General features: G+C 52.8%; 3 protein-coding genes and 1 long non-coding RNA gene across 12 annotated transcripts in view; 3 read left to right on the forward strand and 1 right to left on the reverse strand.

Annotated features, from left to right (window-relative positions):
* Nucleotides 1-25,208: 25,208 nt before the first annotated feature.
* LOC137839557 (protein CIP2A homolog L-like) lies at nucleotides 25,209-38,389 on the forward strand (the record flags this gene model as incomplete). The annotated part of the gene is made up of 20 exons (XM_068648748.1): nucleotides 25,209-25,377; nucleotides 25,459-25,571; nucleotides 29,101-29,195; nucleotides 29,620-29,711; nucleotides 29,806-29,933; nucleotides 30,503-30,648; nucleotides 30,715-30,790; nucleotides 30,869-31,105; nucleotides 31,993-32,158; nucleotides 32,327-32,474; nucleotides 32,548-32,647; nucleotides 32,733-32,851; nucleotides 36,401-36,578; nucleotides 36,664-36,738; nucleotides 36,909-37,019; nucleotides 37,110-37,306; nucleotides 37,442-37,555; nucleotides 37,741-37,823; nucleotides 37,901-38,040; nucleotides 38,103-38,389. Coding segments are annotated over 20 exons (2,631 nt in total), but the record flags the coding sequence as incomplete, so codon positions are not given.
* Nucleotides 38,390-38,487: 98 nt separating this feature from the next.
* Nucleotides 38,488-45,782, forward strand: chrnd (cholinergic receptor, nicotinic, delta (muscle)). Of its 2 annotated transcripts, none has more exons than XM_049749109.2 (12): nucleotides 38,488-38,844; nucleotides 39,451-39,596; nucleotides 39,672-39,716; nucleotides 39,802-39,911; nucleotides 40,079-40,234; nucleotides 40,454-40,566; nucleotides 40,660-40,860; nucleotides 40,944-41,055; nucleotides 41,141-41,255; nucleotides 41,833-42,043; nucleotides 42,156-42,274; nucleotides 42,450-45,782. In XM_049749109.2, the coding sequence occupies exons 1-12, from the start codon at nucleotides 38,634-38,636 to the stop codon at nucleotides 42,630-42,632; spliced, it is 1,722 nt and encodes a 573-aa protein (XP_049605066.1). In that variant the 5' UTR covers nucleotides 38,488-38,633; the 3' UTR covers nucleotides 42,633-45,782. The 2 variants fall into 2 exon arrangements, with proteins under 2 accessions (XP_049605066.1, XP_049605067.1); XM_049749110.1 differs by having other exon boundaries at nucleotides 38,532-38,844; nucleotides 39,676-39,716.
* Nucleotides 45,783-51,206: 5,424 nt separating this feature from the next.
* LOC125985880 (uncharacterized) lies at nucleotides 51,207-53,618 on the reverse strand. Its single transcript, XR_007487475.2, has 3 exons — nucleotides 53,199-53,618; nucleotides 51,483-52,509; nucleotides 51,207-51,355 (listed from the first exon to the last, which is right to left on the reverse strand). It is a non-coding gene; the product is annotated as an uncharacterized lncRNA (long non-coding RNA).
* nebl (nebulette) overlaps nucleotides 52,337-68,126 on the forward strand; it is a 17,716-nt gene continuing 1,926 nt past the window's right edge. For 2 of the 8 annotated variants that reach the window (XM_068648746.1, XM_068648747.1), the window contains exons 1-3: nucleotides 52,337-52,477; nucleotides 53,880-53,974; nucleotides 55,025-55,217. In XM_068648746.1, coding sequence (XP_068504847.1) covers nucleotides 52,409-52,477; nucleotides 53,880-53,974; nucleotides 55,025-55,217 — 357 coding nt within the window. In that variant the 5' untranslated portion in view covers nucleotides 52,337-52,408. Of the gene's footprint in view, nucleotides 52,478-53,879; nucleotides 53,975-55,024; nucleotides 55,218-55,316; nucleotides 56,040-56,626; nucleotides 56,917-57,004; nucleotides 57,077-57,967; nucleotides 58,070-58,145; nucleotides 58,257-58,319; nucleotides 58,425-58,484; nucleotides 58,596-58,672; nucleotides 58,784-58,862; nucleotides 58,977-59,045; nucleotides 59,157-59,259; nucleotides 59,362-59,436; nucleotides 59,548-60,107; nucleotides 60,219-60,328; nucleotides 60,440-60,506; nucleotides 60,618-60,676; nucleotides 60,788-60,856; nucleotides 60,968-61,028; nucleotides 61,137-61,201; nucleotides 61,310-61,452; nucleotides 61,564-61,661; nucleotides 61,773-61,837; nucleotides 61,949-62,022; nucleotides 62,134-62,203; nucleotides 62,303-62,366; nucleotides 62,478-62,564; nucleotides 62,673-62,873; nucleotides 62,985-63,094; nucleotides 63,206-63,307; nucleotides 63,419-63,579; nucleotides 63,691-63,767; nucleotides 63,879-63,952; nucleotides 64,078-64,162; nucleotides 64,271-64,378; nucleotides 64,490-64,548; nucleotides 64,660-64,738; nucleotides 64,850-64,919; nucleotides 65,022-65,404; nucleotides 65,510-65,590; nucleotides 65,687-65,985; nucleotides 66,091-66,171; nucleotides 66,277-66,357; nucleotides 66,466-66,554; nucleotides 66,666-66,771; nucleotides 67,000-67,060; nucleotides 67,166-67,244; nucleotides 67,350-67,509; nucleotides 67,615-67,685; nucleotides 67,779-67,841; nucleotides 67,947-68,126 lie in introns of those variants that run through there. The other 6 variants (XM_049749065.2, XM_049749068.2, XM_049749066.2 and 3 more) reach the window with 6 other exon arrangements.

The raw sequence follows: 68,126 nt of genomic DNA on the forward strand, positions 1-68,126 counted from the left end.
ACTTAAACAATAACTTGACTGACTGACCGGGACGTGGAACAAGAAGACAGCAGGACATGACGGCATCAAGACAGGACGACAGCAACCAAAACCAATGACCAAAACCAATGACCAAAACCAATACCAATGATCCGACAGGGAGAGAGGGGCAGACAGGACTTTTATACAAGACAGGTAACGAGAGGCAGGTGGGAACAATCACACTGATCATGGGCACACAGGCGGGGAGGGGCGAGCACACAGACAGAAACCAAGACAACAGACACATAGTGGAGCAGTTGGGGGCGAGACGTGACAGAACCCCCCCCAGAAGGGACGTCTCCCGACGTCCCAAAAAAAAAAAAAAACTAGGGGAACCGAACGGCGCCGCACTCGGGCGGCGACTTGGGGAACCGAACCGCGCCGCACTCGGGCGGCGACTTGGGGAACCGAACCGCGCCGCACTCGGGCGGCGACTTGGGGAACCGAACCGCACTCTGGCGGCGACTTCGGGGGACAGATCCGCACTCTGGCGGCGACTGCGGGGACAGATCCGCACTCTGGCGGCGACCTAGGGGACAGAGCCGCACTCTGGCGTTGACCTAGGGGACAGAGCCGCACTCTGGCGGTGCCTTGGGGAACAGAACCGCACTCGGGCGGCTACTTGGGGAACCGAACCGCGCCGCACTCGGGCGGCGACTTGGGGAACCGAACCGCGCCGCACTCGGGCGGCGACTTGGGGAACCGAACCGCACCGCACTCGGGCGGCGACTTGGGGAACCGAACCGCACCGCACTCGGGCGGCGACTTGGGGAACCGAACCGCACTCGGGCGGCGACTTGGGGAACCGAACCGCACCGCTCTCGGGCGGCGACTTGGGGGAACCGAACCGCACCGCACTCGGGCGGCGACTTGGGGGAACCGAACCGCACTCTGGCGGCGACTTCGGGGAACAGATCCGCACTCTGGCGGCGACTGCGGGGACAGATCCGCACTCTGGCGGCGACTGCGGGGACAGATCCGCACTCTGGCGGCGACTGCGGGGACAGATCCGCACTCTGGCGGCGACTGCGGGGACAGATCCGCACTCTGGCGGCGACTGCGGGGACAGATCCGCACTCTGGCGGTGACTTCGGGGACAGAACCGCACACCGCGGAAACTCGGGGAAACACAACCGCACTGGGGCGGCGACTTGGGAAGTCTGTACCGCGATCGGCGGCCACTCACAAAGTCCGTACAGTGATCGGCGACATTCGGAAGGCGGGGCTCTGCGCGGCGGCAAGAGCCATCACGCGCCGCAGCAGTGGGAGTGGATTCAGGGACGATCGCGGGTCCGACGCAGCTGGCTTGGATGTCTGGCAACGCCCGCAGGTCCTGCAACGCTGGGATGGAGCCCGGTGGTGGCCGCGAGTCCGATGGCGCCGGGGGGGCACTCCGATAGCGGCCGCGGGTCCGGCGTCGCGGCAGCGAAGTCCGACGACGGTCGCAGAGGCGATGGTGCCGGGAGGAACTCCGATGGCGGCCGCGGGTCCGGCGTCGCGGGAGCGAAGTCCGATGACGGTCGCGGAGCTGATGGCGCTGGGGGGGAATTCCGATGGCGGCCGTGAGTCTGGCGTCGCTGGAGCAAGATCCGATGGCGGCTGCAAGCCCATGGCGCTGGAACATGCTCGGATGTGGATCGGGCGTCGCAGCGGGAGCTGGTGGTGGAGGGGGGGTCCAAGCGCTGGTCGTTGTGATGGTCGGATCATTCTGTCACGGTCGGGTGTTGTAGCATGGAGCAGGACGACCAAGTGCAGCTTGGACCAGGGTTTATTGAAGCAACTCAAAATACACACTCGGTAAACTGACATGACTTAAACAATAACTTGACTGACTGACCGGGACGTGGAACAAGAAGACAGCAGGACATGACGGCATCAAGACAGGACGACAGCAACCAAAACCAATGACCAAAACCAATGACCAAAACCAATACCAATGATCCGACAGGGAGAGAGGGGCAGACAGGACTTTTATACAAGACAGGTAACGAGAGGCAGGTGGGAACAATCACACTGATCATGGGCACACAGGCGGGGAGAGGCGAGCACACAGACAGAAACCAAGACAACAGACACATAGTGGAGCAGTTGGGGGCGAGACGTGACACTGCGGTGCTTGTAAAGTGCCGAACCGCTTGACCGGGGCTATTTTCGGACACTTGGCGCATGCGCACGGCCTTTTGGCGGTGCCGGGCGGCGTGCGCGAGTGCACCGGCCGCTGGAAGTCGAATGCGGCCCCGCGATCTCATCCGCGGTGCTTGTAAAGTGCCGAACCGCTGGGCCGGGGCCATTTTCGGCCACTTGGCGAATGCGCACGGCCTTTCGGCGGTGCCGGGCGGCGTGCACGAGTGCACCGGCCGCTGGAAGTCGAATGAGCCTCCGCGATCTCATCCGCGGTGCTTGTAAAGTGCCGAACCGCTGGGCCGGGGCTATTTTCGGCCACTTGGCGCATGCGCACGGCCTTTCGGCGGTGCCGGGCGGCGCGCGCGAGTGCACCGGCCGCTGGAAGTCGAATGAGCCTCCGCGATCTCATCCGCGGTGCTTACAAACAGCCGATCCGCTCCTCTTGGAGCTATTTCCGGCTTCCCGGCGCGCGCTCACGGCCTCCCGGTGGTCCCGGTCGCCTCCGCGAACCGTTAAAAAAATGTCAAGTGAGCCTACCTTAAGAGAGTTAAAGTTACTCCCGCCGTTCGGCCGCTTAAAGTGCCACGGGAGGCGTAGCAACGCGAGAGTGTGCGCTAAGTGCGAGAGGTGGTGTTTTTACTCGCCGCGTCCGCCAGAGCGAGGCAATTCCCCGCCACTGCGGCACCGGCAGCTTCCGAGCGTCTCCCCGAGCGCTCGGAAGTCCGTGCGGGGGAAGATGAGAGCCGTGCGAGGTACCAGGTGGAGCCGGACGGTCACCGGCGCCGCTCGCCGTGCGCGCCGGCCGCCGGAAGCGGCCCCACGATCTCATCCGCGGTGCTTGTAAAGTGCCGAACCGCTGGGCCGGGGCTATTTTCGGCCACTTGGCGCATTCGCACGGCCTTTCGGCGGTGCCGAGCGGCGTGCGCGAGTGCACCGGCCGCTGGAAGTCGAATGCGGCCCCGCGATCTCATCCGCGGTGCTTGTAAAGTGCCGAACCGCTGGGCCGGGGCCATTTTCGGCCACTTGGCGAATGCGTACGGCCTTTCGCCGGTGCCGGGCGGCGTGCACGAGTGCACCGGCCGCTGGAAGTCCAATGAGCATCCGCGATCTCATCCGCGGTGCTTACAAACAGCCGATCCGCTCATCTTGGAGCTATTTCCGGCTACCCGGCGCGCGCTCACGGCCTCCCGGTGGTCCCGGTCGCCTCCGCGAACCGTTAAAAAAATGTCAAGTGAGCCTACCTTAAGAGAGTTAGAGTTACTCCCGCCGTTCGGCCGCTTAAAGTGCCAATGGAGGCGTAGCAACACGAGAGTGTGCGCTAAGTGCGAGAGGTGGTGTTTTTACTCGCCGCGTCCGCCAGAGCGAGGCAATTCCCCGCCACGGCGGCACCGGCAGATTCCGAGCGTCTCCCCGAGCGCTCGGAAGTCCGTGCGGGGGGAAGATGAGAGCCGTGCGAGGTACCAGGTGGAGCCGGACGGTCACCGGCGCCGCTCGCCGTGCGCACGGCCGCCGGAAGTCGAATGCGGCCCCGCGATCTCATCCGCGGTGCTTGTAAAGTGCCGAACCGCTGGGCCGGGGCTATTTTCGGCCACTTGGCGAATGCGCACGGCCTTTCGGCGGTGCCGGGCGGCGCGCGCGAGTGCACCGGCCGCTGGAAGTCGAATGCGGCCCCGCGATCTCATCTGCGGTGCTTGTAAAGTGCCGAACCGCTGGGCCGGGGCTATTTTCGGCCACTTGGCGCATGCGCACGGCCTTTCGGCGGTGCCGGGCGGCGTGCGCGAGTGCACAGGCCGCTGGAAGTCGAATGCGGCCCCGCGATCTCATCCGCGGTGCTTGTAAAGTGCCGAACCGCTGGGCCGGGGCTATTTTCGGCCACTTGGCGCATGCGCACGGCTTTTTGGCGGTGCCGGGCGGCGAGCGCGAGTGCACCGGCCGCTGGAAGTCGAATGCGGCCCCGCGATCTCATCTGCGGTGCTTGTAAAGTGCCGAACCACTTGACCGAGGCTATTTTCGGACACTTGGCGCATGCGCACGGCCTTTCGGCGGTGCCGGGCGGCGTGCGCGAGTGCACCGGCCGCTGGAAGTCGAATGCGGCCCCGCGATCTCATCCGCGGTGCTTGTAAAGTGCCGAACCGCTGGGCCGGGGCTATTTTCGGCCACTTGGCGCATGCGCACGGCTTTTTGGCGGTGCCGAGCGGCGTGCGCGAGTGCACCGGCCGCTGGAAGTCGAATGCGGCCCCGCAATCTCATCTGCGGTGCTTGTAAAGTGCCGAACCGCTGGGCCGGGGCCATTTTCGGCCACTTGGCGAATGCGCACGGCCTTTTGGCGGTGCCGGGCGGCGTGCACGAGTGCACTGGCCGCTGGAAGTCCAATGAGCCTACGCGATCTCATCCGCGGTTCTTACAAACAGCCGATCCGCTCGTCTTGGAGCTATTTCCGGCTACCCGGCGCGCGCTCACGGCCTCCCGGTGGTCCCGGTCGCCTCCGCGAAACGTTAAAAAAATGTCAAGTGAGCCTACCTTAAGAGAGTTAGAGTTACTCCCGCCGTTCGGCCGCTTAAAGTTCCACGGGAGGCGTAGCAACGCGAGAGTGTGCGCTAAGTGCAAGAGGTGGTGTTTTTACTCGCCGCGTCCGCCAGAGCGAGGCAATTCTCCGCCATGGCGGCACCGGCAGCTTCCGAGCGTCTCCCCGAGCGCTCGGAAGTCCGTGCGGGGGAAGATGAGAGCCGTGCGAGGTACCAGGTGGAGCCGGACGGTCACCGGCGCCGCTCGCCGTGCGCGCCGGCCGCCGGAAGCGGCCCCGCGATCTCATCCGCGGTGCTTGTAAAGTGCCGAACCGCTGGGCCGGGGCTATTTTCGGCCACTTGGCGCATTCGCACGGCCTTTCGGCGATGCCGGGCGGCGTGCGCGAGTGCACCGGCCGCTGGAAGTCGAATGCGGCCCCGCGATCTCATCTGCGGTGCTTGTAAAGTGCCGAACCGCTGGGCCGGGGCCATTTTCGGCCACTTGGCGAATGCGCACGGCCTTTCGCCGGTGCCGGGCGGCGTGCGCGAGTGCACCGGCCGCTGGAAGTCCAATGAGCCTCCGCGATCTCATCCGCGGTGCTTACAAACAGCCGATCCGCTCGTCTTGGAGCTATTTCCGGCTACCCGGCACGCGCTCACGGCCTCCCGGTGGTCCCGGTCGCCTCCGCGAACCGTTAAAAAAATGTCAAGTGTGTTAGGGTTTTCCAGGTTATCTTTATGGTAGGATTATGTTGGAATGTAACCTGTAATAATTAAACTCGCCTGTCCTGTCTTAACAAAAGTAGTAGAACAAAGTGCTAAGATCTTTTGAACTGATTGACCAGCTGCAGAGGAAGCAATCAAAGTTGTTCTGTTTCCCACAACATCGTAAAACACCCCCTGCTCTGATTTTACCAGAGGCCGGGGGTTCACCAAACCTGTCCACTCTCACCCCCACTCTGTTCCTCCTAATAAATATGCCCTTGCAGGGAGGAGACTTTTCAGACTTCATTCGATAATCGCTGTTCAGACAGCGACGAATGGACTCTCCACCTGCAGGTGTCTAAAAGAACTTGCTTGTCTTCTGTTTGGTTCTTGCAAAATAAGTTGGAGTGAGCAAATCTCTAACAAAGTGAGCCTACCTTAAGAGAGTTAGAGTTACTCCCGCCGTTCGGCCGCTTAAAGTGCCAATGGAGGCGTAGCAACGCGAGAGTGTGCGCTAAGTGCGAGAGGTGGTGTTTTTACTCGCCGCGTCCGCCAGAGCGAGGCAATTCCCCGCCACGGCGGCACCGGCAGATTCCGAGCGTCTCCCCGAGCGCTCGGAAGTCCATGCGGGGGGAAGATGAGAGCCGTGCGAGGTACCAGGTGGAGCCGGACGGTCACCGGCGCCGCTCGCAGTACGCACGGCCGCCGGAAGTCGAATGCAGCCCCGCGATCTCATCCGCGGTGCTTGTAAAGTGCCGAACCGCTGGGCCGGGGCTATTTTCGGCCACTTGGCGCATTCGCACGGCCTTTCGGCGGTGCCGAGCGGCGTGCGCGAGTGCACCGGCCGCTGGAAGTCGAATGCGGCCCCGCGATCTCATCCGCGGTGCTTGTAAAGTGCCGAACCGCTGGGCCGGGGCCATTTTCGGCCACTTTGCGAATGCGCACGGCCTTTCGCCGGTGCCGGGCGGCGTGCACGAGTGCACCGGCCGCTGGAAGTCCAATGAGCATCCGCGATCTCATCCGCGGTGCTTACAAACAGCCGATCCGCTCGTCTTGGAGCTATTTCCGGCTACCCGGCGCGCGCTCACGGCCTCCCGGTGGTCCCGGTCGCCTCCGCGAACCGTTAAAAAAATGTCAAGTGAGCCTACCTTAAGAGAGTTAGAGTTACTCCCGCCGTTCGGCCGCTTAAAGTGCCACGGGAGGCGTAGCAACGCGAGAGTGTGCGCTTAGTGCGAGAGGTGGTGTTTTTACTCGCCGCGTCAGCCAGAGCGAGGCAATTCCCCGCCACGGCGGCACCGGCAGCTTCCGAGCGTCTCCCCGAGCGCTCGGAAGTCCGTGCGGGGGAAGATGAGAGCCGTGCGAGGTACCAGGTGGAGCCGGACGGTCACCGGCGCCGCTCGCCGTGCGCGCCGGCCGCCGGAAGCGACCCGCGATCTCATCCGCGGTGCTTGTAAAGTGCCGAACCGCTGGGCCGGGGCTATTTTCGGCCACTTGGCGCATTCGCACGGCCTTTCGGCGGTGCCGAGCGGCGTGCGCGAGTGCACCGGCCGCTGGAAGTCGAATGCGGCCCCGCGATCTCATCCGCGGTGCTTGTAAAGTGCCGAACCGCTGGGCCGGGGCCATTTTCGGCCACTTGGCGAATGCGCACGGCCTTTCGCCGGTGCCGGGCGGCGTGCACGAGTGCACCGGCCGCTGGAAGTCCAATGAGCATCCGCGATCTCATCCGCGGTGCTTACAAACAGCCGATCCGCTCGTCTTGGAGCTATTTCCGGCTACCCGGCGCGCGCTCACGGCCTCCCGGTGGTCCCGGTCGCCTCCGCGAACGGTTAAAAAAATGTCAAGTGAGCCTACCTTAAGAGAGTTAGAGTTACTCCCGCCGTTCGGCCGCTTAAAGTGCCAATGGAGGCGTAGCAACACGAGAGTGTGCGCTAAGTGCGAGAGGTGGTGTTTTTACTCGCCGCGTCCGCCAGAGCGAGGCAATTCCCCGCCACGGCGGCACCGGCAGATTCCGACCGTCTCCCCGAGCGCTCGGAAGTCCATGCGGGGGGAAGATGAGAGCCGTGCGAGGTACCAGGTGGAGCCGGACGGTCACCGGCGCCGCTCGCAGTACGCACGGCCGCCGGAAGTCGAATGCAGCCCCGCGATCTCATCCGCGGTGCTTGTAAAGTGCCGAACCGCTGGGCCGGGGCTATTTTCGGCCACTTGGCGCATGCGCACGGCCTTTCGGCGGTGCCGGGCGGCGTGCGCGAGTGCACAGGCCGCTGGAAGTCGAATGCGGCCCCGCGATCTCATCCGCGGTGCTTGTAAAGTGCCGAACCGCTGGGCCGGGGCTATTTTCGGCCACTTGGCGCATGCGCACGGGTTTTTGGCGGTGCCGGGCGGCGTGCGCGAGTGCACCGGCCGCTGGAAGTCGAATGCGGCCCCGCGATCTCATCTGCGGTGCTTGTAAAGTGCCGAACCGCTTGACCGGGGCTATTTTCGGACACTTGGCGCATGCGCACGGCCTTTTGGCGGTGCCGGGCGGCGTGCGCGAGTGCACCGGCCGCTGGAAGTCGAATGCGGCCCCGCGATCTCATCCGCGGTGCTTGTAAAGTGCCGAACCGCTGGGCCGGGGCCATTTTCGGCCACTTGGCGAATGCGCACGGCCTTTCGGCGGTGCCGGGCGGCGAGCACGAGTGCACCGGCCGCTGGAAGTCGAATGAGCCTCCGCGATCTCATCCGCGGTGCTTGTAAAGTGCCGAACCGCTGGGCCGGGGCCATTTTCGGCCACTTGGCGAATGCGCACGGCCTTTTGGCGGTGCCGGGCGGCGTGCACGAGTGCACTGGCCGCTGGAAGTCGAATGAGCCTACGCGATCTCATCCGCGGTTCTTACAAACAGCCGATCCGCTCGTCTTGGAGCTATTTCCGGCTACCCGGCGCGCGCTCACGGCCTCCCGGTGGTCCCGGTCGCCTCCGCGAACCGTTAAAAAAATGTCAAGTGAGCCTACCTTAAGAGAGTTAGAGTTACTCCCGCCGTTCGGCCGCTTAAAGTGCCACGGGAGGCGTAGCAACGCGAGAGTGTGCGCTAAGTGCGAGAGGTGGTGTTTTTACTCGCCGCGTCCGCCAGAGCGAGGCAATTCCCCGCCATGGCGGCACCGGCAGCTTCCGAGCGTCTCCCCGAGCGCTCGGAAGTCCGTGCGGGGGAAGATGAGAGCCGTGCGAGGTACCAGGTGGAGCCGGACGGTCACCGGCGCCGCTCGCCGTGCGCGCCGGCCGCCGGAAGCGGCCCCGCGATCTCATCCGCGGTGCTTGTAAAGTGCCGAACCGCTGGGCCGGGGCTATTTTCGGCCACTTGGCGCATTCGCACGGCCTTTCGGCGATGCCGGGCGGCGTGCGCGAGTGCACCGGCCGCTGGAAGTCGAATGCGGCCCCGCGATCTCATCTGCGGTGCTTGTAAAGTGCCGAACCGCTGGGCCGGGGCCATTTTCGGCCACTTGGCGAATGCGCACGGCCTTTTGCCGGTGCCGGGTGGCGTGCACGAGTGCACCGGCCGCTGGAAGTCCAATGAGCCTCCGCGATCTCATCCGCGGTGCTTACAAACAGCCGATCCGCTCGTCTTGGAGCTATTTCCGGCTACCCGGCACGCGCTCACGGCCTCCCGGTGGTCCCGGTCGCCTCCGCGAACCGTTAAAAAAATGTCAAGTGTGTTAGGGTTTTCCAGGTTATCTTTATCGTAGGATTATGTTGGAATGTAACCTGTAATAATTAAACTCGCCTGTCCTGTCTTAACAAAAGTAGTAGAACAAAGTGCTAAGATCTTTTGAACTGATTGACCAGCTGCAGAGGAAGCAATCAAAGTTGTTCTGTTTCCCACAACATCGTAAAACACCCCCTGCTCTGATCTTACCAGAGGCCGGGGGTTCACCAAACCTGTCCACTCTCACCCCTACTCTGTTCCTCCTAATAAATATGCCCTTGCAGGGAGGAGACTTTTCAGACTTCATTCGATAATCGCTGTTCAGACAGCGACGAATGGACTCTCCACCTGCAGGTGTCTAACAGAACTTGCTTGTCTTCTGTTTGGTTCTTGCAAAATAAGTTGGAGTGAGCAAATCTCTAACAAAGTGAGCCTACCTTAAGAGAGTTAGAGTTACTCCCGCCGTTCGGCCGCTTAAAGTGCCAATGGAGGCGTAGCAACGCGAGAGTGTGCGCTAAGTGCGAGAGGTGGTGTTTTTACTTGCCGCGTCCGCCAGAGCGAGGCAATTCCCCGCCACGGCGGCACCGGCAGCTTCCGAGCGTCTCCCCGAGCGCTCGGAAGTCCGTGCGGGGGGAAGATGAGAGCCGTGCGAGGTACCAGGTGGAGCCGGACGGTCACCGGCGCCGCTCGCCGTGCGCGCGGCCGCCGGAAGCGGCCCCGCGATCTCATCCGCGGTGCTTGTAAAGTGCCGAACCGCTGGGCCGGGGCTATTTTCGGCCACTTGGCGCATTCGCACGGCCTTTCGGCGGTGCCGAGCGGCGTGCGCGAGTGCACCGGCCGCTGGAAGTCGAATGCGGCCCCGCGATCTCATCCGCGGTGCTTGTAAAGTGCCGAACCGCTGGGCCGGGGCCATTTTCGGCCACTTTGCGAATGCGCACGGCCTTTCGCCGGTGCCGGGCGGCGTGCACGAGTGCACCGGCCGCTGGAAGTCCAATGAGCATCCGCGATCTCATCCGCGGTGCTTACAAACAGCCGATCCGCTCGTCTTGGAGCTATTTCCGGCTACCCGGCGCGCGCTCACGGCCTCCCGGTGGTCCCGGTCGCCTCCGCGAACCGTTAAAAAAATGTCAAGTGAGCCTACCTTAAGAGAGTTAGAGTTACTCCCGCCGTTCGGCCGCTTAAAGTGCCACGGGAGGCGTAGCAACGCGAGAGTGTGCGCTTAGTGCGAGAGGTGGTGTTTTTACTCGCTGCGTCAGCCAGAGCGAGGCAATTCCCCGCCACGGCGGCACCGGCAGCTTCCGAGCGTCTCCCCGAGCGCTCGGAAGTCCGTGCGGGGGAAGATGAGAGCCGTGCGAGGTACCAGGTGGAGCCGGACGGTCACCGGCGCCGCTCGCCGTGCGCGCCGGCCGCCGGAAGCGACCCGCGATCTCATCCGCGGTGCTTGTAAAGTGCCGAACCGCTGGGCCGGGGCTATTTTCGGCCACTTGGCGCATTCGCACGGCCTTTCGGCGGTGCCGAGCGGCGTGCGCGAGTGCACCGGCCGCTGGAAGTCGAATGCGGCCCCGCGATCTCATCCGCGGTGCTTGTAAAGTGCCGAACCGCTGGGCCGGGGCCATTTTCGGCCACTTGGCGAATGCGCACGGCCTTTCGCCGGTGCCGGGCGGCGTGCACGAGTGCACCGGCCGCTGGAAGTCCAATGAGCATCCGCGATCTCATCCGCGGTGCTTACAAACAGCCGATCCGCTCGTCTTGGAGCTATTTCCGGCTACCCGGCGCGCGCTCACGGCCTCCCGGTGGTCCCGGTCGCCTCCGCGAACCGTTAAAAAAATGTCAAGTGAGCCTACCTTAAGAGAGTTAGAGTTACTCCCGCCGTTCGGCCGCTTAAAGTGCCAATGGAGGCGTAGCAACACGAGAGTGTGCGCTAAGTGCGAGAGGTGGTGTTTTTACTCGCCGCGTCCGCCAGAGCGAGGCAATTCCCCGCCACGGCGGCACCGGCAGATTCCGAGCGTCTCCCCGAGCGCTCGGAAGTCCATGCGGGGGGAAGATGAGAGCCGTGCGAGGTACCAGGTGGAGCCGGACGGTCACCGGCGCCGCTCGCAGTACGCACGGCCGCCGGAAGTCGAATGCGGCCCCGCGATCTCATCCGCGGTGCTTGTAAAGTGCCGAACCGCTGGGCCGGGGCTATTTTCGGCCACTTGGCGCATGCGCACGGCCTTTCGGCGGTGCCGGGCGGCGTGCGCGAGTGCACAGGCCGCTGGAAGTCGAATGCGGCCCCGCGATCTCATCCGCAGTGCTTGTAAAGTGCCGAACCGCTGGGCCGGGGCTATTTTCGGCCACTTGGCGCATGCGCACGGCTTTTTGGCGGTGCCGGGCGGCGTGCGCGAGTGCACCGGCCGCTGGAAGTCGAATGCGGCCCCGCGATCTCATCTGCGGTGCTTGTAAAGTGCCGAACCGCTTGACCGGGGCTATTTTCGGACACTTGGCGCATGCGCACGGCCTTTTGGCGGTGCCGGGCGGCGTGCGCGAGTGCACCGGCCGCTGGAAGTCGAATGCGGCCCCGCGATCTCATCCGCGGTGCTTGTAAAGTGCCGAACCGCTGGGCCGGGGCCATTTTCGGCCACTTGGCGAATGCGCACGGCCTTTCGGCGGTGCCGGGCGGCGAGCACGAGTGCACCGGCCGCTGGAAGTCGAATGAGCCTCCGCGATCTCATCCGCGGTGCTTGTAAAGTGCCGAACCGCTGGGCCGGGGCCATTTTCGGCCACTTGGCGAATGCGCACGGCCTTTTGGCGGTGCCGGGCGGCGTGCACGAGTGCACTGGCCGCTGGAAGTCGAATGAGCCTACGCGATCTCATCCGCGGTTCTTACAAACAGCCGATCCGCTCGTCTTGGAGCTATTTCCGGCTACCCGGCGCGCGCTCACGGCCTCCCGGTGGTCCTGGTCGCCTCCGCGAACCGTTAAAAAAATGTCAAGTGAGCCTACCTTAAGAGAGTTAGAGTTACTCCCGCCGTTCGGCCGCTTAAAGTGCCACGGGAGGCGTAGCAACGCGAGAGTGTGCGCTAAGTGCGAGAGGTGGTGTTTTTACTCGCCGCGTCCGCCAGAGCGAGGCAATTCCCCGCCATGGCGGCACCGGCAGCTTCCGAGCGTCTCCCCGAGCGCTCGGAAGTCCGTGCGGGGGAAGATGAGAGCCGTGCGAGGTACCAGGTGGAGCCGGACGGTCACCGGCGCCGCTCGCCGTGCGCGCCGGCCGCCGGAAGCGGCCCCGCGATCTCATCCGCGGTGCTTGTAAAGTGCCGAACCGCTGGGCCGGGGCTATTTTCGGCCACTTGGCGCATTCGCACGGCCTTTCGGCGATGCCGGGCGGCGTGCGCGAGTGCACCGGCCGCTGGAAGTCGAATGCGGCCCCGCGATCTCATCTGCGGTGCTTGTAAAGTGCCGAACCGCTGGGCCGGGGCCATTTTCGGCCACTTGGCGAATGCGCACGGCCTTTTGCCGGTGCCGGGTGGCGTGCACGAGTGCACCGGCCGCTGGAAGTCCAATGAGCCTCCGCGATCTCATCCGCGGTGCTTACAAACAGCCGATCCGCTCGTCTTGGAGCTATTTCCGGCTACCCGGCACGCGCTCACGGCCTCCCGGTGGTCCCGGTCGCCTCCGCGAACCGTTAAAAAAATGTCAAGTGAGCCTCCATTAAGAGAGTTAGAGTTACTCCCGCCGTTCGGCCGCTTAAAGTGCCACGGGAGGCGTAGCAACGCGAGAGTGTGCGCTTAGTGCGAGAGGTGGTGTTTTTACTCGCCGCGTCCGCCAGAGCGAGGCAATTCCCCGCCACGGCGGCACCGGCAGATTCCGAGCGTCTCCCCGAGCGCTCGGAAGTCCGTGCGTGGGGAAGATGAGAGCCGTGCGAGGTACCAGGTGGAGCCGGACGGTCACCGGCGCCGCTCGCCGTGCGCGACCGCCGCCGGAAGTCGAATGCAGCCCCGCGATCTCATCCGCGGTGCTTGTAAAGTGCCGAACCGCTGGGCCGGGGCTATTTTCGGCCACTTGGCGCATGCGCACGGCCTTTCGGCGGTGCCGGGCGGCGTGTGCGAGTGCACCGGCCACTGGAAGTCGAATGCGCCCCGCGATCTCATCCGCGGTGCTTGTAAAGTGCCGAACCGCTGGGCCGGGGCAATTTTCGGCCACTTGGGGCATGCGCACGGCGTTTCGGCGGTGCCGGGCGGCGTGCCCGAGTGCACCGGCCGCTGGAAGTCGAATGCGGCCCCGCGATCTCATCCGCGGTGATTGTAAAGTGCCGAACCGCAGGGCCGGGGCCATTTTCGGCCACTTGGCGCATGCGCACGGCCTTTCGGCGGTGCCGGGCGGCGTGCGCGAGTGCACCGGCCGCTGGATTCGAATGAGGCTCCGCGATCTCATCCGCGGTGCTTACAAACAGCCGATCCGCTCGTCTTGGAGCTATTTCCGGCTACCCGGCGCGCGCTCACGGCCTCCCGGTGGTCCCGGTCACCTCTGCGAACCGTTAAAAAAATGTCAAGTGAGCCTACCTCAAGAGAGTTAGAGTTACTCCCGCCGTTCGGCCGCTTAAAGTGCCACGGGAGGCGTAGCAACGCGAGAGTGTGCGCTAAGTGCGAGAGGTGGTGTTTTTACTCGCCGCGTCCGCCAGAGCGAGGCAATTCCCCGCCACGGCGGCACCGGCAGCTTCCGAGCGTCTCCCCGAGCGCTCAGAAGTCCGTGTGGGGGGAAGATGAGAGCCGTGCGAGGTACCAGGTGGAGCCGGACGGTCACCGGCGCCGCTCGCCGTGCGCGCCGGCCGCCGGAAGTCGAATGCAGCCCCGCGATCTCATCCGCGGTGCTTGTAAAGTGCCGAACCGCTGGGCCGGGGCTATTTTCGGCCACTTGGCGCATGCGCACGGCCTTTCGGCGGTGCCGGGCGGCGTGCGCGAGTGCACCGGCCGCTGGAAGTCGAATGCGGCCCCGCGATCTCATCTGCGTGTCACGGTCGGTTGTAGAGCATGGAGCAGGACGACCAAGTGCAGCTTGGACCAGGGTTTATTGAAGCAACTCAAAATACACACTCGGTAAACTGACATGACTTAAACAATAACTTGACTGACTGACCGGGACGTGGAACAAGAAGACAGCAGGACATGACGGCATCAAGACAGGACGACAGCAACCAAAACCAATGACCAAAACCAATGACCAAAACCAATACCAATGATCCGACAGGGAGAGAGGGGCAGACAGGACTTTTATACAAGACAGGTAACGAGAGGCAGGTGGGAACAATCACACTGATCATGGGCACACAGGCGGGGAGGGGCGAGCACACAGACAGAAACCAAGACAACAGACACATAGTGGAGCAGTTGGGGGCGAGACGTGACAGAACCCCCCCCAGAAGGGACGTCTCCCGACGTCCCAAAAAAAAAAAAAAACTAGGGGAACCGAACGGCGCCGCACTCGGGCGGCGACTTGGGGAACCGAACCGCGCCGCACTCGGGCGGCGACTTGGGGAACCGAACCGCGCCGCACTCGGGCGGCGACTTGGGGAACCGAACCGCACTCTGGCGGCGACTTCGGGGGACAGATCCGCACTCTGGCGGCGACTGCGGGGACAGATCCGCACTCTGGCGGCGACCTAGGGGACAGAGCCGCACTCTGGCGTTGACCTAGGGGACAGAGCCGCACTCTGGCGGTGCCTTGGGGAACAGAACCGCACTCGGGCGGCTACTTGGGGAACCGAACCGCGCCGCACTCGGGCGGCGACTTGGGGAACCGAACCGCGCCGCACTCGGGCGGCGACTTGGGGAACCGAACCGCACCGCACTCGGGCGGCGACTTGGGGAACCGAACCGCACCGCACTCGGGCGGCGACTTGGGGAACCGAACCGCACTCGGGCGGCGACTTGGGGAACCGAACCGCACCGCACTCGGGCGGCGACTTGGGGGAACCGAACCGCACCGCACTCGGGCGGCGACTTGGGGGAACCGAACCGCACTCTGGCGGCGACTTCGGGGAACAGATCCGCACTCTGGCGGCGACTGCGGGGACAGATCCGCACTCTGGCGGCGACTGCGGGGACAGATCCGCACTCTGGCGGCGACTGCGGGGACAGATCCGCACTCTGGCGGCGACTGCAGGGACAGATCCGCACTCTGGCGGCGACTGCGGGGACAGATCCGCACTCTGGCGGTGACTTCGGGGACAGAACCGCACACCGCGGAAACTCGGGGAAACACAACCGCACTGGGGCGGCGACTTGGGAAGTCTGTACCGCGATCGGCGGCCACTCACAAAGTCCGTACAGTGATCGGCGACATTCGGAAGGCGGGGCTCTGCGCGGCGGCAAGAGCCATCACGCGCCGCAGCAGTGGGAGTGGAAAAGTATGGCAGCGGACCAAGAGGTATGTACGGCTTCGTGCACCAACTGCACCCTTCTCTTAGAGAGGTTGTCTCTGCTAGAGGGACGTGTCCGCCAGTTAGAGCAGAATAGTGCGATAACAGTAGTTGCGGCGGACACAGACGCGGGCTGTAGTCAGCCCGCTAGCCCGGTTAGCATTAGCCCCAAGCGGCTTGCTAATCGCGATGAGCCAGGTAAGACGCATAGCCGTCCAAAGACATCTCGGTCTGCTGGCCCTCGCACTTTGGTCATAGGCGACTCCATTACCCGCAACATTACGCTTAAAAATCCAGCCACGGTAATGTGTATTCCTGGGGGCAGAGCACCCGACATAGAAGCTAATCTTAGGGAGCTGACTCGCAATAGGCCTAGTCAACAGCGTAGTTCCAACAACACTAGCTACTCGGACATAGTGATACACGTCGGCTCCAATGATGTTAGGATGAGACAGTCAGAGATCACAAAGAAAAACATAGCGAGGACTTGTGATCTTGCCAGAAAGATGAGTCGGCATCGAGTATTTGTCTCTGGCCCCCTGCCTGGGAGAGGCACTGATGAGAGGTTTAGTAGATTAGTCTCCCTTAATCGATGGATGGCTGGGTTCTGTAAAAAGCAGGGACTGTATTTTATAGATAACTGGTCCTCCTTCTGGGGCCGCCCCGACCTGCTGAGGAAGGACGGCCTTCACCCTAACCGTGAAGGCGCCTTCACTCTTTCTAGGAATATAGATTACTGTTTGAGCCACTCATGACAGGTCACTTTAGAGCAGGCCAGGGCACAGGTGATTAGACCACCTGTGAGGATGGGTTTGGAGTCTGTTAAGTTAAAGTTAACTAGCGCTAGGCTAGACTTTCAGCATACACATAGCTCCTCGTGTAGACTAGAGCGCGACAGTTTAAATAGTGCTGCAGTACACATAAACACACTTTCTACTGGGGTAGTAGACAAATCCAATCACTCCGTCCCGACCGGTCTTGCTGTTGAAACGGTGCCTGTTTTAGATAACTTCACATGTGTAACAAATACTCATCATCAAATTCCCACGGTCGTTTCATCCCACCGCCCTAATAAACTTTTGAGAGGTGATATTAGGCCTAGAGAACACAATTTTACTCGCATCCCGTTTAAAAATCCTTCGATAGATACGCACCCTGATCAACCAATTACACTTAAATTCGGTTTTATGAATATTAGATCACTTCATACGAAAGCAGTTCTCGTTAATGACCTTATCACGGAACATAATCTAAATGTTTTTGGTCTTTCCGAGACCTGGTTAAAACCTAATGAACTGCTGCCACTTAACGAGGCCTCGCCTCCAAATTTTGTGAGCTCGCATGTGGCTCGTCCTCGAAAAAAGGGTGGGGGTGTCGCCCTCATCTCAAATTCTGAGCTTAGATTTAGGCCTCGCTCAATTCACGTATTTAAAACATTTGAAGCTCTCATTGTGCGATCCACTGCGTTACCGTCATTCTATCTTGTTGTTATTTACCGCCCACCCGGGGCTTACTCTGGCTTCCTGGATGAATTTTCAGAAGTTGTGGCTGATCTAGTGACAAATGCAGATAATATAGTTATCATGGGTGATTTCAACATCCACATGAATTCACCGTCGGAGCCACTGACTTCGGCATTTCAAACTTTAATCGATACGTTTGGTTTTACGCAAGCTGTACAGGCAGCAACGCATAAGAATGGAAATACCTTAGATCTGGTATTATCCCGAGGACTAGCAACCTCAAATATAACAGTACTGCCATACACTACTGTTCTGTCTGATCATTTTTTAATAAAATTTGAAATTTTAGTTCCTTGTCAAAGACAAGAGAGCAATCAGAATTATAGCAGCCGTAATTTTAACTCCATGACTGCAACTGCGCTATCTGAGTTACTGTCGCCGGCAACCGCCATGTTTCCCGCGTACAGTGGCTCTATCGATAATCTTACAAATGAATTCAATGCGACATTATTAAAAGCCATCGACTCTGTGGCACCGCTACGTCTGAAAACTCGCCGTAGATGGCCAACTCCGTGGTTCACAGATGAAACACGTACGTTTAAACAATTATGTAGAAAGCATGAGCGCAGATGGCGTTTAACCAAACTTGAGGTTTTCCATCAGGCATGGAAGGACAGCCTCCTGAAATATAAAGATGCGCTTATTTTAGCAAAAACTCGTTATTTTTCGCAAGTCATTAATCTTAATAAAAATAATCCTAAATACTTATTTGATACAGTGGCAAAGCTAACTCTGCGCCAGCCGACCCCCGATAGCTCCTTCCACTCAGCTGACGAGTTTATGAAATTTTTTGCTCAAAAGATTGAGTCCATTAGGGACGAGATCAAGAATACCATGCCAATCGCTCCGCCTGTTACTAGCGCTGGGGATCATGCAATAACCCTCTCAAATTTTAAAAGCGTGTCCCTTGAAATGCTTACAAAATTGGTTAGTACGGCTAAACAAACAACATGTTTACTCGACCCGCTTCCAGCCAAACTACTTAAAGAATTATTTCCAATTTTAGGACCGTCCATCTTAAATATAATCAATCTGTCTGTTTCCTCTGGGATAGTGCCAATGGCCTTTAAAACCGCTATTATTAAACCACTACTTAAGCGAGCAAATCTTGACCCGGACTGTCTCAGTAATTATAGGCCAGTTTCAAACCTCCCATTCATAGCAAAACTTCTCGAAAATGTAGTAGCACAGCAGCTTATTGATTACATGGTCGATAATAATCGATATGACTCTTTTCAGTCTGGTTTTAGAGCCAATCATTCTACAGAGACAGCACTTGCTAAAGTGACTAATGATCTCCTCATAGCTATGGATTCAAATACGTCGTCTGTATTGTTACTACTTGATCTTAGTGCTGCCTTTGACACTGTAGACTTCGATATTTTATTAGGGCGTCTTAAAAGTTGTGTTGGTATCTCAGGGTCAGCACTAAGCTGGTTCAATTCCTATCTATCAGGCAGGACGCACCGAGTGGTCCATGGTAATACGTCCTCCGAGCTTTATAATGTTACTTGTGGTGTCCCACAGGGATCGGTACTCGGACCGATTTTATTTAATATTTATATGATTCCGCTTGGGGGCATAATACATAAATATAATATTAGTTTTCAATGCTACGCGGATGACACCCAATTATATATGCCGTTATCGATGACAGATCCACAGGACTGCTGTAATCTCGAGGCGTGCCTTGCGGAGATTAAACAATGGATGTCTCTCAACTTCCTTCGTCTTAACCCGGATAAAACTGAGATGTTGATAATTGGTCCTACTCGTTATCAACATTTATTTAAGGAAACCACTATAACTATAGATAACCGTACTATCACTCAGAGTGATACGGTAACTAATCTCGGGGTAATATTTGACCAAACGCTCTCCTTTCAAAAACACATTAAGAATATAACCAGGATTGCGTTTTTTCACCTTCGTAATATTGCTAAGATTCGTCCTATCCTCTCGACCGGGGATGCGGAAACTATTATACATGCGTTCGTCACGTCGCGCCTGGACTACTGTAATGTATTATTCTCTGGTCTTCCTAAATCCAGTATTAAAAGTCTACAGTTAGTGCAAAATGCCGCTGCGAGGCTGCTCTCACGGTCAAGAAAATTTGATCACATTACCCCAATATTAGCCGAATTACATTGGCTCCCGGTCCATTTAAGATGTGACTTCAAGGTTCTTCTACTAACCTATAAAGCACTGCATGGCTTAGCGCCTTCATATCTCGTCGACCTAGTCGTTCCTTATGTTCCGTCTCGTAACCTTCGTTCGCAAAACGCTAGTCTTTTAGTTATACCGAGGGCCAAGAAAATGTCTGCAGGGTCTAGAGCATTCTCTATTCGGGCTCCAGAGCTTTGGAATGCCCTACCAATGGATATTAGAACTACTACCTCAGTAGAAACATTTAAGACACGTTTAAAGACACATTTCTATGAGATGGCCTTTAACTAACTTGTGATGGCCGATTTGGCCGGAGTTTGTTCTGTTCTCTCTGCCCACCTCCTCCCCGGCTGGGGAGGGGGTTAGGTGGCTCAAAAGCGGATAGCGGCTGGCTGGATTCTCGGGGACCAGTTCGGGATGGGGGAGCTGCGGCTCGGCCCCCTTGAGGACACTGCCAGGACAATCGAGGACACCTCCGACATCCATTTTTTTTCATTGATTTTCATATTATGTATTACTTGTGTACTCTCTGCATCCATTATAACCTGGTGATCCTGAAAGGGGGATCCTTCCATCTGTGGTCCCTTCTCAAGGTTTCTCATTTTCCCCTGGTAGGGGTTTTTTGAGTTTTTCCTTGCCCTTTTGGGAGCTTATGATCAGGGGATGCTTTGAGAATAATTGTCAATTTTGGCTATGTGAAGCCCTTTGAGACTGTGATTTAGGGCTATACAAATAAACTTGACTTGACTTGACTTGACTTGATTCAGGGACGATCGCGGGTCCGACGCAGCTGGCTTGGATGTCTGGCAACGCCCGCAGGTCCTGCAACGCTGGGATGGAGCCCGGTGGTGGCCGCGAGTCCGATGGCGCCGGGGGGGCACTCCGATAGCGGCCGCGGGTCCGGCGTCGCGGCAGCGAAGTCCGACGACGGTCGCAGAGGCGATGGTGCCGGGAGGAACTCCGATGGCGGCCGCGGGTCCGGCGTCGCGGGAGCGAAGTCCGATGACGGTCGCGGAGCTGATGGCGCTGGGGGGGAATTCCGATGGCGGCCGTGAGTCTGGCGTCGCTGGAGCAAGATCCGATGGCGGCTGCAAGCCCATGGCGCTGGAACATGCTCGGATGTGGATCGGGCGTCGCAGCGGGAGCTGGTGGTGGAGGGGGGGTCCAAGCGCTGGTCGTTGTGATGGTCGGATCATTCTGTCACGGTCGGGTGTTGTAGCATGGAGCAGGACGACCAAGTGCAGCTTGGACCAGGGTTTATTGAAGCAACTCAAAATACACACTCGGTAAACTGACATGACTTAAACAATAACTTGACTGACTGACCGGGACGTGGAACAAGAAGACAGCAGGACATGACGGCATCAAGACAGGACGACAGCAACCAAAACCAATGACCAAAACCAATGACCAAAACCAATACCAATGATCCGACAGGGAGAGAGGGGCAGACAGGACTTTTATACAAGACAGGTAACGAGAGGCAGGTGGGAACAATCACACTGATCATGGGCACACAGGCGGGGAGAGGCGAGCACACAGACAGAAACCAAGACAACAGACACATAGTGGAGCAGTTGGGGGCGAGACGTGACACTGCGGTGCTTGTAAAGTGCCGAACCGCTTGACCGGGGCTATTTTCGGACACTTGGCGCATGCGCACGGCCTTTTGGCGGTGCCGGGCGGCGTGCGCGAGTGCACCGGCCGCTGGAAGTCGAATGCGGCCCCGCGATCTCATCCGCGGTGCTTGTAAAGTGCCGAACCGCTGGGCCGGGGCCATTTTCGGCCACTTGGCGAATGCGCACGGCCTTTCGGCGGTGCCGGGCGGCGTGCACGAGTGCACCGGCCGCTGGAAGTCGAATGAGCCTCCGCGATCTCATCCGCGGTGCTTGTAAAGTGCCGAACCGCTGGGCCGGGGCTATTTTCGGCCACTTGGCGCATGCGCACGGCCTTTCGGCGGTGCCGGGCGGCGCGCGCGAGTGCACCGGCCGCTGGAAGTCGAATGAGCCTCCGCGATCTCATCCGCGGTGCTTACAAACAGCCGATCCGCTCCTCTTGGAGCTATTTCCGGCTTCCCGGCGCGCGCTCACGGCCTCCCGGTGGTCCCGGTCGCCTCCGCGAACCGTTAAAAAAATGTCAAGTGAGCCTACCTTAAGAGAGTTAAAGTTACTCCCGCCGTTCGGCCGCTTAAAGTGCCACGGGAGGCGTAGCAACGCGAGAGTGTGCGCTAAGTGCGAGAGGTGGTGTTTTTACTCGCCGCGTCCGCCAGAGCGAGGCAATTCCCCGCCACTGCGGCACCGGCAGCTTCCGAGCGTCTCCCCGAGCGCTCGGAAGTCCGTGCGGGTGAAGATGAGAGCCGTGCGAGGTACCAGGTGGAGCCGGACGGTCACCGGCGCCGCTCGCCGTGCGCGCCGGCCGCCGGAAGCGGCCCCACGATCTCATCCGCGGTGCTTGTAAAGTGCCGAACCGCTGGGCCGGGGCTATTTTCGGCCACTTGGCGCATTCGCACGGCCTTTCGGCGGTGCCGAGCGGCGTGCGCGAGTGCACCGGCCGCTGGAAGTCGAATGCGGCCCCGCGATCTCATCCGCGGTGCTTGTAAAGTGCCGAACCGCTGGGCCGGGGCCATTTTCGGCCACTTGGCGAATGCGTACGGCCTTTCGCCGGTGCCGGGCGGCGTGCACGAGTGCACCGGCCGCTGGAAGTCCAATGAGCATCCGCGATCTCATCCGCGGTGCTTACAAACAGCCGATCCGCTCATCTTGGAGCTATTTCCGGCTACCCGGCGCGCGCTCACGGCCTCCCGGTGGTCCCGGTCGCCTCCGCGAACCGTTAAAAAAATGTCAAGTGAGCCTACCTTAAGAGAGTTATAGTTACTCCCGCCGTTCGGCCGCTTAAAGTGCCAATGGAGGCGTAGCAACACGAGAGTGTGCGCTAAGTGCGAGAGGTGGTGTTTTTACTCGCCGCGTCCGCCAGAGCGAGGCAATTCCCCGCCACGGCGGCACCGGCAGCTTCCGAGCGTCTCCCCAAGCGCTCGGAAGTCCGTGCGTGGGGAAGATGAGAGCCGTGCGAGGTACCAGGTGGAGCCGGACGGTCACCGGCGCCGCTCGCCGTGCGCGACCGCCGCCGGAAGTCGAATGCAGCCCCGCGATCTCATCCGCGGTGCTTGTAAAGTGCCGAACCGCTGGGCCGGGGCTATTTTCGGCCACTTGGCGCATGCGCACGGCCTTTCGGCGGTGCCGGGCGGCGCGCGCGAGTGCACCGGCCGCTGGAAGTCGAATGCGGCCCCGCGATCTCATCTGTGGTGCTTGTAAAGTGCCGAACCGCTGGGCCGGGGCTATTTTCGGCCACTTGGCGCATGCGCACGGGCTTTTGGCGGTGCCAGGCGGCGTGCGCGAGTGCACCGGCCGCTGGAAGTCGAATGCGGCCCCGCGATCTCATCCGCGGTGCTTATAAAGTGCCGAACCGCTGGGCCGGGGCCATTTTCGGCCACTTGGCGAATGCGCACGGCCTTTCGGCGGTGCCGGGCGGCGTGCACGAGTGCACCGGCCGCTGGAAGTCGAATGAGCCTCCGCGATCTCATCTGCGGTGCTTGTAAAGTGCCGAACCGCTGGGCCGGGGCCATTTTCGGCCACTTGGCGAATGCGCACGGCCTTTCGGCGGTGCCGGGCGGCGTGCACGAGTGCACTGGCCGCTGGAAGTCGAATGAGCCTACGCGATCTCATCCGCGGTTCTTACAAACAGCCGATCCGCTCGTCTTGGACCTATTTCCGGCTACCCGGCGCGCGCTCACGGCCTACCGGTGGTCCCGGTCGCCTCCGCGAACCGTTAAAAAAATGTCAAGTTAGCCTACCTTAAGAGAGTTAGAGTTACTCCCGCCGTTCGGCCGCTTAAAGTGCCACGGGAGGCGTAGCAACGCGAGAGTGTGCGCTAAGTGCGAGAGGTGGTGTTTTTACTCGCCGCATCCGCCAGAGCGAGGCAATTCCCCGCCACTGCGGCACCGGCAGCATCGGAGCGTCTCCCCGAGCGCTCGGAAGTCCGTGCGGGGGGAAGATGAGAGCCGTGCGAGGTACCAGGTGGAGCCGGACGGTCACCGGCGCCACTCGCCGTGCGCGCCCGCCGTCGGAAGTCGAATGCAGCCCCGCGATCTCATCTGCGGTGCTTGTAAAGTGCCGAACCGCTGGGCCGGGGCTATTTTCGGCCACTTGGCGCATGCGCACGGCCTTTCGGCGGTGCCGGGCGGCGCGCGCGAGTGCACCGGCCGCTGGAAGTCGAATGGGCCCCGCGATCTCATCTGCGGTGCTTGTAAAGTGCCGAACCGCTGGGCCGGGGCTATTTTCGGCCACTTGGCGCATGCACACGGCCTTTCGGCGGTGCCGGGCGGCGTGCGCGAGTGCACCGGCCGCTGGAAGTCGAATGCGGCCCCGCGATCTCATCCGCTGTGCTTGTAAAGTACCGAACCGCTGGGCCGGGGCCATTTTCGGCCACTTGGCGCATGCGAACGGCCTTTCGGCGGTTCCGGGCGGCGTGCGCGAGTGCACCGGCCGCTGGAAGTCGAATGCGGCCCCGCGATCTCATCCGCGGTGCTTGTAATAGTGCCGAACCGCTGGGCCGGGGCTATTTTCGGCCACTTGGCGCATGCGCACGGCCTTTCGGCGGTGCCGGGCGGCGTGCACGAGTGCACCGGCCGCTGGAAGTCGAATGAGCCTCCGCGATCTCATCCGCGGTGCTTACAAACAGCCGATCCGCTCGTCTTGGAGCTATTTCCGGCTACCCGGCGCGCGCTCACGGCCTCCCGGTGGTCCCAGTCGCCTCCGCGAACCGTTAAAAAATGTCAAGTGAGCCTACCTTAAGAGAGTTAGAGTTACTCCCGCCGTTCGGCCGCTTAAAGTGCCACGGGAGGTGTAGCAACGCGAGAGTGTGCGCTAAGTGCGAGAGGTGGTGTTTTTACTCGCCGCATCCGCCAGAGCGAGGCAATTCCCCGCCACGGCGGCACCGGCAGCTTCCGAGAGTCTCCCCGAGCGCTCGGAAGTCCGTGCGGGGGGAAGATGAGAGCCGTGCGAGGTACCAGGTGGAGCCGGACGGTCACCGGCGCCGCTCGCCGTGCGCGCCGGCCGTCGGAAGTCGAATGCAGCCCCGCGATCTCATCATCCTCCCGTGAGGATATGTTCCCCCCCTTATTTTGAGAACGGTGAGTCCTAGACTCCAACTGTTGTTTTTTTTCTGTCTTCTTGGGGGTCTGCTCAGGTAGTGTGGCAAATTTGAACAGGTTCCCTCATTCCTAGCCCAAGTTAGAGGGGGGGGAACATATCCTCACGGGAGGATATGTTCCCCCCCTCTAACTTGGGCTAGGAATGAGGCCCCGTGAGGATACGTTCCCCCCCTGTAACTTGGGCTAGGAATGAGGGAACCTGTTCAAATTTGCCACACTACCTGAGCAGACCCCCAGGAAGACAGAAAAAAACCCAGTCGATGTCCAGGACTCACCGTTCTCAAAATGGGAGGGGGGCACAAATATTCACGGCTTGACATTTTTTATAGCGTTCCTGTTACAATTTTTATCCTACCACCTTTCACTTTGCTTGGGACAAAAGGAGCCTTCAGAACTGAAATTTCTTCAATTATTCATTCAAATCAATTCACTCAAATCTTTCTCGTTATGAAAGATTTGATCACAAAACGTGAGTGGCTTTTTCTTAAATGAACACGTTTGACATTGCTAGAGTGTCAGCTTTTAATTATATTGCGCTGTCATTTTAAAGCAAATTAATAAATGCAACAATATTAATTTGCTTTGAAAATACCTGAGTAATAAAATGGATGGATGAATGATGATCACAATTAAGAATAAAGTCTCATTTGTAATATATACTCCTTGTAGCATGTAACGGTACCCAAAAGGAGGAGTTTCTTTGCATCGAGGTTTATGCAAAGAGCTCATCGTTACTTTTTGGTAAGTGAGTGAGTGTTCCGTCTGTACGACTGGTCTTTGAATGCACCCCGCTTCAATGGCAGAACGCGGATGAATTTAAAGACATCAAATGAGAATAATCCTTTATTAAAATTAAAATTAACTGACGCAAACGTGAATTCTTCATGTTTTTATTGAAAACAACATAGTGCTGACGCCGTACGACGCCGTACGGCATCGGTTTTTCGCTTTCCAAAGAAGGCGTGCGCGCTCCCGCGGCAGGGGGAACAAAATCTCACGGGGGAACCAAATCGAGCACAACACCTGTGCCAACTTGTCCCTGCTGACGCAGCTTGGTACGGTCCACTTTTTCTTTAATCTAGTTTAGATAAAATTCTGGTGGAATAAATCCATTCCAATACGCCAACTCATTGCAGCTTGTGACGATGGCAGCAGGAAGATCTTACACTGTAACTTCAACCTCACCAGCATCCTGGCTCTGCTTGTTCATCGCCACAGCGCCACCCCCGGAGACCCTCTGGTACTGCAGGTTGGTCATTTCAGTCGATTATATTCCGATTTTACCACGGGGTATACGTACGTTGCAGACCCACCCACAATGGGTAAAAATCTGTGATACAGTCGGCCTTGTCATATCGTGGTTCATGTTTCTTGGGTTCACTGTATATTTTTAATGATTAATTTATTTTTCATCAGTTATCAGAATTGTTTTTCAGGCCAAATACTAGAATATGTCCTAAAAAAGTTATTGTCATTTGGGCTCTGCTTTGTAGTTCCATTTACTAACTTTCATGTCACTCATTGGGCCAGTATCCACCTTTTAAAGCCGCACAAATTTAAAGTCACAGGTACTAACTAACTAATTGGATGATGGAAACACACAAATTTAAAGCCACAGATACTAATTGGACGATGGAGACATGCACCAGCGTATTTTGACTTGGTCCTATACATGATCTAAATCAGGGGTGTCAAACTCTTTTTTTTCACTTCACAGCTGCTTCCGGGGGGCCATTATGACTGTCAACCCAAATAAATGTATGAGCACTTCATATCATATATAGTCAAAGCTGTCACGGTCGGGTGGAACATGGAGCAGGACGACCAAGTGCAGCTTGGACCAGGGTTTATTGAAGCAACTCAAAAGGCAAACTGACATGACTTAACAAACAATAACTTGACTGACCGGGACGTGAAACAAGAAGACAGCAGGACATGACGGCATCAAGACAGTACGACAACACCGAACGACAGCAACCAATGATCCGACAGGGAGTGAGGGGCAGACAGGACTTATATACATGACAGGTAACGAGAGGCAGGTGGGAACAATCACACTGATCATGGGCACACAGGAGGGGAGGGGCGAGCACACAGACAGAGACCAAGACAACAGACACAAAGTGGAGCAGTTGGGGACGAGACGTGACAGAACCCCCCCACAAGGGACGGCTCCCGACGTCCCAAAAAAAAACTAGGGGAACCGAACCGCACTCGGGCGGCGACTTGGGAGACAGAACCGCACTCGGGCGGCGACTTGGGGAACCGAACCGCACCGCACTTGGGCGGCGACTTGGGGAACCGAACCGCACTCGGGCGGCGACTTGGGGAACCGAACCGCACTCGGGCGGCGACTTGGGGAACAGAACCGCACTCGGGCGGCGACTTGGGGGACAGAACCGCACTCGGGCGGCGACTTGGGGGACAGAACCGCACTCGGGCGGCGACTTGGGGAACCGAACCGCACTCGGGCGGCGACTTGGGGAACAGGACTGCACTCGGGCGGCGACTTGGGGAACAGGACTGCACTCTGGCGGCGACTTGGGGGACAGAACCGCACGCGGGCGGCGACTTCGGGGACAGAACCGCACTCGGGCGGCGACTTCGGGGACCAGAACCGCGCTCGGGCGCCGACTTGGGGAACAGAACCGCGCCCGGGCGGCGACTTGGGGACAGAACCGCAATCGGCGGAAACTCGGGGAAACACAACCGCGCTCGGGCGGCGACTTGGGGACAGAACCGCAATCGGCGGAAACTCGGGGAAACACAACCGCACCCTGCGGCGACTTGGGGAACAGAACCGCACTCCACTCGGGCGGCGACTCGGGCGGCGACTTGGGGAACCGAACCGCACTCGGGCGGCGACTTGGGGAACAGAACCGCACTCTGACGGCGACTTGGGGAACAGAACCGCACCCGGGCGGCGACTTCGGGGACAGAACCGCGCTCGGGCGGCGACTTGGGGGAACCGAACCGCACACGGGCGGCGACTTGGGAGACCAAACCGCACTCGGGCGGCGACTTCGGGGACAGAACCGCACTCGGGCGGCGACTTCGGGCACAGAACCGCACTCGGGCGGTGACTTCGGGGAACAGAACCGCGCTCGGGCGGCGACTTGGGGAACAGAACCGCGCTCGGGCGGCGACTTGGGGAACCGAACCGCACCGCACTCGGGCGGCGACTTGGGGAACCGCACCGCACTCGGGCGGCGACTTGGGGAACCGAACCGCACTCGGGCGGCGACTTGGGGAACCGAACCGCACTCGGGCGGCGACTTGGGGAACCGAACCGCACTCGGGCGGCGACTTGGGGAACAGAACCGCACTCGGGCGGCGACTTCGGGAACAGAACCGCACTCGGGCGGCGACTAGGGGAACCGAACCGCACCGCACTCGGGCGGCGACTTGGGGAACCGAACCGCACTCTGGCGGCGACTTGGGGAACCGAACCGCACTCGCGCGGCGACCCGGGGAACAGAACCGCACTCTGGCGGCGACCTGGGGGACAGAACCGCACTCGGGCGGCGACTCTGGAAGTCCGTACAGCAATTGGCGGCGATTCTGGAAGTCTGTACCTCGATCGGCGGCAACTCTGACAGTCCGTACCGCGAACGGTGGCATTCGGAAGGCGGGGCTGTGCGCGGTGGCAAGAGCCATCACGCGCCGCAGCAGTGGGAGTGGAGCCAGGGACGATCGCGGGTCCGACGCAGCTGGCTTGGATGTCTGCTGACGTTCGCGGGTCCTGCGACGCTGGGGTGGAGCCCGATGGCGGCCGTGAGTCTGATGACGCCGGGAGGCACTCCAACGGCGGCCGTGGGTCCGGCGTCGCGGCACCAGAGTCCGATCGCGGCCGCAAAGCCGCTGGCGCCAGAAGCACTCCGATGACGGCCGCGGGTCCAGCGTCACCGGAACAAAGTCTGATGACGGTCGCGGAGCCGATGGCGCCGTGGGGGAATTCCGATGGCGGCCGTGAGTCCGCCGTCGCTGGAGCAAGATCCGATGGCGGCTGCAAGCCCATGGCGCTGGAACATGCTCGGATGTGGATCGGGCGTCGCAGCGGGAGCTGGTGGTGAAGGGGGGTCCAAGCGCTGGTCGTTGTAGTGGTCGGATCATTCTGTCACGGTCGGGTGGAGCATGGAGCAGGACGACCAAGTGCAGCTTGGACCAGGGTTTATTGAAGCAACTCAAAAGGCAAACTGACATGACTTAACAAACAATAACTTGACTGACCGGGACGTGAAACAAGAAGACAGCAGGACATGACGGCATCAAGACAGTACGACAACACCGAACGACAGCAACCAATGATCCGACAGGGAGTGAGGGGCAGACAGGACTTATATACATGACTGGTAACGAGAGGCAGGTGGGAACAATCACACTGATCATGGGCACACAGGAGGAGAGGGGCGAGCACACAGACAGAGACCAAGACAACAGACACATAGTGGAGCAGTTGGGGACGAGACGTGACAAAAGCTACAAAACAAACTGACAAATAACTCATTTTCAAATCAGATGAGTAAAAAGTGGTCAAATCTTTAAAAAAAAGATATTATTAAAAGTGAAGACAATTTGCAATTCTAGTGATGACACACGAATTTGATGCACAATTTGTCTTCGCGGGCCACATAAAATGATGTGGCGGGCCGTATCTGGGCCCCCCGGGCCTTGAGTTTGACGCCTGTGATCTAAATAATCAAATAAATAAATGGCTGCCGTGTCGCAGATTTCCAACTGTTGCTGGCATACTGCAATACTGCTATGTCTGTGCAAAGAGTTTACAGTTGCTCCAGAAGATAACCTACAGCACTCGCATCTTCCCGTCCTCGAACCACGTCAACGAGCTCATCGTCTTCCTCGTGTCCAACATGTAAGACGGACATACAAGTGTACAGATGCAGCTCACAAAATGTAAATACACTATGAAAGCTAATTTCATTTCAGTTGTTCAATTCAAAAGGTTTTTAAAAAACATAAAACAAAGTGTAATACTTTTCCGAAGACTAATTTCTGTATTGAAATTCAGTAGTAAAAGTAATACAGAGGCTCCTCGGTTTATGACGTTGATCTGTTCCTACGCGGCGACGTAAACCGAATTTCGGTGTAAGTCGGAGCAGCAATAAAATGGCTTTAAACTACAAGTAAAAAAAAAAAAAAAAAAAAACTTTTTTCGTCTCTGGTCTATCTGTATATTAAGTTTAAATTTTTCTTATTGAGGTGTACCATACTCCGTGTGTGCGTAGCGCATGTTTCACTGCCAAGCCCTCACACACAATTGAATTCTTTTCTGGCAGCCAGTCCCCGAGCGATGACATCATCATGCCCTGCCTCGGCCTGTTGGCCAACCTTTGTCGAGATAACCCCGCCGTGCAGACTCACATCAAGTCTCTGGTCGGTAGTGATGGTGCTTTGCCTTTTCTAGCTGTAGCGACCTCATCATGGAAAAAAGTGAAATGGAACGGAACTTTTCTTCATCCAAACACTGGACAACGTGAAGCCGTTTTATCGGACGCTGATCACCTTTCTGGCCCACAACAGTCTGACCGTGGTGGTTTTCACGTTGTCCATCCTGGCCAGCCTGACTCTTAACGAAAAAGTCGGAGAGAAGGTGGGTGGGTGCGGGAACGGTTGCCATGGTGGTAGACTTTTCAGGTCGTAGACCTTTGGTAATTCTTGGTGTGTTTGTGCCTCTCATTTTCTGTGCACGTTGTTTGTGTCCAAACTTTCTATATGTGTTTGTGTTTTCATCAATGTGTTTTGTTTGTGGGCGGCTCGGTGGCGCACTGGGTAGCACGTCCGCCTCACAGCTAGGAGGGTGCGGGTTCGATTCCACCTCCGGCCCTCCCTGTGTGGAGTTTGCATGTTCTCCCCGGGCCCGCGTGGGTTTTCTCCGGGCACTCCGGTTTCCTCCCACATTCCAAAAACATGCTTGGTAGGCCGATTGAAGACTCCAAATTGTCCCTACGTGTGAGTGCGATTGGTTGTCTGTCTCTGTGTGCCCTGCGATTGGCTGGCAACCAGTTCAGGGTGTCCCCCGCCTACTGCCCGATGACAGCTGGGATAGGCTCCAGCACGCCCGCGACCCCCGTGGGGACTAAGCGGTTCAGAAAATGGATGGATGGATGGATGGATGTTTTGTTTGTGTGTTTGCGGCACGTGTGTGTGTTTCCACCACAGCTCTTCGATGCCAAAAACATCCACCAGACCTTCCAGCTGGTCTTTAACATCATTGTCAACGGTGACGGCACACTGACCCGAAAATACTCTGTTGATCTTCTGGTTGATCTGCTGCAGAACCCCAAAATTGCAGATTATCTCACTCGGTACAAGACACACACATACACACAAAAGCACAAACCCCACTAAAGCGGTTTTGTCGTGGTCCGCAGGTACCAGCACTTGCCAGCGTGTGTGTCTCAAGTTTTAGGACTGTTGCATTTAAAAGATGCCGACTCAGCAGCCAAAGTGAGCTATGTGTATGCGCCTTCATGCGTGACAGTTCCTCGACAGTTCCTCTGGAGCTTGACTGTTGTGCGTCCGCAGGTCCTGGAGCTACTCCTCGCCATGTGCAGCGTGTCGGGTCTGCGCCCACTGCTATACCAGGTGCTGTTCAAAGCGGTGGGACCCAAACTCAGGGCAACAAGTCGCAGGCAGGCGGCGGTGACTGCGGAACACAAGGCTGAACCTGGGCTGGCGCTAGTGCAGTGGATCAGCTCGCCCGTGGGTGGCGCCGAGACCTGCTCACTGAAGGCGCTGCAGCTGCTCACGGAGCTGATGGAGGTTTGAATTCCCATATTGGCCCTAATATAAGACGATGTTTTTTGCATTGAAATAAGACTGAAAAAGTGGAAGTTGTCTTACATTCGGGGTCTAGACATTATATCAATTCACAACGCTGGATGGCGCCAGATATCTTTAAAGCGAATGCTGAACTTAACTCCCCAGGCCAAAGCGAACCCCTGTCATGAAGAAGAAAAATAAAAATAGCGGTAGCACAAAGAAGAAAAATAAAAAATAGCGGTAAGAAAGAAAAGAGAAGAAAATAAGAGCAGAGATAACAGAAAATGTGAGGACAATGACGCTGAGCACAGCGAGGCAGAGGATGTTTGTGAGGAGTAATGTTCTGACATGACAGATCTCAGCTCCTCTCAAGTTTAAACCCGTTTGCATTATTTTATTGCCATGTTTTTCCTTATTCAGATTTGTTTCAAGACTACAGTTAGTTAGACTTCACTTTGATGGTTAATGCAGTTATTGCAATTTAGTTGTTTTATCACAGTAGACTGGTTTATTTACGTTTCAAAAACCAGAAGCCATTAATTTACTAATGTGATTGCGCTTTAGTTTACATACTTACATGGTCAGATATTAAGGTGTGATAGACAGTTTTTGCATGATTTGAATGAGGGAAAATAACATGCTTTTCTCTCGAATATATTGTTATAATCATTTGTTTCAGATGTACTGTAATTATTTTCTGTATAAAAATTAAATTTGGTGTTCAAAAAGTCTTTTTTCAAACTTTAGTCCTAAAAAGGGGGCGTCGTCTTATAATCAGGGTCGTCTTATATTCGGGCCGATATGGTATGCCATCAAGTGTCATTTTACATATGTTTGAGAAAATAAAATTGTGAGATTTCATTATGCATGTAACTGTCTTTGCCCAGGAGGCATTGGGCGCTGCCAGCATGCCAGACGGCACTGAGAGTTTTGTGGGGATGCTACTTCCTGTCCTGCTGGACTTTGTCAAGGCCCTGGACCCGCCCACCAAAAGAGATGCCCACCTGAGACAACACTGCAAACGTGTCACTCATGTCAACAGCCTGCTGCTCGATATCCACGCCATTCACTCATATTGTCTGGTAGTGTTAAACCCAGCAGGGATGTCCAAAGGCACAGCATTGTTGAGTTTAGTTTCGGTTAGGCCCTAACACTGACCCTTGGGGAAGTCATCTTTGTCCATGTATTATTTGCTTTGTCCAAAAGCCTTAACCGGTCCACTCATGTGCGGTAAGGACACCACACGGGCACTGGTGTCAAACCAGGTGAGCGCACACCAGTGCCTCTTGCAGGTAGAGACGCTGCTCGCCTGTTGTCATGGCAACAGCCCCATGGCATGCCTGCCCCTGGGCGCTGACAACAATCTCAGGTCAGCCAACCATGTCCAGGTGTCTTCACTGTAAGATATACTATGATGATGATGAGTGTCTGTGTGTGTCTAGTCAGGTGTGTGCTGAGGCTCTGCTCAGCACCTTGGTGCTGATGAGCAAATTGCGGCAGCAGGTCAAGGACATGGAGACCGGCTTCTACCGTACGCTGCAGGTGACTTCCTTTCTTTTTCTCTCTCTCTCTCTCTCTCTCTCTGCTTCTGCAACATCATCACCTTCAACCCCCATCCCATGTTCAGGACCAGAGGATAGCTACGCCCCTTGCTTTGGCCCTGACCTCGCATCACAGAGCGCACGTACATACCGGCCTCGCTCTGCTCTTGGAGGCCACGCCGCTCCCGGACTTCCCGTTGCTGGTGTGAGTCTCCAGCTGTTCAAGAGGACTTCAGTTATCTAGTGATGAAAACCTGCATTGACCAGCAAGCATCCATCCATCCATCCATCCATCCATCCATCCATCCATCCATCCATCCATCCATCCATCCATCCATCCATCCATCCATCCATCCATCCATCCATCCATCCATCCATCCATCCATCTTCTTCCGCTTATCCGGGGTCGGGTCGCGGGGGCAGCAGCTTCAGGAGGGACTCCCAGACTTCCCTCTTCCCAGCCACTTCATCCAGCCCCAAGGCGTTCCCAGGCCAGCTGAGCGACATAGTCTCTCCAGCGCGTCCTGGGTCGTCCCCGGGGTCTCCTACTGGTGGGACATGCCTGGAACACCTCCCCAGGGGGCATCCGGATGAGATGCCCGAGCCACCTCATCTGGCCCCTCTCAACGTGGAGGAGTAGCGACTCTACTCCGAGTCTCTCCCGGATGACCGAGCTTCTCACCCTATCTCCAAGGGAGAGCCCGGACATCCTGCGGAGAAAACTCATTTCGCCCGCTTGTATCCGGGATCTCGTTCTTTCGGTCACGACCCATAGCTCGTGACAATAGGTGAGGGTAGGAGCGTAAATCGACCGGTAAATTGAGAGCTTTGCCTTTTGGCTCAGCTCTCTCTTTACCACAACGGACCGGTACAGAGTCCGCATTACTGCCGACGCTGCACCGATCCGCCTGTCGATCTCACACTCCATCCTCCCCTCACTCGTGAACAAGACTCCAAGATACTTAAACTCCTCCACTTGGGGCAGGATCTCATCCCCGATCCGGAGAGGGCATTCCACCCTTTTCCGATCGAGGACCATGGACTCGGATTTGGAGATGCTGACCCTCATCCCGACCGCTTGACACTCAGCTGCGAACCGCTCCAGTGAGAGCTGGAGATCACAGCCTGAAGAAGCCAACAGCACCGCGTCGTCTGCAAAAAGCAGAGACGCGATGCTGAGGTCCCCAAACCGGACCCCCTCAACGCCTCGGCTGCGCCTAGAAATTCTGTCCATAAAAGTTATGAACAGAATCGGTGACAAAGGGCAGCCTTGGCGGAGTCCAACCCTCACTGGGAACGAATCCGACTGACTGCCGGAAATGCGGACCAAACTCTGGCATCGGTGATACAGGGACCGAACCGCCCTTATCAGTCGGCTCGGCACCCCGTACTCCCGACGCACCCTCCACAGAACCTCCCGAGGGACACGATCGAACGCCTTCTCCAAGTCCGCGAAACACATGTGGACTGGTTGGGCGAACTCCCATGCACCTTCGAGGATCCTGCTGAGGGTGTAGAGCTGGTCCACTGTTCCACGGCCAGGACGAAAGCCACACTGCTCCTCCTGAATCCGAGGTTCGACCTCCCGACAGACCCTCCTCTCCAGCACCCCTGAATAGAGCTTACCAGGGAGGCTGAGGAGTGTGATTCCCCTGTAATTGGAACACACCCTTCGGTCCCCCTTCTTAAAGGGGGAAACACCACCCCAGTCTGCCAATCCAGAGGTACTGTCCCCGATGTCCACGCAATGTTGTAGAGGCGTGTAAGCCATGACAGCCCCACAACATCCAGAGCCCTTAAGAACTCCAAGCGGATCTCATCCACCCCCAGGGCCTTGCCACCGAGGAGTTTTTTAACTACCTCAGTGACTTCAACCCCAGAGATTGGAGAGCCCGCCTCAGAGTCCCCAGGCCCTGCTTCCACAATGGAAGGCGTGTAGGTGGAATTCAGGAGGCCTTCGAAGTATTCTCCCCACCGACTCACGACGTCCTGGGACGAGGTCAGCAGCACGCCATCCCCACTGTAAACAGTGTTGATGTTGCACTGCTTCCCCCTCCTGAGACGCCGGATGGTGGACCAGAATTTCCTTGAAGCTGTCCGGAAGTCATTCTCCATGGCCTCGCCAAACTCTTCCCACGCCCGGGTTTTTGCCTCAGCCACCGCCGAAGCCGCGTTCCGCTTAGCCATCCGGTACCTGTCAGCTGCCTCCAGGGTCCCGCAGGCCAGAACGGCCCGATAGGACTCCTTCTTCAACTTGACGGCATCCCTTACCGCCGGTGTCCACCAGCGGGTTCGGGGATTGCCGCCACGACAGGCACCAACGACCTTACGGCCACAGCTCCGGTCGGCCGCCTCAACAATGGAGGCGCGCGCGGAACATGGTCCACTCGGACTCAATTTCCCCCACGTGGGAAAAGCTCTGCCGGAGGTGGGAGTTGAAGCTCTTCCTGACAGGGGATTCCGCCAGACGTTCCCAGTAGACCCTCACAGAGCGTTTGGGTCTGCTAGGTCGGACCGGCATCTTCCCCCACCATCGGAGCCAACCCACCACCAGGTGGTGATCAGTTGACAGCTCCGCCCCTCTCTTCACCCGAGTGTCCAAAACATGCGGCCGCAAATCTGATGACACGACTACAAAGTCGATCATCGAACTGCGGCCTAGGGTGTCCCGGTGCCAAGTGCACGCATGGACACCCTTATGTTTGAACATGGTGTTCATCATTGAAAATCCGTGTCGAGCACAGAAGTCCAATAATAGAACACCGCTCGGGTTCAGATCGGGGTGGGCCGTTCCTCCCAATCACGCCCTTCCAGGTCTCACTGTCATTGCCCACGTGAGCATTGAAGTCACCCAGCATTTCCTCCAGGGACTCCAAGAAGGGTGGGTACTCTGAGCTGCCGTTTGGTGCATAGACACAAACAACCGTCAGGACCCGTCCCCCCACCCGAAGGCGGAGGGAGGCTACCCTCTCGTTCACCGGGGTGAACCCCAATGTGCAGGCGCCCAGCCGGGGGGCAATAAGTATACCCACACCTGCTCAACGCCTCTCACTGTGGGCAACTCCAGAGTGGAAGAGAGTCCAGCCCCTCTCGAGAGAGCTTGTACCGGAACCTAAACTGAGGCTAGTCTGACTATATCTAGTCGGAACTTTTCTGCCTCGCACACCAGCTCGGGCTCCTTTCCAGCCAGAGAGGTGACATTCCATGTCCCATGAGCCAGCTTCTGCAGCCGGAGATCAGACCGCCAAGGTCCCTGCCTTTGGCCGCCGCCCAGCTCACACTGCACCTGACCCCTTTTGCCCCTCCCACAGGTGGTGAGCCCATGGGAAGGGGGACCCACGTTTCCTTTTCGGGCTGTGCCCGGCTGGGCCCCATGGGCGAAGGCCCGGCCACCAGACGCTCGCCTTCGAGCCCCGCCTCCAGGCCTGGCTCCAGAGGGGGGCCCCGGTGACCCGCGTCCGGGCGAGGGAAAACGAAGTCCATTTATTTTAGTCATCATAAGGGGCTTCTGAGAGCCGTGCTTTGTCTGGCCCCTCACCTAGGACCCGTTTGCCATGGGTGACCCTACCAGGGGCATGAAGCCCCCGACAACATGGCTCCTAGGATCATAGGGCCATGCAAACCCCTCCACCACGATAAGGTGACGACTCACAGAGGGGCAGCAAAGCTTAATCCAACAATTTTACTTTGACCACAAGTTTCCTTAGAACTTTTTACGATAGTGGAAAAAATTCGACATGACTTTTGTCTTCAGCCTCGGGGACAGCATGGCCGCCAATAATGCTTACCGGCAAAGGGAGGCCGAACTGACCGTCAAGCGTATTCCTGTTCAGGACGTCCCGCCTCCTCGGACAAACAGCAGCAGTCTGGACATGTCCGGGGCATCCAACAACATCCACAGCTTGGTGGAGAAGCTCCGTGGCGGTTTGGAGGTCTTTAATGCATTTCCTGTAGGCTTCCTGTTGGTTTTTGATAGCATTGCGGTGAAGCTGAATAGTGCCCCCTTCTGGTTTGTAGCTGCAGGAGCCGACGAAAGACGCCCATGTGTCTGACATCATCGACATCTATGAGCGGAAGCTCGCCGCCCTCGCTGTAAGTAATGAAAGACTCCCGACGTTGGTGTGAATTTTGTTACCATGACAACTAGGATGGGACTGTGTGTTTAGTCTCGAGTCCAAAAGAAGCACATGCAGGATTGCAATGATTGACTTGGATGCTTGATTTGGCATTTGATGTTCATTAAGTCCTAATCTGGCCTTCAGTCTGAGGAGAGTCGCCTTAAGGACCTGCTGGAAGCAAAAGCCGTGGCGCTGTCTCAGTCCGACCGCCTCATTAATCAGTACCACTTCCAGCTGGCTCAGGCCGAGGCCGAGGTGAGCACTTTTGTCTTGTGGCGCCTCCACCTGGAGAAAGAAGCCATTGTAAATGGCGATGAAGTCTAATTTAGCATCTGTGATGTAAAGGCTCGGAAGTTGGCCAGCCTGCTGAAGGAAGCGGAGCGGCGGCGTGAGGCCCTTCAGAGCGAACTGGCCGTGCAGCTGGAGGAGGCACGACGCTCCAAGGCCGACACGGAGGAGCTGCTGCAGCACAACGTCAGACTGCAGCTGGACTCGGAGGAGCACCAGGCCCTCAAAGCCGCCTACAACTCCTTGCTCCAAAGGTCATTCCCATATAATGGACTATATAAAAGTTCTTCGAATGTCGGACTGAATACGTAATTCACTTATTTTGAATAACCTTTACCTTCGTCACTGCCTTGGTAGAGGTAACGACTGAATGATGCGCTTGTTGTCAGGTTCAATGAGAGTGGGTATCAGTTGAAGGAGCTTCAGGCGGCTCACGCCAACCTCAACAAACGCAACGACACGCTCCAGAAGAGCCACCAAGCTCTGCAGCTGCAGCATGACAAGTAGGAGACCTGTCCAAATTTTCGCATGGCAATATGACACATTTTCAACAGTCTCTTGTGTTAGCATTTTGGTTCATACTGTTTGCTAGCAATTCAGTTGACTTTATAGAAGGGATTCCGATGCTGGCATTTGTGTCTGAGTGGTAGCCTGCCTAATACTCTCTGGGCTCGCACATTCTCGTCAGGGTTGTGTTGCTGTTGAAGGAGAAGGAGGAGGAGATCAAGTCGCTGCATTCAGACATGCAGTTGAAGGACAAAGATATAGCAGGTCAGAGATGCGGTTACGCTAGCACATTTGCCGTAGCATCAGAATTCCGCCTCCTTGAAGTCGTGTTTTGGCGGCAGAGTTGCAAGAAGAGTTGCGGACGGCGGCAGACAAAGAACGAGGGAAAGAGCAAGAGAGGCTGGAGCTGGAAGACACACTCGACACTTTGAAGAAAGAGCTGACCAAGACGGAGCAGGCCAGGAGGGACGCGTGCATCAAGGTAAGTGTGACGTCTGCCTTCCCGCCAAGCTTCCCGGTCCCATGCTGGTGCCCCGTGCGCAGGCGTCGTCTCTGGAGCTACAGAAGAGTCAGCTGGAGGTCAAGCTCAAACAGTGCGAAGACGAGCTCAACAAGCATTCGGCCATGATTGCCATGATCCACAGCCTGAGCAGCGGCAAGAAGAACGACGTCAACCTCTCACTGTGACACTCGCCAACAACCGTGAACAAAAACCTAAATTCAGCAATGATAACCACAACCAAAAGTGCAACAAAAGCTGAATAAAATATGTTTCTGGTTTTTAAATAACTTTGTTTTAATTATATAGCAAATAAATATGTCCATCATGACTGCTGTATTTGTTGTGGGAAATCATTCCAGGTATGTATGAGTTTATCAATACTTGCTTATTGAGTTGCCAAAAGGAATGCATCATTCTTATCATGAGTATTTGAGTTAAGCTTAGCTCAGAATTTTACCGGTCAGCTTTTGAGTTGGCATTTTGGGCATAACTGCAAAACCTTTTGACCACGCTTACTCGTCCTTCAAATAAGTTTTCAAATGAGTTCGAAGTGTGACTTTTAGTGAGTATTGATGCAACTGTTGTGTTTTCCGGGACAGAGTGACCAAGTGCTGGCTGCTGCTTTCTATTTTCTGCCGCGTCTGTTTCTGCAGCTGCTGATTGTCAATCAAAGGCACTTTGGCAGAAGGTCAGAAAGAAGAGAGACGGACAAGGTCTTTCCGACAAAACTCCAACTCAACATGAAGCTCGTTGCTGTGTTCCTGCTTTCGTTGCTCTGGCCTGGTTAGTTTTCTTTTGTCTTCTTTTAGAATGCTCTATCATCGTCAAACTCAGTAGGGACTTCCTGGTTACGCTGTAGCAGCTAGTATGTGTGTTAAGTTTTTTGGTTTTGTTTTTTAGTCCTCTGTAAGTATCGCATTGATGCAAATAATGGTCAAATTATGTCTCATTGAGTGAAGTCTGCATTTTGAATCCTGGGCTATCAAACTGATGAATCCAGATTTTATTCAAATTAAGTCACAGTGTAAAGACGAGTTCAATGTTCAGATGTGGCACTTTAAGACAGTTCAACAAATTTATGTTGAGGTGTTTGTTGTTTATTTGGCAAATATCTGCAGCTTGGTGGAGGTTTGTGTGTCGGGCATTTGAGGTTAGCGAGTAGGAAGCAGCTGTCGCGTGGAATTGGATCGCTTGAATGTGCTGGAGGCTCTTTGTGTACACCAGTGCTTCTCAAACTGGGAGTCCACAAAAAAAAAAAATTGAAATGCATGCTCCGTACTTAGGGATTTGGGTGCCATTGAGATGTCTAAGTTGTGTTACTCAAATTTGTGATTTTTCTACGCGTCACTATATATTGACGCTAACCTTAACGTGCGTGTGCGTGCCTAGCGTGCTGGTGCCGGAATGAGGAAGAGCGCCTGATCAACTACCTGTTAAAGGAGCGCAACTACAACAAGGAACTGCGTCCTGTGGAGAGACAACATGACGTGGTTGATGTCTACCTCGCACTCACGCTCTCAAACCTCATCTCTTTGGTAGGAAAAAGCAATTTGATGTCAAGTTGGAATTTTTTTTTTTTTTTTTTTACTGTGTGTCGGCTCTCCTGCTAGAAAGAAGTGGACGAGACCCTGCTCACCAACGTCTGGATCGGCCACGTGAGTTCTTCTAGTAGAAGCACAGTTGCGCTGCTGCCCCGCGCACTCGCAAAACTTGCCGTCTTTTTGTGCGCGTTCACACCAGTCGTGGAAGGACTACCGGCTGTCGTGGAACACCAGCGAGTTTGACGGCATCAGTATGCTGCGCCTGCCGACCAACTTGGTGTGGCTGCCTGAGATCGTGCTGGAAAACAAGTGAGCATAAGCACTCATTTGATTGATCGTTCCAGCCTCCGCTACCCACAAAGTAGGAGATGAGTTTGGAATCATTCACACACTCCCGACATTTAGATGCACTATAGGAAAAAATACCTCTCTACAGTAGTTCTTAAGGAGTCTGTCCCCTTTTCCTCCTCACCTAGTAACGACGCCCAGTTTCAGGTGGCCTACTATTGCAACGTGCTGGTTACCAACGAAGGGGAGTGCAGCTGGTTACCACCCGCCATCTTCCGCTCATCCTGCTCTATCAACGTCAACTATTTCCCCTTCGACTGGCAGAATTGCACCCTCAAGTTCACGTGAGATTCCTCATTGATTTTTTTTGTTAACAGTAAACCCAGGTTCATCCCTTGTGTGCAAACTGACCACCCCTACAATAAGTGAAAATATGTAGATATTTAAAAATATTGCACCATCTAGTGGCTGACAGTGGAATTACACTCACAATACTGCAAGAACAACTAAGTTGATGGACGGTCTTTGTTGAGCTGCTGTGTGCATCTCCCACATCTTTGCAGCTCTCTGACGTACAATGCCAAAGAGATCAGAATGCTCCTGAGCACCGACGGCGACGATCAAAACAACACGTGGACGGTCGAGTGGATCATCATTGACCCGGCCAGCTGGACGGGTGAGCGCCTCGCACTCTGCGCGTGGTGGATCTGATTTTCTGTCGACGTGACGGATGGGCGCCTCGGGTCTCTCTCTTCTGATTGGCCGTCAGAGAACGGCGAGTGGGAGGTGATCCATCGCCCGGCCAAGAGGAACACATACAAACACATTCCCATGGAGAGCAACAAGCACCAAGACATCACCTTCTACCTCATCATCAAACGCAAGCCGCTCTTCTACATCGTCAACATCATCATCCCCTGCGTGCTCATCTCCTTTCTGGCCTCGCTCGTCTATTACCTGCCCGCAGACAGTCAGTCTGCAATTCCGCGCTCTTCACTGACATGTTTTTGGCCCCTTAAAATGTTGAATTGTTTGCATGTGCATGCACGCTAGGTGGCGAGAAGATGACTTTGTCCATCTCCGTGCTACTTGCTCAGTCTGTCTTCCTGCTGCTGATCTCTCAAAGGCTTCCGGAGACTTCCATCTCTGTTCCGCTTATTGTCAAGTGAGACACACAATCATTGCATATGTGGGGGTTTTTTTTGTTCAGTTTTTTTTTTTTTAATGTATTTAATTGTTGATGTCTCAAGGTACCTGATGTTCATCATGGTACTGGTGACAGTGGTGGTCTTGAACTGCGTGGTGGTCCTCAACCTGCACTTCAGGAGCCCAAGCACGCACATCATGTCCGAGTGGACTAAGAGGGTGACGCACACACGCACATACACGCGCACACACACTTGTGTTTGCATGACAGTCTAATGCACAGGTGTCAAGGCCCGGGGGCCAGATACGGCCCGCCACATCATTTTAGGTGGCCCGCCAAGACAAATTGTGCATCAAATTTGCGTGTCATTACTAGAATTGCAAATTGTCTTCACTTTTAATATCTTTTTTTTAAAATATTTGACCACTTTTTACTCGTTTGATTTGAAAGAGTTGTTTGTTTTGTAGCTTTTATTGTATATAATATGAGATGCTCATACATTTATTTGCGTTGACAGTCATATTGGCCCTCCGAAAGAAGCTATGACTACAATGCGGCCTGCGAAAACAATGAGTTTAACACCCCTGGTCTAATACAGTAGTGTCCCCCTAGAGGCCAAGGCTGGAATCCCACTCAGCGCAGTACAGTGAAATCATTTGTGCTTTGTATTCTGTTTAATTAGGTTATCCCTTTTTTTCTCTTTAAATCACAAAATGAAGTGCCACTTTCCCTTCCTAAAAATACAAACCCACAGCTGCAACGTCTATTGTAGTCCAATCAACGCATTTGTCACAGTTGTTCCTGGAACGTCTTCCCCGTCTCCTGCTCATGTCCCGGCCAGCCGAGTCGGAGCCGAACTGGGACGGCGGCATGCAGCGGCGCTCCAGCTCAGCGGGCTACATCGCGTCGGCAGAGGAGTACTACAGCGTAAAATCCCGCAGTGACTTAATGTTTGAGAAGCAGTCGGTGAGACACGGACTCATGACTCGGCCCACCCATGCCACAGGTATGCTAACGTATATGTTGGCCAATCACAAAAACAAGCCAGCAAATGCCAACTTAGTTGACTTTTTTTTTTAACCTAGTCCTAATTTCTATAATTCATTTTTATCCCTCAGTGAAAAAGGTACAGGAGGATGGTGGAGCCACCGAGCAGCTGTATGGGGAAATCAAGCCGGCGGTGGACGGCGCAAATTACATCATCAAACACATGCGCAATAAGAATGACTACAATGAGGTGAGTGTGTCATCGTCATGTGTGGAAACACCATTTATCAAACTTTGCCTTCTCAGGCTGACACAGGTTCCCATTTAAATGAATGCCAAACAAAAACCACTCCGCGTCCAGAACAAAATTTCTATTTTGTGGTTGTAGATGAACAAAGGCATTTGATGTGTTGTCGTTATTTCAGGAGAAGGACAACTGGAGCGGCATCGCTCGCACTGTGGACCGGCTCTGTCTGTTCCTCATTACCCCGGTCATGACCTTGGGCACCATCATCATCTTCCTTATGGGCCTCTACAACCACCCACCACCGCTGCCCTTCGATGGGGACACTCACAACTACAGGGAGGACAACGTGCGGCTGCTGTGAAGTGTGCGTGCACACACACGTACACACACACACACACATACACACACACATATCCATCCATCCATCCATTTTCTGAACCGCTTAGTCCCCACGGGGGTCGCGGGCGTGCTGGAGCCTATCCCAGCCGTCATCGGGCAGTAGGCGGGGGACACCCTGAACTGGTTGCCAGCCAATCGCAGGGCACACAGAGACAGACACCCAATCTCACTCACACCACACCTAGGGACAATTTAGAGTCTTCAATCGGCCTACCAAGCATGTTTTTTGGAATGTGGGAGGAAACCGGAGTGCCCGGAGAAAACCCACGCGGGCCCGGGGAGAACATGCAAACTCCACACAGGGAGGGCCGGAGGTGGAATCGAACCCGCACCCTCCTAACTGTGAGGCGGACGTGCTACCCAGTGCGCCACCGAGCCGCCCCCACACACACATATTCAACAAATATTCAGCTTTCTTTGACTTGTGTGGGGTTTTCCCCTTTTGTTTGAGGTGAAAAAAATAAATAAAAGATATTTAAAAGAAATAATTTAAAAAATATTTTTTCTCACTGATCTAAAATGCTAAAGCTGGTCAATATTTCCAAGGACATGACTTTAGTCTCGCTGCCTCTCACAAATCAGTCTTGGTAGTATGGCAGCACTTTGTTATCCATGAATGTAAACATAAGAACTTAGACAATAGCAAAGTGAACATACAAAGGAGATTAAGGACAAATGGCACTTTGAACGCATTTAGAAATGATCTGATCGCTCAAGACTAGAGGAATGTTTATGAAAAAGAGGATGTTGATGCAGCCTATAATTTATTTCTAAATATTTTTTTTTACTCTATATCATAAAAACTGTCCAATTCAGCGACCAAAGAAAACTTCAAAACAACCAGATAAACCGTGGTTCACTAGGGGTCTGTTGAATGCCTGCAAAAAAAAAGAATGAATTATATAAAGACTTTATTAAACATAGAACTGAGGAGAAAGAAACTAAATATAAAAGATATAAAAATAAACTAACTAACTATTCTTAGAAAATGTAAGAAAGATTATTATAGTAAACTGTTGGAAATAATATTAAACTCAATTATATTAAGAAAAAAAACCTGCCAGATTCGCAAATGAATTCTTTGAAAATGGTAAGATAATTAATAATAGTGATGAAGTGGTGGCAGGATTCAACAAATTCTTTGTGAATGTAGGGCCTAAACTGGCAGATGAGATAATCCCTCCACAAAGGGGAGGTGTATCAAATTTTTTGGGGTAACGAAACCCGGCTACCATCTTTCTGAGAAATACAGATAAAACTGAAATAATTGATATAGTTAAACAATTTAAGAACAAAACATCAAGGGACTGTGAAGATATGGATCTATACCTAATTAAATATGTAATAGTAGCTATAGCAGATCCCATAACACATATCTGCAACCTCTCGCTGAAACTGGGCTCCTTTCCCACAAAAATGGAAATAGCCAAAGTCGTTCCCATCTATAAGGCCGGTGAGAAGAATCTTTATACCAACTACAGGCCAGTCTCATTGCTTCCCCAATTTTCCAAAATCTTGGAGAAGGTATTTGCTGTTAGATTGGACAGTTTTATTGATAAGTGTGAGATATTAACTGATAGTCAATATGGTTTTAGGCCAAAGCGATCTGCATCTTTAGCTTTAATTGACCTTGTGGAAGAACTGTCAACAAGCATTGACGACAAGAAGTTTGCCGTAGGAGTTTTTATTGACCTTAAAAAGGCCTTTGATACAATTAATCATGATATTCTGCTTCAAAAATTGGAAAGGTATGGGATTAGGGGAATAGGGTTCAGTTGGATAAAAAGCTACTTAGAACATAGGCAACAGTTTGTGCAGATGGGAGAGAAAAAGTCAATGCTTTTAAATATAACCTGCGGTGTTCCACAAGGATCAATATTGGGACCAAAACTATTCATATTATATATTAACGATATAATTAACACCTCTAAGATTTTAAAATTTATCATATTTGCTGATGACACAAATATTTTTTGTGAAGGAGAGAACCTACAACAATTGATGAAGACTGTTTCTGATGAACTTGCCAAGCTAAAACTGTGGTTTGACTCAAATAAATTATCTCTTAACATAAAGAAAACCAATTTTATGATCTTTGGGAAACGAAAAATCCCAGAAGACATAACTATTGAAGTATTGTGTGATAACACCAGATTAGATAGAGTTTATGAAAACTCCTTTCTGGGAGTAATAATTGACCACAGTCTCAGCTGGAAACCGCAAGTCAAACACATCTGTTCAAAATTGGCAAAGACCGTGGGTATACTTTGTAAAGTCAGACGCTTACTGAACCAGAAAACAATGTACACTTTATACTGCTCGCAGCTTCTTCCTTACATGTCCTATGGTGTTGAGGTATAGGGCAATACCTACAAAACCATCCTAAAGACGGTATGCACAATGCAGAAAAAGGCAATTAGAATTATCAACAATGCTGGCGATTGTGAACATACAAATAATTTATTTATTAAATTACGAACATTAAAATTTATGGATTTGGTAGATTTCAAGACCGCACAAATTATGTATAAAGCTAAAAAAAATTACTCCCTGACAATATACAAAAATGGTTTATAGAAAGAGAAAGTGTTTACAGTCTAAGAAGGGGAGGGAATCTTTTACAACCTAAGGTGCGCACCACCCTCAAAAGCATGTGCATATCTGCCAATGGGGTAAAGCTATGGAATAAGTTACCTGTAACGATCAAAGAAAGTAAACACATTGCCCAATTCAAAGAACACTTTAAAAATTTTACACTACAATATTATAGTAATTGAAATCTTCTGCCTGTCTGTTTTCAGCTATATAGTCCATATCTTATTTAATTTTCTTTCCAGAATATTCTTGTATAAACTGCGTTTCATTTCTAAAATTATCTTCCTCCGATAAATCAGATTTCTGTACTTCGAAAAAAACTAATTAGCAACCATGTTGAGAATTATGCTGTATAAAACGGGTAGGAAAAAACAAGCAATACCTTCTTCCTTCTCCTTTTTTGAACATGTTGATTTATGTGCCTTATTGGCATAGCATGATATTGTGTGAAAATGTGAGGAAATGATTTTGTGTTTGGTCAATCTTGTGTTCAAAAATAAATTTCACTTCACTTTGATTTTCGGGGCGTGTGGCCAACTTGCGATTGGCATTTAAGATAAAAAAACAAAAAGTCAATTTTTATCTTATTTTTTACTGTGTATTAGTGTCTTTTATAGGAAGTCATATTTTTATGTAGCCTAATCTCCATTTTTTTACATGAATGCTAAAATAGGATGTTCTTCCCTCATCATATTGTTTAAATATTATCTCCCATTTGCAAAATTAGCAACTTTTTAATTCATGTAGCGTTGTTGTTGGATATGGAACGTAGTCCTTGGAAAATTGTAGCCCTTCCGCTCATAAACTTAGCATACCTCTGTCTTAGGACACTAGAAGTCAAGGTTTAGCCTTTCAATGACTCTTTTGTCCGTGTTATTCTCTTTCTTGGCTTGGCTCTTGGAGTCGTCGTCTTCTGGTGTCTTCTGCGATTTGCGCAACATCCTCACTAAACAAAAGACCACAGCACAGTCAGGATCCAATTAGCTGTCCCTCCCACATCATCGTGAGCTTAGCTTGGCTCACTCACTTTTCCGGATCAAGAATCCAATTGAGACAAACACGATCAGTAAGACACCGATCAAGATTATACCAATCAGCGCTGGAAGGTTTGAGTCCAGCTCTAGGGGGTAGAACCGTGTTGGTATTGTTATTTGAACTGTCACTAATATTCCATATGACAGAAACCCTGCAATGGGTCATAGGCGATGTAATCACCTGGTATGACAATGACATCCGTCTGCGTGACGTAGGTGACTTGGGACGTCCGAACCTCACAGATGTAAGTGCCCTGGTGGTCAGGAACTACATTGGGTAGCTTGAGGTGCCGCCAAGCAGAGCGTCCATCCATCACGTGGATCTTCCAGTCCTCCGAGAGCGTCAGGTGGCGCTGCGTGCCACTCACCTTCATCGATAGGATGTGCTCCGAATGACGAAACCTCCAGATCAGGTCGAAGGTTTGGACCTGTGTGGGAAAACTACACGGAATCTTCACCTCATAGCCAGACCGTGTTTGGATCGCATCTGCAAAGGACATTTGAATGAGATTCTCCAAAAACTTCAAATGAGTTGGTCTGGATAAGGTCGTCTGTACCCTCTGTCCTGAACCGAGCTTTTTTGCTGTTCCTCTCGCCGGTGACCTCACATGTGAACTCCACGTGGAGGCTTTCGGCCACCTTCAGTTGCATGCAGCTCTCCACGTTATAGAGACTCGACTGCGTCTGCCCACCTTTGTTTTCTTCTCAAAAGGCCAGTCGTCCATGGGGGGGTCTGTGGACCAGTCCAGCGTGGGGGGCGGGTAGACGCCGTCAACTCGGCAGAACACAGCCTTGTCTCTCAACTCCATGCGGACATCCTGGATTGGAGCTGACACCCAGACGACAAATATGTCAACGCAACAGGTGCTTGAAGAGATGGACGGGATCAGTCAGGAACTTATCAGGACAAATTTGAATGAGGACATTTGGACAAGGTTTAGAGAAGGATTGAAGAAGAGGATTTGAGGAGTGGTTTCGGATGGTAGGTCTCATCTTGAGTAGGTTAAATTCAATCATTGGGAACTTTGAATGAGAGGGGTTTGAGAGTTTGGAAGATTCTTATGTAAGAACCTTTGCATTAAGAGGACCCAAGTCAAAGAGAATGGATTTATAAGGGCCACTGGACTTTCATGCATTCATTGTTTTCATGTCTTAACAAAGAAAAGTCATCGTAGTAGGCATCAAGTGGAACGTAATTCCGTCAGCTGTAAACAGAGCAATGGAAGAAAATGTTAGTCTCTTCCAAGGTTGAAAGCAGGGGCAGCAAGTACAAAGAGAAAAAGCAGTAGCCCCAAAATTGAACCCTGCAGCACCCCATAATACAACAAAATCTATCAGGACTCAGAACTAGCAAGACTTGAATGCAGTTTTTGTTCGCTAACATCTGCAATGTAAACACGAGTATTTGTAGGCTCACCTTCCACATGGAGGTTGATGTAGAACTCTTGACTGTCTTGAAGGGTTCCCACATAGCACTTGTAAATCCCTTCATCTTCGACCAACACGTCCTTGAGCAGCAGCGATGCATTCCCCACTGATATGTTTTCCTTAAACAACGACGTTCTTTCCCTGAAATGCATTCCTTGGTTTGCCATCTGATCAGTGTCATAGTAGAAAGAATGAACCTGAACCGCAATGCCCCCGGGGGGGTTGTGGCTCCAGTGGATGACCACGTCATCTCCAACATTGAAGCTAACCCCTAAAATGCAGCTCGCATTCCAACGACACGAAACATCACTGACGTCTGCAAAACATCGCCGCAGAGAAGTTTGATTGAAGCCATTTGAATTCAATTGACAGTAAATACGTTTTTGGAGACAACAGTTATGAAGGTCCTGCTTACCTGCCCAGATCAGCTGCCATAAGAGGTGCTGGATCACCAAACCCACCACAAACCTCGTCTTCATCGTGACTGTGACTTGCTCATTGGCAAAGCTGACTTGCAATGAATGCATGTCGACTGACAGCATTCCTATTTGTTTTTGGTTTTGCTTTTGACATGTACACACACACACCCACACAATTATTTTCTTTTACTTATTTCCTTCTTGTCAACTTTAATCTGATCATATACATTTAAATCTACAAATTCCAATGGAAGTATTTATGTATGGGTTATGTAGTCCTTTTCCAAAGCTAAATTATTTTTTTTTAAAATACCAGCAACAAATTGAATGAGATAGTCATTATGAAAACATTATTTTTTTATTTTCAACCAAATATGTTCAAATGTGCTAACAAAGCGTAGCTTTAGCAGCTTTGGCAGCTTTAGCAGTGAAGGAATGGGGTCGAAATACAAAAAGTCCTGCCTGGCTACAAAAACAGATATGCTCAAACCTCATTGAATAAAATACATAAGCAGACAAGTATATTCACATATTAAATCAATAAAAGAAAAATTTTAAGCATATAATTATACCTGCACATCAAATCAATAAAGAAGACATAACTAGACATTTTTTGATAGGGGGTAATGACAAAGGTTTTTATAACTTTATGATCTGATATGTATTTCTGAGGACTTTGGAATAACAAATGTTTTTTGATATATTGCCTGAATAGCTTAATGACCCTTAAGGAACTGTTTAATGCATGCCTGATGATTTTCTAAATCACAGACACTGCCAAAGCTATCTAAAAATGTTCAGTACTTGATTATATCTTATGTTTTGACTAATGCTAGACGCCAGTTTTCGATTACTGCTGAATGTTCTGGACAGAGGGAAATATTTTGCCGAACAAAGAAAAGATATGGTTGGAAGCATGATTAAACTAAGAATATGATGAAGTAAGCAAGTACATGGAGTATCAAAAGAACAAACAAACAAAAACATGGTAAGTGGTGAGTACAAACTTTGCATAGTCAGGGAACATTAATAAATTGATGTCACAGCCAAAAGCTCACATAATTCCGTACAAAATAACAAAATTGAAAGAATGATGAATGGGCGGTGTGCGACAGTGGGTGAAATGGATGCATGTGCAAGAATGGTTTACAGGAAGGACACTTGGAGCTAAAACCGGTAGAGGTGCCAGAGGGAGACAGCCAAGAACCCGGCCAAAGATGATCGTCAAGGCTGAAAAACGGAAAGGAAAACAACAGCCCCCACACACATTGAATCGCCCATAATCAGCACCCAACCCCACGGAACCAGCTCTCACCGAACCAGCACCCACTCCCATGGAATCAAACTCTCCTGCGAACGTGCCCCACCCCAAAGACTGTCATGTTCCTGCGTCACCTGACTTACAGCCAAGCCCCAATCAAGAAATTGCCAGCACCTGCTACAGCTCATTAGGTCCCCTACTTAACCTCCGTGTATTCTGCCAGTGGTTGTCAGTTCGTCTACTTACCCTTCCCGTGACACCGCTGCCTTTTTGTCCCCTGAACGATCGCTGTTGCCAACTGCTTGTGTAAACTGACCGACCACGCCGTGATCGCCGCCTGCCCCGACTACTTGCTCGTCTTTTGACCATGCTCCTGATCGCCGTCTGTCTCGACAACCTGCCTGACTACGACTACGCACTGTACTCTGCTGCTCAGCCACGCCAGACCACAAGTCCAGCATTCCACTTCCCCTTTCCCCCTATTTCAATAAAGGATCGTGTTGCGCTTGGTCGCCCTGTCTCTGTTCCGTGACTAAGACTCATAACCCATCAAACTCAGCCCTCACCGGCATGTGCAACTGAATATAAGCTGAGCAAAGAACCTTGAACAGTTGCCTTTTCTGAATGGAGACTTTCTGCTCTTAAGCATGGTCGCACGAAAGGCCCAGCGCTGTATTGTACTTTCCTGAAAACAGAGCTTTCTTAACAAGAATTGTGAAATAACTCAACCAACCTGTGCAAGTCTAAATTTTGTTTCGGTGTCTTAGCCTTTTCCTAAAACCGAAGAAATAAAACGAGCACGCGGTGAGTAAATTGGATAACAGGTGATTGGCTATGGCTTTTGCCGTGAGGCGTGGATAGCGCTCTTCCCAAATTGTGGACCAAAAATCCAACAGTAGCTTTAGCAGCTTTAGCAGCTGTACCAGCGGAATCGAGTTATTGAGTCATCACCTACCCCCCTGAAAAAATATATTTTAAAATGTGCACATGTTCAAAAATCAGATCCGGATACATTTGTTCTTGCTGAGTTGCTTTCATCTTCCTCCATTGGTTACACCTTTTGATAGAGTTTGCCAACTGGAGAAGAGACAACAACTCCGTCATAATCTGCTTTGGCTCATTTCGTCTTATTTTACCTTTAAAGCCGAGAAATCCAAGGATGCCGAAGGACACCAACACCAGAAATCCCAATAGTCCGAGGGTGACGTAAACCGCCAGCAGAGGATTTGAATCTGATGAAGGGATTTGCGGATGTTGATCACTCACAATTCTCAAACCTTTTACAGGGTGGTGCAATTACCTGGTATGACGATGACATCCGTCTGCGTGATGTAAGTGACTTGAGATGTTCGCACCTCGCAGGTGTAGGTGCCCTGATGGTCGAGTATGGGCTCCGGGTAGATGCCATCAGCCCTGCAGAACACGGCCTCGTCGTTCAACTCCATGCGGATATCCTGGACTGGTGCTGACACCCAAACAACAACACCAACAGCGTGTCAGCACAACAGCAACTTACAGAGACAATGAAACCATGATTTGATTTCAAGGACGTCAGGATAAAAAGATTTGAGCAGACTGTTTTTGAGAAGACCCTTGAGTGACCTCCCCAAACACGACGCACCTTTGACATCCAGGACAACGATGCCCGACTCCTACGAGGCGACTCGCTTCATGGTGATGCAGAAGTATTTCCCTTGGTCTTGCGGTGTGACGTTCCTGAGAACCAATGTGGCGTTTCCCTCCAGGACAAGATCGGGAAAAAGAGTAGTCCTGTTCATGTAGCGGGCCACCGGTGAGTTATGTCCCACCACGAAGCTTGTGTTCCCGTAGCGCGTGCAACTGACTATCGCCTTTTTACGGTACCACATGATCCGAGCCCCTTGCCCATCAGAATTGAAGTTACAGGGAAGAATGCACTCGGAGTACGCCAGGCAGGTCACGTTCAACTCTGGTGAATGGTCAAGTACAAAAAATGTACACCGTTAGGAAAAACCTAAAATAATCCAGCACACACCCTTACAATTGTTCTTGGATTTGATTGGAATAATCCCCACCAACATTAGGCCCACACTCACGTTCGGTCCCAGAACAATGGGAAAAGCTCCACAGAAGAATAGCAAGAGAGCACAAAAAAACGCATCCATGTATCGTCGCCATCATTTTTTTTTTGTTTTGTTGCTTACTTTCAGTTGTGTGTAGACAAACAGGATCGACAGCTAGCTCCCATCGAATGTCTTTATGACAAGCCAATAGAAAGAGACATGACTTCGACTTAGGGTTCATATTTTATAGTGTGGAACTGCTGGTATTGCCTTGCATGTGCAAATCATACATATTGCCATGAACATTGATGTAATGTAGGCCAAATGCTAGAAAAAGACATTTTTATGCAAAACTGTCGTGTGTGACTATTATTTAATAAATATATTATAGGAGATAATTGTTAACAACACGTGAACAATCCTCGATGTGTTTGATGACCAAGTTTAATCGACTTCAATTTCACTTTGTGTGCAAACGTTAGCTACAGGCTAGCTGGCTGTAGATTTGGTGATGGAATGCCCCTACTAGCTTAGAATGGCCGTGGGCAGGGAGCACGTATGTGCACAGAAGGGGCAAGAACAAAAGAAAGGTCTCTTGTGAGTATGAACTTGTTATTTCATATTTTTTTATTTACAATATTGATTGCGAACTGCTGCGTCGAGAGTTGTTTGGACGCCATCAATTGGAAGAAGAAAATCTTTCTCTTTTTTTTTTACTTTCAAGGAAGCGGGTCGGGAGGAAGCCGTTCTCGCGTTTCCGGTGGCTGCCAAGTGCTGCGAGCTTGTCGCACTCTTAGGCGCTCACTGTCGGGACTGCTCTTGTGCTGCACGAGTTGTCCACTTGGTCCAGTACAAATTTGCCGAGCAGCCTCCACTCCGGAGCTTCTGCTCCAGCGTCCTCTGTGGCGACTTCATCAGCCTCAGGACCCCAACATTGGACACCCACCCGAGTCGCGAGGATGAACCCCCAGTGTGCCCGCTGCGGGAAGGTTGTTTACCCCACAGAGAAAGTCAGCTGCCTGGACAAGGTGGGCACTTTTCCTCCATCACTCGGCTTATTCTTCGAATAAATAGATTTACAGATATTAACTAATTAAATGCAACAGGACAATGTTAGTTTTTATTTGCACAGTGCATCATCAGTTACCCCCCCCCCCCCCAAAAAAAAAAAAGTCAAAATTTCTCTACAAGTTCTTAAATATGTTTTACAAGCTTTAGGTATCTATAAACATGGTGAAATAAATGTTACATATTTATGGATTGGTTAAAGCCAAATAAGCAATGTTCTGTACATTAAACTGTGTTTCAAAATCGAACTGATTAAATAATTGGATGTTTAAGTATCATAATATTATGCAGTACGTGTATCATACAAACGTTTTCCCTCTCATGTCTACTTTCTCACAAATCATAAAAAACGTTCTTTTCAAGCATTAAACCTTTTTGCTCTATTCTAACTGCTTATGTACTTACAAGTTATCAGCTGATCAAGATTATTAGACAATCCTTAGCAACGTGCTGCCGCAGCACACACGCACGGGCCGTTCCACCGAATGGGTGCCATTTGCTTGTTAACTAAATATAAAACAAATAGCGACTTACATGGTGTGTATTTAAAACAAACAGATTAATGCTAACATAAAGGGAAATGATGGGCTAACTGACGCCATTTATAAGATGGAGTTGTAACTCATTAGTCAATGGAGACGTGAAGCAACACATATAGACAGACAATATAACAATACTCACAGGCATGTATTCTTTATCCTCTGTGAAGCTAGACCATACTGCTGGGGAGTTGCCGTCAACTCTATCTGAAAGTCTACCTGCATAAATGTACAACTCTGCCCTCAGGTGGCCAAGGCGTGATTAAAAAAAAGATATATATTGAGCGTCACATATATAAATGATGGTGTGCAGCGTAATGTCGATAAATTATTAAAACCTCGTCAAGCGTCTGCTGTGTGCGGCATCGGGTGACACAGCCACAAGATCGGGGTGGCGACCAATCGTTTAGCATGTCTAAATCTCAATGGAGGGGAGGAAATTGGGTAGTCTTGTAATACCACATTGCACCTCCGGAAGTGATAGTGAGTCAGTCAAACTATAAACAAGCTGCTTGTTTGACTCATCAGCTGCTGCTCAGCCTGTTGTCATGACAACAAGCTGAGTTGAGTCTTTATTTGGGGGTAAAAAAAAATCAACTTTTGCTCCTAACCTTGCAATGATGTGAATTTTTCATAAAAATATGCGTCAGCCATTAGAGAATGGCTCTTGAATCAGACTTTGAATAGCCCTGCTCAGAAATGTTCTGTGTATGGAGATTGTGCCAATCTCCATACACAGGAAGGGAAAAATTGGAGAAGTAAATGCGTGTTTCTAAACAATATGTGTGTGTGTTTGTATGTGTGTGTGCGTGTGTGTGTGTAGAACTGGCATAAAGGCTGCTTTCACTGCGAGGTTTGCAAGATGACCCTCAACATGAAGAACTACAAAGGTTACGACAAGAAGCCCTACTGCAACGCGTGAGTCTGCCCTGCTGCCCGTCACACGTGATGCTAAACGCGACGTTACACAAAACAATCGAGTATGCTGCACACACGTAACACTCTTTTACCATTTGTTCAAGTGTCCATATTACACACTTTAACGCTTTAAACTATTTCCCCGTGTGAGCTTCTCTAGTGAGAACCAGCTCAGTGGCCTAGTAGTAGAGTGTCCGCCCTGAGACTGGAAGGTTGTGGGTTCAAACCCCGGCCGGGTCATACCAAAGACTATAAAAATGGGACCCATTGCCTCCCTGCTTGACACTCAGCATTAAGGGTTGGAATTGGGGGGTTAGATCACCAAATGATTCCCGAGCGCGGCACCGCTGCTGCTCACTGCTCCCCTCTCCCCCAGGGGATGGATCAAAATCACATGGGGATGGGTTAAATGCAGAGGACAAATTTCACCACACCCAGATGTGTGTGTGACGATGATCATTGGGACTTTAACTTTAACTTTTAACTTTCCTGTGTTTCCTCAAAACCATGTTGGCATGTTAGTTTCCCCGCACACACACAAACACAAACACACACACACACACACACACACACACACGCACACACGCACAAACACACACACACACACACACAAACAGTCACACTTTGTTTCTTGGCCTTTTCCGGATAATTGCCAACACACCCACAGACACAGTTGACTCTTTTCATCTCTCGCTGTTTCCTTAAGCCCCGCCCACTCGGCATTTGTGATGCTGGAACTTTATTTAGAGCAGCACACAAAGGAGCATCCTGCCAGATTGTTTGCACAAGTTGGTGATAGCATCAAAGTGGACTTGGAATCAGACAGCCTGGCCTGGGAATTCATGTAACCTATGACGTCATACCTTGGACAATAAATATGACGTCACACTTTACCGTTGCATGCGTGTGAGCATTTGAGTGTGAGACGTGGCCTACGGCATGTCCTTACGAGCATTGTCGTTTTGTATTTGGCTGCTTTCTTACATTTTGCCGCATGGCTAAACATTCGGAACGGCGACACCGATTGTTAACCATACATTTTGGGTGCAGACATTATCCCAAGACGTCCTTCACAATTGTGGCCGACACGCCGGAGAACCTACGACTGAGGCAGCAGAGCCAGCTGCAGAGCCAGGTGCAGTACAAGAAAGATTTTGAGGAGAGCAAAGGTCGAGGCTTCAGCATCGTGTCCGACACACCCGAGATGCAACGACTGAGACGCACTCAGGAACACATCAGTAACGTATGTACCGGAGGTAGAAACACGCGCATGCACACTGACGGTGATTATAAATGGTCTGCACACCCAAATGTCGTTTCAAAACCTTTTACTACGCTAAGGTGACCTGTAGAACTAAATCAAAGTGAATTTAACCTTGTCAAGAAGGGGAAATAAAAATATATAACTCAGGTCATGTGGTTGCACAAGCGTGCACACCCTCCTATAACTGGGGACCGTTTCTTTGCCATAAATTGTCCAAGTAGGCTTATTTGTTTGTTCGTTTGTTTATTTATTTTTTTATTTGGGGTTACTGATTTGCTAAGTGGGTAAGTGGCTACGTTCACGATCATATTCAAACTAGATAAAGTTCAGCTGTTCTAGTAGTCTTTTATTCTCACAGTAATGATTGAAAAAGCTTTGAAATTCCTTGTTATACAATCTTGTTAAATGTCACAAAAACATGGGTTGTGTAGATATGGTTATGCGTGGTGTGAAGGGGGATGAATGGATGTGGTGCAATTTTGTCAGTGAGCGCACACACACACACACATACACACACGCCTTGATTCTCCTATGGGGACAAGATGGAAGTGACGACGACATCATCTGAGGTGGACCATCAGGTAAATTGTAAGTGAACTTTTTTTGGTCTTCTCATTTTGAATCACACTAATTTAAAAGCAAACGCTTCCTGTCTTTGTCTTCTTCGCTCCTCATTCGGACTGACACACTCCACTGTGAACTCCGAACTCGCCAGGAAGAGGCGGAAAGGGAAAAGGAGGAGGAAGCAGCGTGGGAGGATGAGGAGGAGGAGGAGGAGGGCAGAGAATGGTCCAATGTTACGTAAGCGCTGTTTGCGCTTGTACAGATGAAAAGCACTTTTGATGTTCTGCTCTTACGTAATAATCAAACGAATAAATCATTCATTCCTGAACGGAAGAATCAAGACCGCATGATTTGGGCCACTTGGACTAACTAACGCGAGGCCACACGCCCGGTTGTCTGCCGCGTGGCGACAGATGGTCACGGGTTCAACGTGGCGTTTTTACCTCAGCTGCCATCTGACGCTCGATGTGGACGCCAGCATACCTGCCGTTCTGGCAGCCGACGAAACAGTCGGACACTTGCTATGTTTTCCCGTCGGAAATGTCAAACGTGGTGCAGTGACTGAGATTCATTTGACCGCGATCACCTTGAAATAAAAATAAATAAATAAAATAGTTGAAGGTGACGCTGGTGATAAGTTCAAGTGGAGAGCTAAATGTGGCCCTCGTAAGCGATAAGATGTACTCGATGATGTCACGGGTCTGGACTGTCATGAGTCCGAACCCGACTGACCATGCGCTCAGAGACCCGTCGGGAGCTGAAACTGGACACAGCGCTCACTCAACGGACGAAATTCTGAAATCTTCTAAATATTTTCTCTCTAGAGGGTCACGCCATGGAGCCCTCGTCAGCTCTTGAGCTAATTTTCAAGACAGAGCAAGCCGTGAGGAAGGAGATTCGACAAGAAGAAACTTTTCAGGAGACCATGACCACCTTCACGTCTCACCTTGACACAAACGGACGCACGGGCTCATCTGAACGGGTGTACACTGACGAGACTGCGCAAGCTAAAGTGGAGAGAGAAGACGAAAAAGAGGACGGAGAAGAAGTGGTGCGAAAGGAAGCGAGTGGAGAACACGAACAAGGAGGAGCAAACGGATCCGAGGAGCCACAGGTAAGAAGACACTTGCCCATCGTTTCTCACCTTCTACACATGAAGAAAGACCAGCGTTCCTAATATTTTGGTCTCTGTGTGTTTCCAGGCCTCAAGTGGTGGCCGCCCAGTTCTTCCTGACCCGGCGTTCAACAGGAGATGCAGCCTGCTGGCCAGTGAGGTGAGCTCCTACCACAATCTTGTCCCCACATTAAAACCCTTCCTTTTTTATTGATTTATTTATTTAATTGTTTTATTTATTTATTTTTATTCATTCATTCATTCATTATTAAAAATATTTTACTCAAACTGCAGAGATACCACCATTTTTTTTTTTTTTTTTTATTAAAAATCATATGTATTTTTCCTGAATTAGAATTTTTCTAGTTTGTGTATTCATATTTATCCATTCGCTGGGATAGGCTCCAGCACGCCCGCGACCCCCGTGGGGACTAAGCGGTTCAGAAAATGGATGGATGGATTTATCCATTCGTATCACTCAATTATTGCTGATAGTCGTGAAAATCGCAGTGTTGGCGTCATCGTCTTAACGGACATGACGAGATGTGCTTAAAAGGCATTAAAAAATAGACCTGAGCTGAAGCCAGCGTCGCCATTGGCAACCGTCCCTCAAAAGGTCCCACGTGAGTCCATCAAAACGATTGGCATCACACCCAATCTTTCGCTGCTACGTGGGAGGGCGACACGTTCCCGCTGACACATCGACTGCTTACTGAAATCCTCTCGACTCGCTCGAGCCGCTTGGACTCGGCCGTGAGTCATCACGCCGCCAGGAGGCGAGCGCTTTCTAAATTTAACACCGCTCCGAGCCGCCGGCTGACTTCAAAAGCTTCCATGTTCCGACCCAAAGTTCTCAAATTCCGAGCTAATGCCTGCTCCGCCAATCGGAGCTTTACCGTTGCCACGGCGACGTTAATCTTTGCAAAACTGAGCCGCTGGAAGAAGGAAATAACTTGGGTGGCAAATTGGTTAGCACGTTAGCTTCCTCCCACATGTGTATGTGCTGTGAAAATGGACGGATCGTGCCCTGACCTTTCTAACATCTTCCCAGGTGAAGTACAAAGAGGACTTTGAGAAGATGAAGGGTCAGAGTCTCTTTGTCCCTGCGGCCGACCTCATTCACGCCAAGAACATCAGCGCGGTGGTGTCTGAGGTGTGTTCCCGTTTCGAACACGAGCGAGAACCGGACCGCCAGTGAGCTCGCTAAACGTCTTGCTTGTCCTGCTCAGTCCAAATATAAGCAGGAGGGCAGGGAGGAGGCGTCCTTGTCCCTCTACTCACTGCTTCCAGACACGCCGCAGATCCAACGGGCCAAGGAAGTGACCCAGCTGCAGAGCGAGGTAACTACGTCACAACAGAACCGGTACCAAAGCTACAAATTCTGTTTATTTTTTTATTTTCAGGTTAAATACAAAGAAAACATGAAGACGTCTTCCTCACTGTATTCTCTCATGCCAGAGACCAACGACACTCACTTTGTCAAAGAACTCACTGACTTACTCAGCCAGGTAAGAGACAGACGGACAGATGGACGAATGCACATGAAATTGTCCCTCCTTCCCTTTCAGAACAAGTACAAGGAGGAGGTGAAGAAGGAACTGAGCAGTACTTTGTACTCTCAACTCCCCGAGACCAGCGAGATGCATCTGGCCAAAAGCGTCCACGAGTTTCAGAGTGACGTGCGAGCCTTTCGTTTCGTCGACATCTGCCTTCACCCGGCGAGATCTTGATATCCTCTGTTGTCCCGGTCTCGTAGAAAAAGTACACAGAAGACGGCAAGAGAAAAGCCTCCGTCTCGCTCTACTCCCGACTGGCCGATACGCCTGAGATCCAACACGCGCTGGAGATGTCGCAGCTGCAGAGTGATGTAGTTGACCTCCACACGCTCCAAGGTCACGTAAGCGTGGAGCGAGTGTGCGACCTCGTCACCGTCTCGCTTCTCTCAGGTGAATTATCGACCCAAGGTGTTGGTGAAAGGAGCTCCTTCGTCTCTCTACTCTCAACTGACCGACACCAAGGAGATCCAGTTTGCCAGGGAGATGACCGAGCTGCACAGCCAGGTGCCACCACACAGTTTTACTTCCAAGTTCATTTCCAAAATCATCTCAGCGTCTTTATTCTTTCGTCAGCTCAAATACCAGGAGGAGGGCAAGAAGAGGCGGAGTCAGACGTCGTACTGCAAGCTGCCGCGCACCATGCAAACCGAGTTTGCAAAGACCGTCGCCGACTTGCAGAGTGAGGTGAGACCTTCTTTCTTCTCGTGCTCCTCGTCCGTCTATCCTGGTTCAAAATATCTTCGAGGCTTTCTTCACCAAATCCATTCAAAGATCATCTCGCCACCAGCGCCGCTACAAACAAGTGGGCCAGAACTCGTCCTCCTACTCGCTTCTGCCGCAGACGCTGGAGACGCTCCACGCCAAGGACGCGTCCCAACTCGCCAGCGAGGTAAAAAAAAAAGTCACTTTAGTTTCGATGAGGGATGAAGGCTAATGATGGCGCCGTCTTGTCCGCGTCGTTCAGGTGAAGTACAAAGAGGACGGCAGGAAGGAGATGAGTGTCAACTTGTACTCGCTGATGCCTGAAACCATCCACACGCAACGCGCCAAAGAGATCTCAGACCTGCAGAGTCAGGTAGGAAGGAAGGAAGGAAGGAAGGAAGGAAGGAAGGAAGGAAGGAAGGAAGGAAGGAAGGAAGGAAGGAAGGAAGGAAGGAAGGAAGGAAGGAGGGAGGGAGGGAGGGAGGGAGGGAGGAAGGAAGGGAGCGAGGAAGGAAGCAAGCAAGGAAGGAAGGAAGGGAGGGAGGAAGGGATAGAGGGAGGAAGGAAGGAAGGAAGCGAGGAAAGAAGCAAGGAAGGAAGGGAGGGAGGGAGGGAGGGAGGGAGGGAGGGAGGGAGGGAGGGTTAGAGGGAGGAAGGAAGGAAGGAAGGAAGGAAGGAAGGAAGGAAGGAAGGAAGGAAGGAAGGAAGGAAGGAAGGAAGGAAGGAAGGAAGGAAGGAAGGAAGGAAGGAAGGAAAGTTCTTGAAGGCAACTCTAGATGCTTTGCTGTCAGCTCTTTCCTGTCAGAACCTTGACTTGGGAATTTCCTCAACTGGGTCATAGTTTCTATGGCAACCACACGATGAAGCTGCAAGTGTGGGTGAGTCAGTGTTGGCGTACACGTGTGTGTGTGCGTGTGTGTTGTTGTGCGGCAGGTCAAGTACAAAGCAGGCGCGCAGCAGCAAATGCAGAGCACCTTGTACCATCAGCTTCCAGAAACTCCCGAGACTCAGCTGGCCAAGCAAATGTCCCGACTGCAGAGCGAGGTGCCACCAGACCACGTTTCACTGTTGGAAAGAATTGTCCCAAGATGGTGGCAAAGCACTACTTTATTCCAAATGAAGCTCCTCAATTGACTTCAACACGAATGTTACAGAGCAAGTACAAGTCGGCGGGTGAGCAGGAGCTTCGCAGCTCTTTGTACTCCGCCCTGCCCATCACCATGGAGACGCAGCACGCTAAAGATGCCGCAGAGCTGCTAAGTGAGGTAACCTGCCGCTCACTCGCCCCACCTTGATGACCAAATTGGCAAAGTTGCCTTGTGGCTTTGCCAGCTCAAGTACAAAGAGAGCGGTAAGAAGGAGATGCCCGCCTGCCTCTACGCCACCTTAGCTGACACCTCCCAAACCGCCTTCAACAGAGACATGACGGACATGCAAAGCGAGGTGAAGCAAAATTTTCAACCTTCAGCCGTTTTGGATTCATATCTCGTCGTGTCCTTCAGATCAAGTACAAGGAGGACGGGAAGAGGACCCTCTCTCAGAGTTTCTACTCTCAGCTGGCGCAGACGCCCGAGACTCAGTTTGCTAAAAGTGTTGCAGAGCTGCAGAGCGAGGTCAGATCCGTTCCAAGCGTTCCTACCTAGCTCTCGTTTGTTAGACTCGTACAATCATCTCCTCTGCAGGTCAAGTACAAGGAGGAGGCCCAGAAACAGATGTCGTCCTCGCTCTTCTCCAGCTTACCTCACACGCTCCAGACTCAGCGGGCCAAGGAGCTCACGGAGCTCCAGAGTCAGGTGACCTCACGCCGCTCCTGTCCTCTCTGGACGTTGATGTCAAAGCTAAATTTCCGCGCAGGTGAAATACAAGGAGTGCCACAAGGATGCGTCCTCGGCCCTCTTTCGCTTCCTCCCGGAGACGCCAGAGATGCAGTTTGCCAAACACGTGTCGGAGATCCAAAGCGAGGTCAGGCCACCCCCCATCCGCGTCTTCTTCTTCCTTCAGCTTTGTGACATTTGCTAGCGTTGCAGGCAAACTACAAGCGAGACAAAGAGGACATGTCCGTCTCCTTGTACTCCTTAATGCCACAAACGCCCGAAGTTCAATTTGCTAAAGACATGGCCGACACTCACAGCCAGGTGAGCGCAAACGCACGCTCGACGGGTTCCTTGATAAGTTTCAGCCAACCCAGCGCCAAGTCCTAAAAGCGCTGAGGGTTAAAATATCAGCCAATAGGAAGCCAGTATGATAAGATGTGTGTGTGTGTGTGTGTGTGTTTTAGACCAAGTACAAGCATGAGGCCAAGCAGCAGGCGGCAGCGTCTTTGTACGCCCAACTTCCCGAAACGCTGGAGACTAAACACGCCAAAGAAGCCAGCGCACTACAGAGTGAAGTCAGTCCTACTTTTTTTTTTTTCTGCCACTCCTTCATTTTTTTTCTTTTTTTTGCCTTCAAACCAGCGTGCCGTTTTTTTTTTTTGTCCCGGTCCAGAAAGCGTACAAAGCCGAGGGCAAGAAGCAGATGATGTCGTCGCTCTATTCTCAGCTTCCCGACACCCCGCAGACGCAGTTGGCCCGAGAGGTGGCGCTGATCCAGAGCGAGGTACCAACTCATCTTGAGAATGATATCAAAGACTTTTAAAGCGGACCGGACTTTTGTATGTTCAGAACAAATACAAAGAGAGCGGCAAAATGGCACAGAGCGTCAGCTTCTACTCGCAGCTCCCAGAGACTAACGACATCCTGTTTGCCAAAAGCGTCTCAGAGATCCAAAGTGAGGTATTGGATCTTCTAGGAACACAAGAGGACCTGATCCCAGCGCGTGGATCCTGATTTCATCTGGTGCATTTCAGAACAAGTACAAGGAGGCGGGTCGGAGGCAAGCGCCTGACTGTCTCTACTCCAAGTTGCCCGAGACTCTGGAGACTCGACACGCTCGAGACGTGTCACAGTTGAGGAGTCAGGTCAGCGCCGAGTCAGCCAGAACCAGCCAGCCAGTTCAAAACTAAGTTCTTCGGCTGTCTTTTTTTTTAGGTGGCCTACAAGCAGGACGCCAGCAAGGCGTACTATCACCAAATGCCTCAAACCACACACATGGAGTTGGCCAAACATCTCAACCACTTATACAGTCAGGTGATCAACACACACAAACACACACACGCACACACACGCTAAAAAGTGAGCTCTTGATCTGCAGGTGAAGTACAAAGAAGACAGAAAGAAAGAGATGAGTAAGAACTTGTACTCGCTCCTTCCCGAGACATCGGAAACGCACTTTGCCAAACAGATGTCGGAGTTACACAGCCAGGTGAGGACCTTGAACGCACCACATGCAAGCCGAAGCCACCATCAGGATAACAAGTATTGTGCGTCTGTCGTGGCGCTATGTTTACAGAACAAGTACCAGAAGGACAAAGAAGATCTGTGCAATTCTTTGTTCTCTGTCCTGCCCGAAACTCTAAACACTCGTTTCGTGAAGGACATGGCGGAAACTCACAGCCAGGTTAGAAAGTTCAACTTGTTTGTAGACGCTAGCAGCGCCTCCTAACAAATCAGCCACACTGATCTATTCTGGTCGCTTTATCAGCGCTGCAAGATTCCTCGTCCTACCAAAGAATGTCACGGCGTGTCATGTGACCCTGGGGCGCTGTCTTTATGGAAGCACCGCCTGAATATTTTGTGTTCTTCATGTGCGTGCGCGCAGGTGAAATACAAGGAGGCGGGGAAAAAAGAAGCCAGCAGCGCTCTGTACCATCAGATGCCCGAGACTGCCGAGACACTTCATGTGAAAGAAATTTCCGAGCTGCAGAGTCAAGTAATCGCTCACAAACACGCGATGAACACAATAAAATAAAATGAAATAAAATAAAATAAAATAAAATAAAATAAAATAAAATAAAATAAAATAAAATAATAATCTGGCAGATCAAGTACAAGCAGAGTGGCAAGGAAGTGATGTCGACCAGCCTGTACGCTCAGCTGCCGCAGACGTCCGAGACGCAGCTCGCCGCCAGGATGGCGCAGCTGCTGAGCAAGGTGAGTGCACGTGATCCTGAGGATCACACATTTTGGACTGATCATGAAAAGCAAAAGGTATGTCCAAAGAAGAGCCTCGTGCAACTTGCCGTGTCTTTGCAGTTTAAGTATAAGCAGGAGAGCATCAAGAGCCTCGGTCGCAGCGCCTACAGTCAGCTGCCAGACACCGCCGAGACGCGGCTGGCCAAGGCGCTCGCCCACCTCCACAGCCAGGTGAGAAAGAGTTGAGGGGTTTTTTTTTTCCCCAAAAATCATGCTTAGACCCCGTTTTGAAGTGAGCTGAAGAGTTTGGCGTCGTCTTATGGCATATACTCTACAGTACGCGTCGTTCAAAAGCATGTTTGCACCATGCTAAATGCTAATCTTCTCTGCAGACCAAATACAAGGAAGCCGGCAGGAAGGCGTCGGCCATCAGCCTCTACCACCACCTGCCTGAGACCCTGGAAACTGTGCATGCCAAAGAGGCCACGCGGCTGCAGAGTCAGGTTGCTCACCTCACCTCGTCTCTTACGCTCACATCGCGATTCAGATGCTGGACAACACGTGATGTTGACGTCTCCAGGTCCAGTACAAGGTGGACGCTTTGAGGACACAAGGCACCAGTCTGTACTCGCACCTGCCCCACACTCAGGAGACCAAATTTGCCAAAGCAGCCATGGAGCTTCAGAGTGAGGTGCTCACACACACACACATACACACAAAGCCAGCCAATGAACACACTAAGAAGGAACGCAATTTGATGTTCAGAATGCGTATGTTAGAATAAATACAGAGCGAGAGGTCGGGAGGAGAGCGGCAGCTGCGTCTTCCACAAGATGGCTGACACCAATCAAACGGAATTCGTCAAGCGCTTGAGCGACATTCAGAGTCAGGTGAGTCATCGAGGCCCAATCAAATGCCACCAAAAGTTAGCAAACATTTGTTGCTCCTCAAACAATTCATTGGTTGTGTTTTTAGAGCAAGTACCAGAAGGACAAAGCCGATCTGTCTGCGTTGTTGTTCTCCTCGCTGCCCGAGACTCTGGACACCCGCTTTGTGAAGGACGTGACGGATATGTTCAGCCAGGTGACTCGCCGATCTGCTTCAGGCTGGCCGCGACGTTGTGTTGACGTTGTGTTGACGTTGTGTTGACGTTGTGTTGACGTTGTGTTGACGTTGTCGTTGTTTGGTCAGATTAAATACAAAGACGCCAGTAAGAAGGAGATGGTCAAGAGTTTGTACTCGCTGCTGCCTCACACCAAAGACACTCAGCACGCCAAAGAGCAGAGTCAGCTACAAAGCCAGGTACGCGCTAAGCCGCATTTTACGATTCGCCTTGAAAAGTACGCATGTGCATTTTGCAGAAGTTGTACAAGGAGAACGGCAAGAAGGAAGCCGCCAGCACTTTGTACGCTCAAATGCCTCAAACCATCGAAACCGTCTTTGCCAAAGAGCTCAGCAAGACGCAGAGTGATGTGAGTGCTAGCGTGCCAATGCTAACGGCGCGTTAACACAACACGCATCACGTGATCGCAGCAATTCGTCACTGTGTAGAAGTTCTACAAGGAGAAGTACAATCACGAGAAAGGCAAGTCGGACTACGCCAACATGAAGACGTTGCCGGAGGTGGAGCATGCCATGGAGGTCAACAAGAAGCAGAGCGACGTAAGCGGCGACACTCATGCCAAAACGCCACGCTGTCGACGAGTTAGTGACCGTGTGCTGTCGCTCTCAGATCAGCTACAGAAAGGGAAAAGAGGAGCTTCACCACTACAGCACAGCGCCCGACAGAGCGGACATCGTCAGCGCCACCAACGCAACCAAATTGGCCAGCCAAGTCAGTCGGTGTGCATGTGTGTGTGCGTGCGAACCCACCCACTATCACTTTAACGACTTTCATCTCCATGAAAATGTTTATGTAAATATTCATCCGAATGTGTGTGTGTAAGTTGTGTGTTTGTGTGTTTGAGTCCAGTGTGTGAACTCACAGCCACTTTGTTCTCCATTTTCATCTCTATGACAACAGTTTGATGAATTATAGACAATGTTCTGTTAACACCGAACACTGTGTGTGTGTGCGTGTGTGTGTGTGTGTGTGTGCGTGTGTGTGTGTGTGCGTGTGCGTCGGTGTGTGCGTCGGTGTGTGCGTCTTACATAACCCAAACGGCGATCTGTATTTATTATGTATGCACATAATTTGTGTGCGTTTTGCGCCCCCAGGTGGCCTATAAGAGCGATGCCAAGCAGCTGGTTGTGAGTGACGCTTCTCTCCTCACGCGCACGGACATCCATCATGCCAAGGAAGTGTCCAAACTGGCCAGCCAGGTAACACACACACACACACACACACACACACACACACACACACACGCAAATGAGCATTTTCTACAATTTACCACCACGCAGGTGATGTACAAGCAGGTGCACGGGCGACCTTGCTACAACCCGCTGGATTGCGTGTCCTTCAAACACACACAAGCTGCCACAGCGCTCGCCAGCCAGGTGAGATGTGAACGCGCAGCCTGTAACCGTGGAAACGTTTGTCAAGCAAATAGGATGGAGGAGGAAGCACTTTGGATGAAAAGCTGGAGAAACTGAAGAGGGCAGCACACATTTGGTCTATCCTCCGCCCACGCACACACACATGCACAGACACACACTGACACACACACACAGACAGCCAGCCAGCAGGGGAGCGCTCCAGTTTCAAACCTTACATAACAGTCTGTTGTGTCGCTTTGGGCTGTTCCTTGAAAAACCAGAATATCATCAAAGTTCTTTTTGTTGTTGTCGTTGAGCAGGTCAAGTATAAAAGCAACCAGAACCAGAAAGTGGAAGGTTCTTCTGACCTGCCCAACCTCCTGCAGCTGGAACATGTGCTGCATGCCAGCAAACTGCAGAGTAACGTAAGCACACGTGGATCACAAATACACTTCGCTGCGACTACAAGTTTACACTACGTGTGTGTGTTGTGTGTGCGGCATCAGGTGGAGTACAAGAAGAAGCATGAGCAGAACAAGACTCATTACCACCTCGCTCTGGATACGGCTGACCAGCGCCACCATAAGGAAAACGCGGTGCTGCACAGTCAGGTCCCATGTGCACACACAAACACACGCACGCACACACACACACACACACACACAGCCCTTGACTCATATTTGCGCTTGCAGGTGAAGTACCGCGAGGAGTATGAAAAGAACAAAGGTCGCACAAGTGTGGAGTTTGCCGACACGCAAACATACAAAGTGCAGAAGGAGGCGCAAAAGATGCAAAGCCAGGTAACGCAACAAAAGATCGCACAAAAATGCAGGAAGTGAAGTCCTTAAAAGGAAGCACAGGAAGTGTAGCAGCGTGTGCGTTTTTTCAGAGGGAATACAAGCGTGACTATGAGGAGCACGTGAAAGGCAAAGCCTTGGTGGAGGTCGAGCAGACGCCGGAATATCTGACAGCTCGTCAGGCCACCAACCTGCTCAATGAGGTACACACACACACACACACACACTCACACACACACACATTCACACACACATGGACACACACACACATTTGACTTATTAGCAATTAATAGAAATGTGTCCTTGTAGAAGGAGTACAGGAAGGACCTGGAGCAGGAAGTGAAGGGGCGGGGCTTATCCGGGCTGGGCCTGGAGGACACGCCCGAGCTCCTGAGAGTCAAACAGGCCAATCGGATCCTGAACCAGAAGGAGTACCGCAGAGACCTGCACACGGAGGTTCTGGGCAAAGGGATGCAGCTCAGCGCCGATGTCCTGGAGGTCCGACGGGCCAAGAGGGCCTCCGAGATCCAGAGTCAGGTGAGCCCATGTCGCCCGTCTTCGGTGAACGCACGTCACGCTCTGCGTATGCGTGTCGCAGACGTCCTACAAACAGACGGAGCATCTCAGGGAGAACTCGTACGGGAGCATCACCGACACCCCGGAACTTGTGCACGCCTCTTACCTTAAAGATGTCTACAGTCAGGTGACTGCTAGCTAGCTGACGAGCTAGCTATTTGTCCATCTCTCCGTCCGTCCGTCTATCAATCTGTCTGTTATTCCAGAGAAAGTACAAAGACGATGCGGAGCGGTTGCGCGGTCGCTACAGTGCGCCGTCGCTCACTCCAGAGATGGAGCGAGTGAAAGCCAATCAACTGCACATCAGCTCGGTGAGGATCACGCCCCGCGTCTCGCTAACCCTTGTCCTCCATTCCACACTGCTACTCGTGTCATTTCCACTCAGCGCTCTCAAAAGATTCCAGAATATTGAAAGGGGGACAAATGATGTTCACTTGGAATGGGCGATCATGACTCTCTGTCACCCCCTAGACGCACTACTGCTGGGACTCCAAGCTCATGAGAGGTCTCATGTCCTCTGTTAATGAGACGCCAGAGATCGTCCTCGCCAGAGAGAACGCCAAGAAGATCAGTGATGTACACACACGCACACACACACGCACGCACACATTTTACAAGCTTGAGAACTAGCAACAATGTGCCTTCAGGTGCAGTACAGAGAAGAGGTGGGCTGCGGGACCGCCGTCGTGGAAACGCCTGAGATAAAAAGAGTCCGGCGCAACCAGGAGAACATCAGCTCAGTGAGCATGCACACACACACACAAACTTTTTATGTCTGTGACACAATACGTGTGCGTGTACAGGTGAAGTACCAGCGTGGGCTGCAGGAGGTGCGGGGGCACAGCTGCACTGAGCTGGACACCCCCGAGTACAGGCGGGTCCGGAGGTCTCAGGACTCGGTTTCCATGGTAGCGGCCTGTCTGTCGCGGCTAACGGGACACCGCGTGTGGCAACGTGACACTCGTACTAACTGACGCCCACGGACCACATCGGGATGAGTGTGTGTGGTTGTGTGTGTGTCTGAGAGGGAAAGAGAGCAAGCAAGCTTGTGTGTGTGATTAATAAAGATTTTAAAACAGGTGTGTTTC

Source organism: Syngnathus scovelli, chromosome 18 (genome assembly GCF_024217435.2).
Source record: "Syngnathus scovelli strain Florida chromosome 18, RoL_Ssco_1.2, whole genome shotgun sequence".
Taxonomy (NCBI): Eukaryota; Metazoa; Chordata; class Actinopteri; order Syngnathiformes; family Syngnathidae; genus Syngnathus; species Syngnathus scovelli.

Bases quoted from the DNA above. Each gene is read 5' to 3' on its own strand.
- chrnd (XM_049749109.2), top strand. From the start codon at position 38,634: ATGCAACTGTTGTGTTTTCCGGGACAGAGTGACCAAGTGCTGGCTGCT. The intron at 38,845-39,450 runs GTTAGTTTTCTT...GTGCGTGCCTAG, and splicing joins GCTTTCGTTGCTCTGGCCTG to CGTGCTGGTGCCGGAATGAG. The intron at 42,044-42,155 runs GTATGCTAACGT...TTTATCCCTCAG, and splicing joins TCGGCCCACCCATGCCACAG to TGAAAAAGGTACAGGAGGAT.